The 69894-nt window shown below is 35.0% G+C and overlaps 2 protein-coding genes across 3 annotated transcripts; one reads left to right on the top strand and one right to left on the bottom strand.

Moving 5' to 3' along the window:
* Nucleotides 1–15180: 15180 nt before the first annotated feature.
* LOC131159399 (F-box protein At1g49360-like) lies at nt 15181–24636 on the top strand. 2 transcript variants are annotated; one of them, XM_058114280.1, is made up of 3 exons: nt 15181–15419; nt 21841–22869; nt 23087–24636. In XM_058114280.1, exons 2-3 carry the CDS (start codon nt 21851–21853, stop codon nt 23391–23393), a joined length of 1326 nt encoding a protein of 441 aa, XP_057970263.1. In that variant the 5' UTR covers nt 15181–15419; nt 21841–21850; the 3' UTR covers nt 23394–24636. The 2 variants fall into 2 exon arrangements, with proteins under 2 accessions (XP_057970263.1, XP_057970264.1); XM_058114281.1 differs by lacking the exon at nt 15181–15419 and having other exon boundaries at nt 22755–22869.
* A 1879-nt stretch (nt 24637–26515) lies between these two features.
* LOC131160852 (small RNA 2'-O-methyltransferase-like) lies at nt 26516–46861 on the bottom strand. The gene is made up of 14 exons (XM_058116732.1): nt 46596–46861; nt 42059–42155; nt 40939–41235; nt 40764–40840; nt 40568–40646; nt 33233–34223; nt 32447–32595; nt 32252–32368; nt 31551–31810; nt 29454–29508; nt 29110–29164; nt 28776–28830; nt 28501–28555; nt 26516–26545 (listed from the first exon to the last, which is right to left on the bottom strand). The coding sequence occupies exons 1-14, from the start codon at nt 46859–46861 to the stop codon at nt 26516–26518; spliced, it is 2583 nt and encodes an 860-aa protein (XP_057972715.1).
* Between the last annotated feature and the right edge of the window lie 23033 nt (nt 46862–69894).

The following is a 69894-nucleotide window of genomic DNA, read 5'->3' as shown; positions in this document are numbered from 1 at the left end:
ACCAAGAGCATTTAAAGAATTTGTGATGTGTGTGAATCTAGTGTACATGGATTGAATAGATTCATCAGTAGTCATTTTAAATGTTTTATACTCGCTGGTGAGCATGTCTATCCTACTATCTTTTACTTCCTTAGTACATTGATATGTAACTTCTAATTTTTCCCAAAACTCTTTAGCAGAGTTACATGTCATTAGCCTATTAAATTCATTTACATCTAATGCACAAAATAACATATTCATTGTAGTAGCATTTATTTGCACTGATTTCCAGTCCTCTTCGGTATATTCATCTTCAGTTTTTGGTACATTAACCTTATCAACTACTTTCATAGGAACATGGTTTCCTTTGGAAACAATTTTACACACTTTCCAATCCACATTTAAAAGGTATATGTTCATCCTACGTTTCCAATAGGTGTAATTTACATCACAGAAAATTGGTGGTCTAGTGGACGAGTGTCCCTCACCAAATGGAGTTACACCGATGTGTGTCATGTGATCTTTTTACAAATGAATAATTACGTCTATGTAAACCCACTTTAATACCAAATGTTGATTTAGGTGTAATCCCAAGAATCCCAAGAGGGGGGTGAATTGGGTATTTTAAAATTTTTTGAAACTTATTTACCACTTATGTAGTAACCGGGAAAAATAAAATTTTTTAAAAATATTAATAATAAAATAATAAAATAAAATAAATTAATTAAATTAACAAGTAAAATGAATAGTATGATAAGGAATATATATATATATATATATAAATAAGTTACTATGATATATATGTAATATATATAAGTTAAAGGTATATATATATATATATATATATAAAGTTGTACAAGCTTCTCCAAGAAGTTTTGCTTTAATTAGTAGTTATTATGATATTAATATATATATATATATATATATATATATATATATATATATAAATTTTTACAAGCTTCTCCAGGAAGCTTGCTTTAATTTTGGACAATCTAATTGGAATTGGATTTCCTGCGCTAGTGCTCTCTCTCTCTCTCTCTCTCTCTCTCTCTCCTACGACTCTCTCTCTCTCTTTGATTCCGGGCCAGTTTTACATCGGATCGACAAACCGAAGCCACCACGATGCTCTTGGCAAAGTTCTCTGCAAATTTGCTGAAGCAGATCATTGGAGAAAGCAAGAAATCATCCCTAAATTGAGGTAAGGCTTTTTAAGCCAAATTTGAAGTTGTGACAGTTGAGAAAAGTGTTATACGCGTTGAAATATTAAAGTTTAATACTAAAAGTTTTTGTTTCCAGGGGTGTTGATTGGGAACGTTGGGAATCATCTCTAAGTTGAGGTAAGGCTTTTTAAGCCAAATTTGACTTTGTAGCTGTTATAGAAAATGTGATATGTACCAAAATACTGAAATTTATTACTGAAAATTTTCGATTTCAGGGTATTGGTCAGGAAATCTTACGGGGGTTAGACTAGATTGTTTTGGGGATTTTCTCAACAATTAGGTAAGGGGATAAACTAAGTTAGTTTTGTTTTGAGAAAATACTTGTATATATATATTTAGCATCTGATTTATGGAAAATAAATATATTTATATATATATATATGTTGTATTTGCAAAATACTGTGAAAATGATCGTATGATTGAATATGTGAAAATCCGTTTGTGGCATGAATAAAAATGTTGTGAAATACTGTTTGCTGGGAATGTGGATGATATGAATTTTTATGATGGAAAACTGGCGTACAGGCCGAGATTTTTATATGATTTGCCGGCGTACGGGCCATGCTATGTGACTGTGATTTGCCAGTGTACGGGCTGTGCTATGATTTGCCAGCGTACGAGCCGAGCTATAACAAAATGTGTAATTCCGGTGTACGGGCCGATGATTTTCATGAAATATGTATATGTGAAGAATGATATGATTGATTTGATAATTATTGATATGAGATATCCATGTATCACTATTTTAGTATATGTATATGATATCAGAACCTGGTTGGCTTGGTCTAGGCTAGCACTTGCATGGTACCGTTGCTATATGTCCATGGTCTTCGTGGTCATGATATTTGTGTTAACGCCGCTGTACGGAGTGGTGTGAGATTGGATGGTTAATGTGGTTTATAAGAAGTGTGCTGATCGCCCTTGGTGTACGGACCAGGTCTGGCAGACCCATCGGACCTACATACTACTGTTTGACTTGGCAGCGGTCAGCCAACCATTGTCAGGTCCCGCCTTCGGGCCACACAACCCAGTCATGTGGGGGTAATACATGACAACAGCCAGCTAACCTACTAGGAATGTTTTATGTTATTATTATTATGAGATGAAATATGATTATGAAAAATGCAGTATGTTCTGCCATGTTTTGATGGTATATGTATGTTTTCCTAGATTTGATAAACAGCACTGAACATGTTATGTATGATATATGTTGAACACAAAATACTCAAGTTGCCACACACTAGTATTAGTTTATTTCCCTTATTGAGAGGTGTCTCACCCCTAAATTTCATAAACTTTTCAAGAACCCCAGCTAGGAGAGTGGGAAAAGCCCCGTTGAACTAGTGCTGTGTATCTGCCCTTTTGAAGGGTAAGTTTTGTAGGGACAGTTAGATTTTTGGGAAAATGTCCCTAGGTCTTATTTTTGAAATGTATATATGGAAATACGGTGGTTGTAGTGGCTCTGGTATTTGCTGTAAAATGATAGATGTTTTGTATTTACAATATTGTGATATATATATTTCTTGCTGCTTAGGCTTCCGATTGTGTTCTGATGTATCCCTGGTACCCACGGGTCCAGGTGGATTATGATTGGTTGAGCTAAGTTTTGAGATATATGATATTGATTTTATTTTAAAAAAAATGAGAAAAATAAGCAGGTCGTGACAGCTTAGTCCCTATTTCCCTATTTAATAAATTACTTATCAAGTCCATGTGAGATTATTAAGCATACACACATACAAAATAAATAATGAAATGCAATGCGAAAAAATGAAAGAAGTGAAAGGAGAGAGAAGACACGGATTCCACTAAAATCCATGCTCCTTAAATTGGGGCAAAGCTTCCCTTACATCCACTGCTTACAAGAGGTACAGTTTCCTCCTCACCCGATTCACAACCCGAACTATAATTACAATATAATATCAAATCTGCAAAAAAACTCAACATTCGCTTCTAACAAAGCTAGTGAGTACAATTGAAACCTATCACATAAACATATGATGAAACTTGAAGTTCAGTATAAATGAAATGATACAATCGTTATATGAATGAAATGCTTCAACCAATTTCCCTTTTATCAAATCTCCCAAGTAATGATTTATGTAAAAAATTTAAAGAATATTAGGGTTCTAGTTCACTTTGCGAAAATGGAAAAATATATCTAATGTGAACTTATTCAAAAACTTTGTCTTGAATATTATATCAATCAAAATCAACGACTTTCTTTCAACTATTCAATCACACAATGATCTTTGTAATATGCAAATACATACATACATACATACATACATATATATATATATATATATAATATGATTTCCAAAGATAAAAAACTAATAGAAGATTTTTCAGTAAATATCTGTCAATAAAATATATAGTTATGAAACCTAAGGATATTCAATTAAGTGGTTTTAAGATATCAAAAATATGGAGCCTTCGACTAAATACACACTTGATTCAAAGGTATTTAACCAATAACAAAACCTTTTTCAAATAATGATCTTTTCAAAACAATCTCTATATGTATATGAACACTCAAGATCAATCTCTCTAATAATATTCAATAATAGATGATGAGATGAGAAACTCTTGAAAATAATAAATCGATTTACCAAACCTCAATACCAAGTTGAAATCAAGATGTGTAAATGAAATCCCTTTGTTTTTTCGAATGATTTGCCCAAGCTTGATGAGTATAAGTTGGAGTGCAGGCAACGTATTGCAATATGTTCAAGTCTCTCAATTCTATTCCAAAATTCTGGGGCAATAGGGATTAGGTGTTGAATATATAAGTACCCTACCCTCAGAATCAATCTTAACCATTGGATAAAAAATAATTCGCGTGTTCCCTCATTAAAAATCAAAATTTTAAACTTTCTCGCAAGTTCAGATGACTGAGGGTTAAGGCCCAGATGACTGGAATTCCTCAGAGCTTCGAAAAATTAACATGGACATAGGGTTAGACGACTAAGGTTAGGGTTCAGTCTCCTGAAGTGTCGAGTTCAGACGACTGAAGTCTGAGTTTAGTCTTCTGAGGTGCTTCTGTTAGGTTCTGTGTTTCACCATTAATTCTTCAGATGGCTAAACTTAATCTTTGGTCTTCTGAAGAAATTCTTCAGACGACTGGTGGCATCTTCAAACGACTGAACGTGGAGTTCAGTTTTCTGAACTGACCAATTCCTAGATTTTCTCTTTTAATTTGAAAAATCTGTTTTGTTTTCTTTCTTAGCTCTTTTATAAAATATTTTTTGGGTTTTAAAAATATCTCTAAGTCAATGTATGTTCCCTAATGATGTTCATGAGATGCATGAGTCCTACGGTCAGTCTAGAGTATGTTAAGCCTCAAATTAAATCATATGAAATATGCAAGTACATTAGTTCTAAGTACCAATTTCCATGACGATCTTGAACTTTGCCGCTTGCATCTTCATTCTTCTACTCTTTCAGTTCCATGGATTGTGCCAAGATATGGATGCTTTAATCTTCATGTCTTCCATGATTTGTCATCCTTCCGTGCATGCTATATATTGTTCCTATTCACAATCTCAATGCACATATCAAATACCAAGTGATTTGCCATTATCAAAACCGGATTGGACTCATAGAGTCAACAATGTGGTTGGTAATATTAAAAATAAACCCGATGATTGGAGAGATTATATTGTCAACATGAAATTTTTTTGATCTCAAATTGATGGCTTTTCCACCTTGCCACATGTTTGCTCATGTTTGTAGCAAAGAAGTCTTTTGTTTCTTTCATCATTTCTATCTTCCAATATATTATAATTTTTTCCCTTTTGCGGTTTTATGTGGCTAATGGGGAATTATCTTGTCAAATGTATCAATGCTCTGCTAACATGGGTGTTGGAGTATCATTTAATAACGAATATTATGCTTCTTTAACATGCATGATGACCCATGTTAGTAATATGATATTCTTACAACACAAAATTTACCAATAACAATTTATATGCACATATAAATCTGCTCTAAGGAGCTAAGGGATTTATTCGTGGAGTTTGCAAATCATTAGAAGTGACTGCACAAAAGGCTTACATTGGAAGAGAGAAAAATCCTGGACCGGTTTGCCCCATAAGTTCTTGTGGATGTGTTATCTATACCTATATTATGGTAATGTTCAATGTCATTATTTTTGTCTATACTTTTGTAAAATTGGTACATGCATTTTTGGTTCATAACACACATAATGATCTTCCTAACAAATATTGTTATGAAATACAATCCAAGCTTGAATATCTTCTTGATTAGTTGATTCTCCTCACTTGAGTCTATGTAACTAGATATTACATAATTATCTATATATTCAAGAAGTTCAATATTCAAATGCATGTTATAAAGCTTTGTGTCTCAAATTGCAAACCGAGTGTGGTCAATACCAACACGTCCGTGATATTGACCTTGACGTGTCAGATTTGACATTGCCCAAAAACTCCTCCTCGAGAGCTTTTTCCCCACATAGAAGCAAATTTAGAATACAAACAAACATAGTAAACTTAGTTTAGTTTAAGCACTCAAGTGTCCAAGTCGGGCATACAAGGTCCAAACCGAGTGTGGTCAGTCCCGACACGTCCATCACATTGACCTAGACGTGCCGGATTTGATAGTGCCCAAAAACTCCTCCCGGGGAGCTTTTTCCCCATTTAGAAGCAAACTTAGAAAACAAACCTAGTAAACTTAATTCAGTTTAAGCACCCATGTTTCCAAGTCGCACATACGAGGTCCAAACTGAGTGTGGTCAGTCCTGACATGTCCGTCATATTGACTTGGATGTGTTAGAGCTAACGGTGTCTAAAAACTCCATGCCAAATGAAAATTATGCACTTAGAGGCAAACTAAGTAAATGTAGTTGAATTTAATCACCCAAGTGTCCAATTAGGGCATACAAGGTCCAAACCAAGTGTGGTCAATCACAACACGTCCGTCACATTGACCTGGATGTGCGGAATCTGACGGTGCCAAAAGAATCCTCCCCAGGAGCTTTTTCCTCATGTAGAAGAAAACTTAAAATACAAACAAACATAATAAACTTAGTTCAGTTTAAACACCCAGGTGTCCAAGTCGAGCATACGAGGTCCAAATCAAGTTTGGTCAGTCCCAACACGTCAATCACATTGACTGACATGCCGGATCTAACGGTACCCAAAAACTCCTCCCCGAGAGCTTTTTCCCCACTTAGAATAACTTAGAATGCAAACAAACTTAGTAAACTTAATTCAGTCTAAGAACCCAAGTTTCCAAGTTGTGCATATGAGGTCCAAATCGAGTGTGGTTAGTCTTGACACGTCCGTCACATTGACTTATACGTGCTGGAACTGAAGGTGTGTAAAAAATCCATGCCAATTGAAAATTAGGCGCTAAGAGGCGAATGAAGTACACTTAGTTGAATTTAACCACCAAAGTGTCCAATTTAGGCATACGAGGTCCAAATCAAGTGTGGTTAATTTCAACACGTTCATCACATTGACCTAGAAGTGCTGGATCTAACGGTGCCCAAAAACTCCTCCTTGGGAGTTTTTCCCCACATAGAAGCAAACTTAGAATACAAACAAACTTAGTAAACTTAGTTCAGTTTAAGCACTCAGGTATCCAAATTAGGCATATGAGGTCCAAACTGAGTGTGGTCAGTCCCGACACGTTCATCACATTGACATGGACGTGCTGGATCTGACGGTACCCAAAAACTCCTCCCCAAGAGCTTTTTCCCCACTTAAAAGCAAACTTAGAATACAAACAAACATAGTAAACTTATTTCAGTTTAAGCACCCAAGTATCCAAGTTGCGCATACGAATCCAAACTGAGTGTGGTTAGTCCCGACACATCCGTCACATTGACCTGGACGTACTAGAGCTGACGGTGCGTAAAACTCCATGTCAATTGAAAATTATGTGCTTAGAGGCGAACTAAGTACACTAATTCCAATTTAACCACCTAAGTGTCCAATTTGGGCATATGAGGTCCAAACCGAGCACGGTCAGTCCCGACATGTCCGTCACATTGACTTGGACGTACGGGATCTAACGGTGCCCAAAAAATCCTCATCGGAAGCTTTTTCCCCACTTGAAAGCAAACTTAGAATACAAACAAACTTAGTATACTTAGTTCATTTTAAGCACTTAGCTTACAATTCGGGCACATGAGGTCCGAACCGAGTGAGGTGAATTCCAACTGATCAAATTTAGTTAGTTACAATTGTATAATTTTTTTATACTATGTCCAAATGTTTGATCATTTTGCTATCAAATCATTTTTAATTATACTATACACATATATGTTCAAACATTGTATGCTACCTAATTTTTTGTAGATAATCATTATTTTGTAGGGCTTGCGACTGTTAGAACACGACGAGGATACTAGGTACTACAGTCGGGTCATATGCTGTAACATCCCTCAATTTCTTAACATAAAATATCACATAATAAATAAAATGGTCAACCCGAACCCGTGGGTAGCGGGGACACCTGTCAAACACAGCGGAAAACCTAGCAGCAGTAAATGTAAAATCTCAAACATCCAATCATAAAACATAATACCAGAGTTTTCTATAACATCAAAATACTGTTATTATATACAACCTCCAAAAGTCAAAATAATACTAGGATTAAAAACAAAAACTCCCGATCCTAGTTCAATGCTTACCCTTCTAGTAGGGAAGCTCCAATCACTCAATGGCGGCTTTAGCCCGTCGATCTCACTAGATTTCCTGAAAATCATTTAATGTTCGGGGGTGAGACACTTCTCAGTAAGGGAAAATAAACTAAATACAGCTGTGTGGCAACATGAATATTTAATGCATTTATACGTATATAGTACATTTCATAAATCTATAAACATCATCATATCTTACTGGGTAAACATATATTTTCACGTCTGTTAATAAATCATAACATATATAAAATCAACTATTATAACTGTAGTACTGAAAACAAACACAGGATGAATAGCTAGCTGGTGTCATGTATTACCCCCCATGACGGGTTGTGCAACTCGAAGGCGGGACCCGACAATGGCTGGCCGACCACTGCCGAATCAAATATGTCTGTAAGTACGATGAGCCCGCCACACCTTGGTCCGGACTGCCAGGTGGACGTCCACACTCTACTGAAAGCCACATCGACTATCCATCTCCCATCCCCTCGTGGGACGGTAGCACTAATAAGGCCTCGTGCCAAAATTAACCCATAGCTACGGTACCGAGCTCCTGGTCTGAACTAAACTAACATCCTGGTTGTGAAAACATATAATACATGATCATACGTAACATCATTACGGTCTCGTGCCGAAAACATAGATACGGCCTCGCGCCGAAATCATACATATGGCCTCGCGCCAAAATCATAGCAAATATGGCCTCGCGCCAATAATATAAATACGACCTCGTGCCGATAGCATAAATACGGCCTCGTGCCAATAACATAAATACATGGCCTCGCGCCAATAACATAAATACGGTCTCGTGCCGATAACATAAATATATGGCCTCGCGCCAAAAACATAAATATGGTCTCGTGGCGATAACATAAATATATGGCCTCGCGCCAAAATTGTTTCAGGTATATATATACTGAAAATACATCATTTATCACATAATCGTCAAAACCATCACAACATAACTCATATTTTCATAATACTTGAAATCATGCTTTGTTCGTAAAATCTTTCACATCATAATACATTTCACATAAAATAATATCCATGCCACACATATGCTATTAAAAGTCATACTTCATATTCTAAAATCGTGAATTACTTACATCTCATACATACATATACATTTTAATCATCATAGCAGTATTTTTCCCAATCGTACATTTCATTCGTAATACACAATATAACATATGTTTTTCTGAAAATAAATTTACTCATAATCAATAATAATTTGTATGGAAAATTTCTGCTTTAGTTTATTCCCTTACCTGACTATTGAGAAATTCCTTAGGACCCAAAATTTCACGCCCTTGGCGCCCGAAATCTAATTCCTACAATTTACATTTTTCCCAGATTAATTAATCTATTTCTCCAAAATAATACTCATCTAGCCTTCCTTAGGCTCCATATACCTCAAATTAATATTTAAACTATTATTTAATATCCATACTTAATTTTCCAAATTTTGCTTGCGGGTCTCAAAATTAGACCCGCGGCGCTCACTTGGGCCCTAGATTCCAGAAATCCTACTTCAATCCTAGATGCTTAATATTTTAACATTTCTAAATTAATGCTAATTAATTAAAAATAAGCCCCTTAATAATCGCCGCACCCCAAATTTGGGGTTTTGGTCCGACACCCCTACGAGAATTCCGTCCCACTAGACTTGTAGAGAATCATCCCTAGATTCTCGTGGTGGTGTCCGTTAGTCAATTGGACTTATATTTTGCAAGAAATTAAAGAAAAAAGGAAAAATGGCTTATCCTAGGGAATACGCTTACGCCGCTCCTACCACCGATCCGCTTCGGTAGAAATGACGGCAGCAGCGAATGGAGTCCAGTGGTATCTTCGGATTTTCGATCGGGCCAAAATCCGTCACGAAATCGAGGAGAGAGGGAGAGAGAACGTGAGGAGAGAGAGAGATTGCAAGTTGCAGGAAAAGAAAAGAAAAGAAAAGAAAAGAAGAAGAGGAAGAAAGGTGGGGGGGGGTGGTGGCTGCAGGAACAAGTTTTTTTTAAAAAAAATTTCATCCTGAAGCTTCAAAAAAAAAAATTTCATCCTGAAGCTTCTTTGAAGCTTCAGGATGTTAGATTTATAATAATAATAATAAATATATATTTAATTAATATTAAAATAATATATTTTATTTAAAAAAAATAAAATTTAATTATTATTATTTTTTCTTTTTTCTTTTTTTTTAATATCCAATTAATTAATTAATTAATATATTTATTTTTTTATTTTATTATTATTATTTTTTGGAATCATTCTATTAATCTTTATATCTCTTTTTTTTTTTTTGGGTTTTTACATATGCGCTCATCTTTTGATTTTTCCTGTATTTCTTGTTATATGAATAGAATTAATTTGTATTTTTAATTTGAATTTGTATATTTGTATGTTTTGATTTTTGAACAATTTGTATTTTAAATTTTAATAAGTTATGAATGTTTTAGTAATTCTAGTTTAATATTATGTATGCTAAAATGTAATTATAGGTTCTTACAGGAATTTAAAAAAAAAAAAAATTTTTAAAGTATTAGTGACGGTTGAAAAAACCAACAACAACAACAAAACCAAGCCTTAGTCCCACTAAGTGAGGTCAGTTATATGAATCCTTTTCCGCCAATTTATGCGATCATGGACCATTTCTTTTGATAGATTCAAAGATATTAAATCCTTACTCACTATCTCCTCCCAAGTTATTTTAGGTCTACCCCTACCCCTTCTACTGCCCCCCACAGTAACTAAGTCACTCTTCCTCACAGGTGCACTATAAGACCTACATTGCAAGTGTCCATACCATCTGAGTCGTCCTTCCCTTATCTTATCTTCTATAGGAGTTACACCTAACTTACCACGAATATGTTCATTCCTTAATTTATCTTTCAATGTTATATCACTCATCCATCTAAGCATCCTCATCTCGGCAATAATAATACCTCAATGAAGTATTAGTGATGATTTCTAAATCGTCACTAAAAGTCAAATGCCGTCACTATACAATTAACATTTTCTCAATTCAAATTTGTCGCCAAAGGCCATATATTAGTAACGGTTTTACATTTGTTACTAATATGACATTATTAGTGACGGTTATGAATTTCATCACTAAAATCGTAATACTAGTGACGATTTTGTTTACTGTCATTAATATCGTCATATTAGTGACAGTTTAATAACTGTCACTAGTGCTAGTGTTTTAGTGACGATTCTAAATAGAGAACATATATCTTTTATAGTGACGGTCGTATGCTTATAGTCATGACATGAAACTGTCACTAATACTCGACTTTTAGAGACGGTTTATAATCCGTCACTAATAAGTATTAGTAACCGCAGATATGACAACTAATTTTAAACCGTCACTAAGACTTATAAAACCGTCACTAATATTGATTTTTGATTATTAGTGATGGTTTTGATCCGTCATTAATAGTTTTATTTTTTGTAGTGTTATAATTATATTAATATTTATAAATAATGAACATATAAGTAATTTAATAAAATATTTTATTTTAAAAATTATATATGTATATATATATTTTATATAATTTCACATTATCTTTTTAACTCTCCTTTATTCTTTAGAAAATAAAAAAATTTAAAATCCGTGGTGCACACTTATATACAGAAATAAGTGAAATGATTCATTCATATGAATGTAGGTGTAGGGTAAACGAAGAATCTGCATAGAACAAATGTGCCAACATTTTTCTCAAAATGATGATTGTAAATGATTTAACTTGAAATAGATTTTGACATCAAAACTCGACATTAAAATAAGAATAAAATATTATTTAATCAATTAAAATTTTAAATTGAGTTTGAGTTACACTATAAATTCATAAAAATTTAATATTTTTATTTGTTTTATGTTAATAATATAATTATTGTGAAATTAATCATAATTAATCTGTTATAATTTCAATCTACTTTTATAAATAAATATTTCGCTTGTTTTTTTGAATATTAGGATGTCCAAACAAAACAAAATGAGCATGTTTGCGCATGTGTATATATTTGTATGACAAGAATAAAATAACAAGCGAGATGAATGTTGAGTAAGCATGTAAAATAGCAATGCCGCGAAGGCCTATAGCAATGGAAGCGGCGGCCATAACTGCGAGGCCACTGTAACAACTCGAAAAATAACGATATTTAAATATGAAAGAGAGAAGGAAACCGAAACAAAAACAGAAGGAGACTATAGGCTTCGTCGACGAACGCGGAGCCTTTGTCGACGACATCACATTTTGGAGATAATGATAATAATAATAATTTCAAAAAATTGCTAGAACTCGTCGACGAATATAGGGCGTCGTCGACGAGTGCATAAGGAAACTTGTCGACGAATATAGGGCGTGGTCGACAAGTGCATAAGGAAATTCGTTGATGAAGTTACGTCTCGTCGACGAGAAAATACCGAGAGACAGTTATGGGCTGCTTTGAATTTCGTCGATGAATACAGGGTTCCGTCGACGAATTTAATAAAGGACTCGTCGACAAGGTGACGTGTCTCGTTGACGAATCTGGCAGTATAAAAGTGGAAAACCCATATTTTAAACCATTTTTAATGCTTCTCTCTCTCTCTCTCTCTCCTCTCTCTCTCCTACGACTCTCTCTCACTTCTCTCTTCGTTTCCAGGCCTGTTTCTTGCCGGATCGAAGATCTAAGGCTACCACGACACTCCTGGCGAAGTTCTTTGCAAGTCTGCTAGAACTGATCGTTGGAAAAATTGATTGGATTTCGTCCCAATTTCAGGGTAAGGCTTTTTATTTAGTTTTTGCCTTTCTCTCAGTTATAAGAAATGTTGTAGGTAAGAAAATACTAATATTTTGTTCTGGGAAATTCTGTTTTTAGGATGTTGAGTTAGGAACCTGCGGGTACAGAGCCAGAATTTTATAGGAGCTTTTCAAAGTTAAGGTAAGAGAAATATGCTATGTTAGGAGTTTTAACAAAGCTAACAGAGATTTCATAAACATATATTTATGCCAGTTTATTATACAGTTTTTATAGAATATGAGTTTAAATGCTTGTGTGGCCTGAGTAGTTTTTATGTGATGTAGATTTATGTAAAGTTTATTCAGTTCAGTATATCATAGTTTCATAAAATGCTATGTTTTCCTGAATACCATAACACACAGTTTATAGAGATAGATTATACAGTTATAGCATCGAGATGCTACAGTATTCAGATTTTTCAGTATTTATAGTACAGAATTATAGCGTTATAGTTATTTTGGAAACATAATGGATACAACAAAGATATATATATATATATATATATATATATATATATATATATAGATGTACCTATATAGTATCAGATCCCTATGGAGTTATTACAGACAGATACAGTTTACAGAGCACGGTACTGTTGCTATATACAGATAGAGTGCAACCACATATTTCAGATAATATGTGGGTACCGTCTAACTGTGCTCGGAGCGGATGCAGCTCCCCAGTACGCTGGGTTGAGGGGGCCAGTTAGACGAGGTAGCAGCCAGTCCCAAGCTTAGGAGTGGATACAGTTTGGCCGGGCTGAGGTAGTGTAGAGTATGATAACTTACCTAGAGGGCCGATCAGGTTAAGTCCCGCATACGGGCCGCACAACCCTTTCATGAGGGGTCAAATCATTACGTATAGAGTCCTAGGGATAAAACACAGTTACGTATATGTATACAGTTTTACAGTATATGATGAATATAGTATGATATTATCAGTATGAAAAGTAGAAATTATAGACGATACAGTATATTTTAAATTGAGAAAGAAAGATATGCTTTATAGATTATTTGTTGCATTACAGTTCAATTATTATTTTAAAAGTATCCTTAACTTAGTTGTCACATACTAGTAATAGCATATTTCCACTTACTGAGTGTCGACTCACTCCATTACTTTAACATTTTTCAAGTGAGCCAGTTAGGTGAGCAGATTAGGCTCGCGGATAGAGAGTGTTTGGTCACCCTGGTTATAGCGTGAGTTTTTGACAGAATGGTATTTTTGGGAAGATGAGGTTAGAGGGGTTTATTTTGCATGGATATAATTTGTAGATACTGGAGTCTGGTGCTGTTTTGTATATATGTAAATGGTTGTATAGCTTGTGTTCCCGCTGCTTAGGTATGGATGTAGATGCACAGATTTATGTATATATATATATATATATATATATATATATATATATATATATATATATATATATATATAAATAGTAGGAATTTTGAGGTTGTTACAGCCACCATGGCGAACGCGGCCATTAAGTTTCCACACACTGAAAAAATTTCTTATTTTCTACATTTTTAATACAAATCTTGAAATAGTAAAAAAATAAGCTGTCATTTTAATAATTTTTAGGGAAAGTAAAAATGAAATGAAATTTTCTTTTCAACTGCCATATAATTTTTATATAGGGCATGACATTGGAATATTAAACACTGATTTGTGTAGATCATGTATTGAAATTTAAAACGCTTAAAATTAGAAAATAAAAAAAATATATATATTCTACAGATGAATGTTGAGTAAGCATGTAAAATAGCAATGCCGCGAAGGCCAATAGCAATGGAAGCGGCGGCCATAACGATGGGGCTACCATGGCGAAAACGGCCACCGAGTTTCCACATGCTGAAAAAATTTCTTATTTTCTACATTTTTAATACAAATCTTGAAATAGTCAAAGAAAAATAAGCTGACATTTTAATAATTTTTAGGGAAAGTAAAAATGAAAAATGAAATTTTCTTTTCAACCGCCATATACTTTTTATAAAGGGCATGAAATTCAAATATTAAACATTGATTTGTATAGATTATGTATTGAAATTTAAAATTCTTGAATTTGAAAATAAAAAATATTTTACAGATGAGCTCCTGAATTTTAAAATTTAGCTTGCAGTCCGCACCACAAAGTGCCCACATTTATTTATATTATATTAAATATTTTATAGCTGAATTTATGATTTCTTATTTTATTGCTAGAAATTGAAAGTTAAGATTGTGATTTTGTTTTTATGTGGAAATCAATAAATAAAAAATGAAAACCCTTTTTGGCAACAAAAAATTGCTTATTTTCTACATTTTTAATACAAATCTTGAAATAGTAAAAAAATAAGCTGACATTTTAATAATTCTTAGGAAAAGTAAAATAAAAAATGAATTTTTTTTTGATCATGTATTGAAATTTAAAATTATTAAAATAAGAAAATAAAAAATATTTCCTAAATTTTTAAAATTTATCTAGAGCTGGCAAAGCGGGGGTCGGTTGGATCCTTAATATATACTTCCTTTCAGGCTCTCACTCTCACTCTTCTCCTCTGCTCTCCTCTGGTCCCTTCCTTTTCCTCTTCGAGTTACAGTCGTTGCGCCTGTAATCCCATCGCCGCACCATTCTTGTATCTTCTCTCTCTCTCTCAAGGTCGAGGCCACCGCTCGCTGCCCTCATCACAACTCCGCCGCCATCGCTCGACCTCACGCTGCACCGCCTCAAGCAACACACCCAACTTGTTCCACTGGCGGCCATTCCTCTCGTCCACAAAGGCCATTCATAAGTAGTATTCTTTTCTCCTTCTTATATTTTCAATTTCTTCACTTGTATAGTTGTATTTTGTAAAAACTCAGAATTCATGTCAATAATATTAGTAAATAATATCATTCCTTCCTTAATACCAAACAAAATTACATTTTTTTTGGAAAACTTTGTGTGTGTGTGTGTGTGTGTGTGTCGGGGCATGGTTGTTTTTAAAAAAAAAAAAATGTGTATCTAATTTGTGTATGCTTGCTCTTATAACACACAGTGCGTTTGTGTTTTTTTGTGTTCATCTTTTAAAGGCAAGACCTACTACGTGTATATGTCTTGAACAATAGTGTGGTTGTGTGTGTTTATTTTTTGAAGAAACAAAGCATGCGAGTTTCAGTGGTTTTTTTTTTGTTTTGTTTTTCAAAATGTTCCCTAGAAATATGGGAGTTCATAAAAAACAAAAATAAAAAATTCACAAGAGTCAAATCCAAAGTAAAAGCTTTTTTTGATCTATTTAAATAAATTTCCCCTGAAGGAGCTTTCAGGGTGATTCAGATCAATGTCTATAGATTGATCTATGACAGATTCCCCTCATTCTCGTTGGACTGGGGTATTGTTGACTGTATTTGATGGCCAGCTCCTGAGTTTGTGGAATGTCGGCTGGCTTGTTGTGTTTGTTTTTCTTTTTGAGCTGTAGTTATTGCTGCCTTTGAGGCCCTGGGTATGCTCAGGTTGATTGTAATGCTTGGCTGTTTCTTGTTTTGGAGCTTTGCCTCCTTATGCTCGGGTATGTCTGTGTCTTGTACATATCCTTTTTGATCTATAAAATTTACATTTACTGATCAAAAAATAAATAAATAAATAAATCACTAGTGGTGGTATCTTAATGGTTTATAAGCTCACTAAACAATTCATCCTTAAAGGAAAGTAGAGGTACTTTTCTTTAATCTACTATCTTTTCACTTCTATTAGGTAATGGGAGGTTTATATAACTGCTGATGGATTTGCTGAACATATTTTCAGTACATATTGCCAAGGCCCACAAGTTTCAACCCAACAAACCAAACTTTTTCCTCACCTCTCATATGGTACCACTCATAGTCCTCCATCTCTTTTACCCAATCTAGGAAGGAATTTGTATCTAGTTTACCATCATAGTTATGCACAAGATAGTTCACCTTTATAGGCACACACATCTATTTTGACTCTCTTATTGATATCTCCAAAGTCCTTTCAGCCATGCCTAGGTGAAAGTGGAGTATGCCAAGGGTTGATTAGACTCCATATCATCGCACCAAGATTTCCCTCCTCATACATACACTTTAGGCGTAAACTGGTGCAGGTTTCATAGGGAAGGTTTAGTGATTTTGTTAGCAACCATGGAATAGGGTGATTAAACTTGATTACAAGTGCTTTGAACACTAAAATTACTACAATGCACAAACATTGGGTTATTGAAACAAAATGCACATCTGCATGTGATTTGACATGGTCATACATAGTATGATGACAAGGGACTATGGTAATGTCCGTACTAGGATTTAAGCAATAAATGACACAAATAAACTCATCCGAAAGGGCATTTTTTTTTTTTAATTTTAGAAGGAAGTAAGAAACTTGGATAAAAATTTATGGTGAGTGGGAGAATCACATATGTTCTTTACCATGGCTAAAAACACAATAATTAAATACTAACGCCAGCATAACAGCAAATTTTACATGACAAACAAAAATCTAATGCATGCATAGTTTCCTAAATCTATGTCTAAGATAATTATGCCAAATACAGAGTCCTGTATCACTACCTTGATGCTAAGATTAGTCCTTACCATGGCTAAGGTCATGGTTCGATTTTTATCCTGTTCTCCCTGCAAATCACCAAAGAAAAGCAATGCATATACTTGCTTTGAATATTCAAGCACGGTGATTTAATTGATTTGTTCTTCAAGTTACAAAATCTAGGCTTGACATGACCTAAGTAAAACGTAATTGTAATGTAATGTCTTCATTACACAGTAACCATAGTATAAACCATATGCACAGGACTTCGTACAACAATAACACAATGGGAAGCTAAGAAGGAAAGAAAAACGACTTGAACAAAGGACCTCTAACTATATGAAAACAACAACCAACCAATATGCTGCAGTATCATTAAGGTGTCCTCTTGTCTAGTGCATGTCTCAGCTCAAGCTCTTGGACTTTCAGGAGTTATGTCCTGGAAAACCTGCAGCCTGTTTCTTCTCTTTAATCTTATACTATTCCCAGAAGTAGTCTCACTTTCACTCCCTGATACATAATTAAAACCCTCAAAATTTAAGGCTTTCTGTGGTGGAGGCGATGAACACTGCATGTCCTTGTTGAAACAGAAGGAACGCCGCGCTGTTGGCTCAAGCTTTTGCTTTAACTTGTCAGCCTGATCCAATGGTGGAATCTGATGAAATATGTTGTAATTCAGGTTCTCGTTGCGGAATTCTTGTCCACTATCCCAACCATCAGAGCACTTACTTTGAAGTCCAAAAGAAAATGCAGATGATTCCTGATATAATTCTTGTTCATCTTCTTCAACCATATCAGCCCAACTCTTCTTGCTTTTGTGTGTTTCTGCAGTGCTTTTGTGTAATTCATTTCCCTGCTCTTCTCTGTTATTGAACATCCATGAACCTCTTCTTGGTTCGCTAAATGGGGGTTTTGGATTTCATATAATATTGGGGAAGCGGCATTGGACCTTGCATATGGATTCTCAGAAAACATGGAACTTTCACTTGGGTTTTCAGAATAAAAACTTCTCTTACGTGAATCAGCAAAAAAATTTTGTTGAAATTGAGATCCTCCTCCAAATCCATAAAAGCAATCCTTATTCTGAATATGATTACCAAAAGGGGATCCCCTGATATTATACTTTTGAAGTTCTTTGCAGTTGTCATAATCTTCCTGTTCAATGGGTTTGTGAATTGACTTTGATTCTAGTAGTTCGGTCAGGATCTGTGAAGCCCGCTCAAAGGATTTAGCATAGGACTCATCCATGAGCCCATCTCCAGATGAAGCTTTTATTGACTGAAGCAAAGACTTAGCTTCTGCAATCCTGTTAAGGTGCATCCAGCAGATCGCAAGGTTGCACTCCTTGTTCTTATCTGGCTCCAGAGATAGAGCCTTCCTGCATGAAAGTTCATGTATATTTTTAGACAACTGGGAATGTTTGCATTTTCATATATGGATATATGTATATATATGGACAACTGGGAATGTTTGCATTCTCATATATATATATATATGTGTGTGTGTGTGTGTGTGTGCGCGCGCGCGCGCGTGTATTTTCTTGTAGACAAAAGAAATCACCTGTAAAGTCTTTCTGCAGTGATGTAACTATTTTGCTGCAAGTAAGCCCATGCCAAGTTCCCTAACAGTCTGCATAGATGGATCAAAGTCCCTATTTAATTTGCTGTAACTTATCAATGGGTTAACAAAAAAAAAAAAAAAAATGAGGAGACAAACAGCTAGAGTATGTGTTTATTTTCTACATTTTTAATACAAATCTTGAAATAGTAAAAAAATAAGCTGACATTTTAATAATTCGTAGGGAAAGTAAAATAAAAAATGAATTTTTTTTATCATTTATTGAAATTTAAATATCTTAAAATAAGAAGATAAAAAATATTTCCTAAAATTTTTAAATTTGGCGCGGCAGTCCTCACCACTACGTGCTCTCATCTAGAGCTGGCAAAACGGGGTTCGGTTGGATCCTTTATAACCCACCCACCCACCCACAGAAAAAGCCCTACTCCTCCTAATTCCTTTCAGGCTTTCACGCAGCCACTCTCCTCTCCTCTCACTCTCACGCTTCTCCTCTCCTGTGGTCCCTTCTTTTTCCTCTTCGAGTTACTGCTGCTGCGCCTGTAATCCAATCGCCGCACCATTCTTGTATCTTCTCTCTCTCTCTCTCAAGGTCCAGGCCACCACTCGCTGCCCTCATCCCAACTCTGCCGCCATCGCTTGACCTGTGCGCGCTGCACCGCCTCAAGCAACACACCCAATTTGTTGCACCGGCGGCCTTTCCTCTCATCCACAAAGGCCATTCATAAGTATTATTCTTTTCTCCTTCTTATATTTTCAATTTCTTCACTTGTATAGTTGTATTTTGTAAAAACTCAGAATTAATGTCAATAATATTAGTAAATAATACCATTCCTTCCGTAATACCAAACAAAATTACATATTTTTTGGAAAACTTAGTGTGTGTGTGTGTGTATCGGGGCATGGTTGTTTTTTTTAAAAATAGAATGTGTATCTAATTTGTGTATGCTTGCTCTTATAAAACAGAGTGTGTTTGTGTTTTTTTGTGTTCATCTTTTAAAGACAAGATCTACTGCGTGTATATGTCTTGAAAAATAGTGTGGTTGTGTGTATTTATTTTTTGAAGAAACAAAGCATGCAAGTTTCAGTGGTTTTTTTTTTTTCAAAATGTTCCCTAGAAATATAGGAGTTCATAAAAAACAAAAATAAAAAATTCAGAAGAGTCAAATCCAAAGAAATAAAATATGATACTAATAGATCAAAAAGCCATAAAATAGAAAAAACTAGATTATAAAAATAAAAATAAAACCTAAAAGCAAGCCCAAAAATAGAAAAATCATAATATTAAATAAAGAATGAAATTATAGAATAAATACCTAAAAAATATAAAAATTAGGAAATGTAAAAATAAACCCAAAAGTAGACAAATATAAATCTAGAAATTCATAATTTCAATAAACACCAATAATAGATTTTGCTATTTTCTCTTGTTGCATTTTTTGTTGCCTTTTGGTCCTGCATTGTTGTTTATATGATCTTGTTTTTCTTCCCTCTATCCTTGGTTTTCTCCTTTCAAATATTGGATGGTTGTGGAATGTTGAGACTCCAACCAACAAGAATTAGGTTGAAAGATGCAAGTATTTTATAGTTGTGTTTGTTTGTATGCCTACTGCCTCCAATAAACTTCTAAAGTGAACATTATTTTAAAACATGTTTTTTAATAAATGGTTGATGATGAAATCCTAGTGCTATATTTTTCAATCCGAAGGCAAAGTTTCATTTATCCCTATTCTATTTTTAAGTATCATGCATATCCTTTTTAACTCATCAACAATTTCTAAAGTAAATAGGCAAGTTAGAGCACCAACAGTTTGGTTATTTATGCTTACTTCATTTGTCACCGGTTAATAAAATGTTGGAAACCAAAATGAGCCTCTTTTAACCTAATGTCTACAATAATTTACTAAAGAAACATAATGAATGCAATTTTGCAATTAAAAGATTACTTGTCATTTGCATATTGGACCATAACAAATTTAAAATAATTTAGTTTAAAAGTATTATCTAAGGATAACAATAAGGAAACATTTGTCCCTCAATTTGTATAAACTATTTTTTTTGTTTTTTTGGGTGAAACGTATTTATTTATTTATTTTTATCTTTCTTGACACTAACCTGGTTAACAAAGAAAATGTATTGGCTCCAAATATTAAGGAAAAATTAACTATTTTTTAATATTCAGAAGAATATTAGAAAAAACAAAGGAAACATATTTGCTGCTAAAAGATAATTAATTGTATGGAAAATATTTGTCTTTGTCCTCTTCATAATAAGTTAACTAGTTAAACCAATAAGTAAAATTCATATGTGGAATTAACATATTAAATACTAGCTAAACATTCATTAAACATTTTATTAAGTACCGCAGGAAATAAGGAAATGTTTCTGGATAATATGTATTTTATATATTTTTTAATATTGACTTAATTAGTTAAAAACATATTAACTCATTATATACATATATATAACTTTAAGCTATTCTTTAAAGTGCAATTAATTTAATAAAAATCAAAAAACATGCCAATTAAATTATCAGAAAATTAAGAAAACATATTTGTTACCTAATTTTAGAAAATCAAATGGCAGGAAATTAATTTTCCATATTAGACATGTTTTATTTTCTTTTTTCGTTGTCCACTTAATTAATTAAAAAATATAGTAAAGAAAATATTATTAAGTAAAATATAGCATTTTTTTAAATGTCATTTTATATGAAAATTTTAATACCAAACAAAATTACATTTTTTTGGAAAACTTTTTGTTTTCCCTCTTCTTTTCCTTTCCAAGCCATTTATTTAGATATTAATGAATAAAATGCATTTGTCTATCCACATCCTCTATTTTTCTTAAACTTTACGGGAGATAAGTGTCTTTTACCATATAACTTTTTATGTAATAGGATATAAATCTTATTTAAATGCTAAAATAGTGTCACCCATCCGGACCTGGTCCCCCCACCCGCCCGTTTTGCCACATCCCCCATCTAGAACCATTCATGCTGTTGAATTTTCATGTTTTATTTATGAAATTACGAATACTGCTTTATACATCATTGCGCGCGAGCACATGTCAATCTTATAAATTTTTTTAATGTACAGTTGGTTCAACATGGAGAAGGATGCTGGCAGCAGAAAAGGTCGTCAGTTCCCCCCGGCGCCCGCACTTTTACCATGGCTTGTATACCCTCAAGGGAAAACTTTTAAAAACCAGATTTTTTGCTCTGTATCACAGCCAAAGCAGATGTTGCTTATGAGCACCCATCGCAGAGCTGATCATATTAAGCATAACATGGTTGTTAAGAGCATTCCTGAGCTGCGACATCGCATTATCGTAGGTTCCTGCTATGGGTGGCTTCTTGTATTCCTTGACTGGGACTTCTCTCTCTTTAATCCTTTGACGTTATCCACCATCAAATTGCTAAATTCTATTGAAGATCCTTTCTGCTTTGGCATTTGCACGTTGTCATCCCCTCCAAGCAATCCTACTTGTACAGTTTTTCTTTTTGATAATATGTCCCACCACATTATATTTTGTCAACTCAATGACCAGCGATGGACTCTGCAAAACTACAGAAAACAGATTCCAAACATTTTAAGAAATGAATTAAGCTGGAATATGAGGTTTGAAATTGTTGTTGCTTTTGATTCTAAATTATATGCCTTGACTTTAGTAAGTGGTATGATGGTGGTTATTGAGGTTGATGATTCACACCACCTTAAGATCACATCCCTCGGAATCAGGGGGCCAAATTGGCCAAGAAATTTGATCTCTGGATGGCACTTTCTGTTGGAATCATGTGGTGAAATCCTTGTGGCTCAACAGCTCTATGGAGTGAGGAACGACAATGAAGCCAACACCATAAAGGTTCATAGACTGGACTTTTCTCGGATGATCTGGGTAGAGGTGAAAAGCTTGGACGACAGAATTTTGTTTTTGGGTCGTAATTGTTCAGTTTCATGTCTTGCAACAGAAACAGAAACCCAAGGGAATCACATATTCTTTACTGAGCTAGAAGAAAAAAGCTTGTATTCATTCAACATTGAAGAAGCAAGCATTTCAGCCTACATGTCTTGGCCAGATATACCCACACCGTGGCATAGGCCCATTTGGGTCATGCCTAATCGCAGGTAGAATTTTAATCTGTTTAAGATATACATATGGAGTATGGGTTAGGTTGATGTTTCTGTTTAGATGTTGCTCCAGAAAGAACAGAGATCTTTTTGGGGGGAGGGGGACAAATTCATCTCTTTCGTTCCTAGATATGAAGCTTTTCTCTTTTCGTTTTTTTCCTAATTTATATTCATTGTTATCCCTTGCTAATCGAGTTATTATTATTGCCCACAGGTTAGCTGGCATGCAAGCAGAGGCCAAACAGAGTGATAACACTATGAAAGAAGAATTCCCTTGTAAGGAGGATAAGGAAGGCAGCGATGATGTCGAGGATGTGGATCAAACAGATGCAAATACAGTAAATTGGAGTGATCTTTGTTTTGATATTTTTTCTGTGGTTGCAAAGCATCTTAATCTGTTTGATTACATGAACTTTCGAGCTGTTTGTAGAGATTTTCGATTAGCTGCCCCTCCAACAAATTGGAAGACTGCGTCTCCTATGTTAAAGAATCATATTCTATCCCATGGTTTATGTACTTAAAGAACGGTGATGGAATTTGCTATCTTAGTGACCCAATTCATGGTAATACATTTAAAAGGAAGAACTTACCAGAAATGTTGTCAGGTGCTGAAATCTATTGTTCGTGGGATGGTTGGTTACTAATGTCTAAAGATATGGAGTCCATATTCTTCTTCAATCCTTTTACAGCGGAGCAAGGTGAATATCCCAGACGCGAAATGTTTTGTATAGTTGGAATCGGCTTTTCAACTTTGCCAACTTCTTTAGACTGCACGACTATTGTAATTTTCGATACACATGACACTACATGTTTTTCCTTTATTCATTCAAGGGAGATGGCGTGGAGATATGTTTACCAAGTTAATGGTCGTGATTTCACAGCAGTCTGCAACCCAGTTTTTCTAGATACAGCTTTTTACGTACTGGGTTCAAATGGGAATCTAGGAGTCTTCAACTTAAACATAGGGGAAGGCCATTGTGATGTTCTTGCAAAACCTGAAAGGCCCTGCAATTCCTTTTCCCATGGCTACTTGGTAGAATGTGATGGAGAGCTCTTATCAGTTTTTGTGGGTCATTTGGGAAAATGGGTTGAGGTCTTCAGGCTAAATCGCACTGACATGGTATGGGTCAAGATTGAGAGTTTGGGAAACCATATGCTCTTTGTTAGTGATTCGTCCTGTGTATGGGCAGTCGCTAAAACCCCAGAAATGGGGAACAAAATTTACTTTCCTAGATTTTATGGTGAGACTCAAAGCATTATTTTCTACTCTCTGGAAACAAAAAGGTATCACTGTTTTGGTTATGAGATTTCTTTGGAGAATTTCTACGGCACAAGGAAGCTAAACAATTGTTGTTGGGTTGAGCCGAATGGGTTTTAGATTTTTCTGCAGAGTGAAGTTTCATTAGTCTGCAAAGTTTCAATAGCTTTGTGGCAGCTGAATGTTTTTTTTTTTTCCACTGAATTTTATTTAATGGTTGCTAGAAATGGGTGTAATTGTGAATGTTTTGAGGAAGAATCAACCCTTACATGTCATCTCCCTGCCACATTGAGTTGATTTTGTCTCAGAAGGAAGAACCTGTCAAGAAGGAGCCTGAGACCTCTTGCTGAAACTGCAAGGCTTGAAATTACTAAGTTGCTTCGCCTCCTGTGCTGGTTACTATGTGAACATTTTTGTTTTGCTTTTTTGATGAGACACTTTCCATTTCATCAAATGTTTAATTTCAAAGTTGATGGAATCATTATAAAGTATTTTATTTTTGGATTTTTGGGGGAGGAGTACCCTAGCTTGGTTACCGTTGATTTTTCTGTGGCCATGTTATGTGACGGAAGGTTGTGCTTGTTTTAGGTTTACTGTTTTCTATGTCTGCTTTAGCCATTCAAATGTTTACAAAAGATAAAAATAAAAATTGCAGTTCCTCTGGCAGGTTATGAAGTGCATCATATGTTATCTGAAAGGCACAGCCATGGGCTCTCCCTTCACCATCCAACTGATCTTTCCTTATGTACCTTTTCAGTTGTCAATTGAGCCAATGATCCAAGCATCATCTTAAAGTTGGTTTTCTCAAAAACATCACTCCTTCTTTGTGTTGAATTTTGTGGTGAGCAAAATTTTAGAAATTTTGATTTTTGCTTTAGTTGCAATTTAGAATTTAGAAATTTTTTTTTTTTTAAAAAAAGAGCATAAAATGTAAGGATTTGTTTAAAATTTGAAAAATGTTAGATAAAGGAAAGAAAAATATGAAGAATTTATTTTTTCCTTCTTTATTATCATAGAAAGTGAGAAAGAAATAAAATACATGGCAGATAAATAAATAAAAATTTGATTTTACATATTATAAGTAATTTGATTGTTTGAACATTTAAATCATATTAGAATAACTTTTTATTTATAACAATATTTAATATTCAGAGAAAATATAATATAAAAAAAATTTTCATTCTTATATTCCTTTCCTTTGCTAAACCAAATTCTTGATCCAATGGATCTTAGCCTCCATTTGACTCAAATTTGTTTGAAGAAAGGAAAAGAAATTATAAAGAAAATTAATTTTTCATTGTATTTTATCTCTTTCTCAAAATATTATTAAAAGTAAAAAGTAAAAATTTGTTTTATACAACTAAAAGTTAAAATATGTCAAATGTTAATGTACTCTTAAAATAATTTTTTGTTTATTGGTTGGTTTCATATGTTATGTTCTTTCTTACTTTCTTTGATAATAACTTTATTTTTCTTGCATTTTCACAATTTCGAAGGGCCCTCAAGGAATTTACTATTTCATGTATGGTCATAAAAAAAAATGAGAGAGAAAATAAAATATATAGGGAATTAACGAACAAAATTTTAGTTTCACACATCGTTGACATTTGTTTTTTCTTAATTTTTAATCATATTGAAATAAATTTTATTTTAAATCATATTTGATAATGAAAAATACAATGGAAATTATTTGTTTTTATTTTTTATTCTCTTTTCTTGTCTCGATCAAAGTGATTCAAACCATCTTCAAATTTTGTATAAAATTTGAGCATTGAGTACGGCTTTGATGTAGGATTTGGTTGAACATTTCATTTTCCTAAACCCATTGCTTCAAAATTTGTTTATCCTACAATAAGAAAGAAATGTAAGTACAAAATTTGAAGTTTTGTGTTGAGATTTTTTTTGTTTAATGCAAGGTCTTAAATTTTTAAAATTTTGAAGTTCAATTTAATAAGAGCTTGTTTACTATATATAAATGAGTAATTTTAAGCTCAATTTTGGGTATTTTAATAAAAAGTCAAACTTGAATACGATGATGTTTGACTCATTTCGGCTCGTGATTTTAAGCGCAACTTGGTTACGCTTGTTTGATAAGCTTGGATATGAGCATTTACGTCCTTGTTTAGTGATGTTGAATCAGACTCGACAAACTAGAATTGACTTAAAAATAAGGATTATCTATGAGTACACTTGTTCATCTCAAACTCTATAACTTGAAATATATGTGATAGGGCTAGTCCGTATGGTTAATTTTATTTTTAAAATTTTCCATTTCTTTTTTTGTCTTGAGCAAAATGATTCAAACTAGCTTTAAAATTTGTATAAAAGAAAAATTATGCATTGGGTATGGTTTTGATGTAGGTTTTGGTTGAACATTTAATTTTCCTAAAGCCATTGCGAGAAAACTTGCTTATCCTACAATCAGAAAGAAATATAGGAAAAGTACAAAATTTAAAGTCTTGATTTGAAATTTGTTTGTTCGATGCAAGGTCTTAAATTTCTAAAATTTCAAAGTTCAATCCAGTAAGAGCTCATTTATTATATAAAGAGTGATTTTAAGCTCAATTTTGGAGCTTGTACGATAATGACATTCAACTCATTTCGACTCATGAGCTACTCAATTACAAGTTTAGTTAGGCTTTTTTCATAGGCTTGGATATGCTCATTTTTGAATTAGACTCAAGAAGCTACAACTGACTTAAAAATAGAGATTGTTAATGAGTAGGCTAGCTTATCTCAAACTCAATAACAGGTATGACAGACAATAACCACCATTTGAAATTTCCACACAGAAACGAATGGATTTCATCTTGTTTCCAATGCTTTACAAAATGTTATTTGCAGACAAAAGCAGAGTGAAGATCCCCAACAAACCCTAAAATGAGATCTCATGGTATAACAGAAACAAGTGCCACAGGGACTCGAGAGATGACCCAAACTCAAAAAGTCTCAATCATGTTCTTCATGCAACAGGCAGAAATATGGACAATAAACCCCAAGAAACCAAAAAAAAAAAAAACATGCATTTTCCTCTGCTGCTTCATCTCTTGTGAACAACCGCATCTTCATCTGTAAAAGTCATCAACCACCAAACTTGGTTTACTGGTCACATAAACAAGCACTTATTTCCAGAACACAAGTTATGGAACAGCCCCCAGTGGTAATAATAGAGAGTTTGGCTAAATTTTGAGACTCACCTTGGGTTCCATCCTATGTAGGGCTACTTATGCCCTACCATCGTTATGTGCCTTGTTGTTGGCTCGCACCTCTTCGGGCGTTGCCCAGCATTTTCCGCAAATTGAGCACAACCATGGATGTTGGCACCGACTATAATTGCTCTCGTATTTGGGCTTGGGTACCCTTTTACCACCTTTGGCGGTCTTTTTTGTTTCACCACCTAGCATATTCTGCGCAAAATCAACTTTATTATCTATATATTTTGTTTTTATTTATTTATTTATTTATAAATTTATTTAATTATTATTTTAGATGCAATACTTTTAAGATGTTAAATATGGGGGGAAAAAGAACACGCAAAGAACATTAAAAAAATTTATGCATTTCTTAAAATTCGCATCTAGGTCAGCGCGCAAGGTTTCACATCTGTTATTCCATATTTCTTACTGCTTCTCTCATGATCTATACTCGAAACTTGTCATATGAAATTTTTAATAACTATTTTTTTCACTTTCTTGGACAATAATTGGGGGCTTTATTGACATTGACCGACCATACACATGGAGCAAGTCTCCTTACATCAGTACCTAAACAAAACACCAATGGGAGAGAACATTTAGCATATAGAAAAACTAATTTTCAAGAAATAAAATATTTTCAATAAAATCTTTGGTAAATGTATGGTTTTATTCTTATAGCAAACTAAACCAAAACTTACTAAATGTGGATTTTCTTGTGTGTTAAGCTCACATTTGAGAAATGAGTTTTTTGTTTTAAAGGTTGGCAGTTAAAAAAAAATTTGCGGTGCACTATTTAATAATTGTTTGCTTGTACAACCAGCTTCATAATAGAGTTCAAAGCCATAAATAGATATGTCTCCTAGAAGGCTTTTTTAGGAAATAAATAGCTTCATAAAATGATCCAAACCAACTTTAAACCTTGATCGTACACACTTCATTGAAATATTTTTAAATAAATACAATATCCAATAATATATATAATGTCGAAAAATAATATTGTGTGTGTGTATATATATATATATATATATATATATATGTATGTATGTATATGTAATATGTATGTACGTTTGTGTGTGTGTGTGTGTGTTCAAATAGAATCATATATGGATTTTACTATTACTATGAACTGGCTGCGAATTTGCGAGCATAATATACATGTACTGTGAATTTTACCTGATCCGCCGGAGGTGCCTCTGCTTCTTGATCTTCTGCCTCTGCTTCTTCGCTCCTACACGGACAAATAAATAAATAAGAAGTCAGACATGAGAGAGAGTCAGCACTGTCCGCCAGACTTCTTGATATTCCAGCAAAGAGAAAGAGAGTCCGCACTGTGAATTTTACTATTGTGTGTGTGTGTGTGTGTTCAAATAGAATCATATATGGATTTTACTATTGCTATGAACTGGCTACGAATTTGCAAGCATAATAAACATGTATGTGAATTTTACCTGATCCACCGAAGGTGCCTCTGCTTCTTGATCTTCCGCTTTTGCTTCTTCACTCCTACATAGACAAATAAATAAACAAGAAGTCAGACATGAGAGAGAGAGAGAGAGAGAGAGAGAGAGAGAGAGAGAGAGAGAGAGAGAGAGAGAGAGAGAGAGAGTCGGCACTGTCCGCCGAACTTCTTGATATTCCGGCAGAGAGAGAGAAAGTCCGCACTGTGAATTTTACTATTGTGTGTGTGTGTGTGTGTTCAAATAGAATCATATATGGATTTTACTATTGCTATGAACTGGCTACGAATTTGCGGGCATAATAAACATGTACTGTGAATTTTACCTGATTCGCCGGAGGTGCCTCTGCTTCTTGATCTTCCGCCTCTGCTTCTTCGCTCCTACACAGACAAATAAATAAACAAGAAGTCAGACATGAGAGAGAGAGAGAGAGAGAGAGAGAGAGAGAGAGAGAGAGAGAGAGAGAGAGAGAGAGAGAGAGAGAGAGAGAGAGAGTCAGCACTGTATGCCGGACTTCTTGATATTCCGATAGAGAGAGAGAAACTCCGCACTGTGAATTTTACTATTGTGTGTGTGTGTGTGTTCAAATAGAATCATATATGGATTTTACTATTGCTATGAACTGGCTACAAATTTGCGGGCATAATAAACATGTACTGCGAATTTTACCTGATCCGCTGGAGGTGCCTCTGCTTCTTGATCTTCCGCCTCTGCTTCTTCGCTCCTACAGACAAATAAATAAACAAGAAGTCAGACATGAGAGAGAGAGAGAGTCCGCACTGTCTGCTAGACTTCTTGATATTCAGACACAGAGAGAGAGAGTCCGCACTGTCTGTCCGCCGAACTACTTGATATTCCGGCAGAGAGAGAGAGAGAGAGAGAGAGAGAGAGAGAGAGAGAGAGAGAAAGAAAGAGACCGCACTGTAAGGCCTCACAAGGGAAGGATCCGCTGGACTTCTTGATATTCCAGCAGAGAGAGAGAGAGAGAGAGAGAGAGAGGTTCCTTGAATAAAAGCGGGAAAAGGAAATGGAAATGAATGTATTTTTTTCTTTTTATATGTGTATTTTTTTTTCTATTTCTCATTTATATTTTAGAATATTACAAGTTGTTAGACCTTATTTCAATAAAAAAAAAATTTTACCAGATGATATAATTTTGTATTAACAAGTCGCAAGTCTAATTATTTTTCATCTTTTTTTTTTATTTTAATTTGAAGTATATGTTAACAGCTTCTGTGCGCGCACGCACACACAAAAATAATTTTTTGTAATTATTTGATCCTGTGTTGCAGTTTCTAACAATTAGTTTCATTTTTTCATGTGGTAATGGAGCTTGAATTACTCAAACTAGAGCCCTAATTTTGTTATGAGTGGGTTTTGAAAATTAAATAAAAAAAAATTTGTATTGAGTTCCACATCTTTTAACAAAACTATAGGCTCCTTTAATTCTGAAAAATATTTTTTTTCTATTTTATTTGCTATAAATAATTACAAAAAATTTAGCTAATTTTTAAATTTTATAGCATTTGAATAAAACAAAGGAAAGATAATGTAAAAAAATTTAACCTTATTTTCTTTCGAAAAGTTATTTTATATTCCATTTCTAATTTTCAAATGATACAAAAAATGTCATATTGTTTTCCAATTTTCTAAATTTATATAAGAAAATTTAAAACATCTTTTATTATTTTCTAAATTTTTTATTTACTACTTTGTATTTAGATCCTGGAGACTTGACTTTGATTTGTGTTTATGTATTGACTTCTTCCAAATTTACATAAATCCAAACTCAAACTCAAAAATTCATGATCCCAAATATTACATAATTTCAAATTCAAACTCGAAAATTTCTGATCCCAAATACTTTGAGAAGTTATCTTTTTTGTTATTATTAAAGAATATACAAAAAAATAAAATCTATTTTGCACATCTAAACACTAATCTAGCGTTAGGATGATGCCCATTCTCTCACCCAAAAATCAAAAGACAGTTTCGAATCCCAAATTTGGGATTTGTCACTGATGAATACAAGGTTTTTGGGAAAATCAAAAGTCCATTTTTTTCATTTTTTTTTAAAAATAAAATCCAAAAATGTCGATGTCAATAGGTTAAATTATATGCAAACAATATCGAGGCGAGGAATGTTTCCAAATCTATTTCTAGCCAAACTCCCATCAATTTCCATAAAACATTTTGCTATGATGATCGCTTTGGCATCATGTAAGGCTTGGGCCCCTTTTCCCCCAATTTCCATTTTTAAAAAATAATATAAAAAAAACATATTTTTATGCAATTAGAATGTTTGGGACAGGAATTTCAAACCTTAAATTTGAATGAATAAACTTGGATAACTTTAATACAATTTTACATTATATATTATCCAAATCCAAGGACTCCTCAAACATAGTATTAGTGTACACTCACCGTAATTTGATAAAAAAACAAAGACCTTCCTGAAATTTCAAAAATACTAGAGTTCCCCCAAAATTGAAACTTCCATTCAAAAATTCAAGATCTTGGAAGCCTTGAAACTGTAATCCAAATTGAAATTTTAAAGCATTCTACCAAGTTTGATTGCACAGCGCATGGACACGCTCAGCACAAATGATAGCATAAACCATGCACTTGTATAACTGAAAGATTCATAGTAATTTGATAAAATTCTACATTCCTACACTAATGGAATGTCCCAAAATATGTAATTCACATACACTTCCACACGCACGTATAGGAAATGCTTTAAAATATGTTAATACATAGAAATACTCTATAGAATAAATCAGAATGAAAGCAAGAAATGTGCAATCAAAGTGGGGCGGGAGAGCAAGGAGAAAACCATTAAATGCATCACCTAACAATCCTCTAAGAGTTCTGGCACTAAATAGAAAACCAAGTACCTCCAAGCAAGTGCCAATATCAAATCTAGAATCGACATCTGTGATGGATCGCTCATATAAAAATGCAGATCCGATTCTTGTATTTGGCAATTCCGCATCTGAATCTGAACTTAATTTTGAATGCAGAATCTGCACTATGAACAAGAGATGTAGAGCAAAGACAAGTTTTGTAACAGTGACTCAAAGGTGCAAGAGATGTAAAACCGACAAAACACTGGTGCCCGCACTTCTTCATTTTTTGGGATAAAAGGATTTATTAAATAGGGAAAGAAAAAAAAAATGCAACAGAATATCCTCTTAGAAAAACTGATAAACAACAAAAGAAACAAAAAAAAAGAACTTAGGAAGTACAGCCCAATAATCTTTCAGCAAATTAGTCAAGGAGATTATAGAATAAAGCTGGACTCCCTAAACATGCCATTGTCATATACCATCTACTCCTCAAAGCTATACAGAGCGAAATCAGAGGGACGGAATTAAAAAAAAGTTCTTCATTTTTATTTTTATTTTTTAGGAAAAGAATTTGGGGGGTGGGGACGAGTCAACTTGGTAGATATCAATGTTTCTAACCTTTGCTGCACGGATAAGACTCTTCTGCGAAATATCAACACCAACAATTTTCTCTAGTGCAGTGGGATAATCTAACAAAGAACCCAACAAACTTCCAGAGCCACATCCGAAGTCAATCTGCAACAGACAACAAAATTCAATCTCCATTACTTGCTTTTACTCACAATTATCGGATGACAATTGGCAAGCATATACCAATGTAGTAGCAGAAGATTCTTTAATGTGCCGTAATGCATACTCCACTTGTTGCTTTGAAAGTGGAGGGTTGAAGAAAGCTTGCTCCATTCTATCCTCCAAGGGTTCTGTTACCTTTAACAAAATTATGGAGAACTCCAAGCAGCACACTTCTGTTAGAAGTATACGAGTGCAATGCACAGCCAGTCAGGACAAGTGAGAGAAAATTGAAAATAAGAAAAGTCTAAGGCAAAATAATGTACTTACTCAGGATTCATTCCCTTCTATAAAAATCACTTTTCAGCTAACATTTGACTACAAAGGGCCACAGCATACAAAAATTACATTCATAAATTTTTCATAATGAAGGGGAGCTTAAGCGCAATGGTAAGGTTGTCGCTGTGTGACCTGGAGGTCACGGGTTAGAGGTGTGGAAACAGCCTCTTGCAAAAATGCAATGTAAGGCTGCGTACTATAGACCCATTGTGGTCTGCCCCTTCCCCGGACCCCGCATATGCGGGAGCTTTGTGCACTGGGCTGCCATTTTTTAAAATTTTTCATAATGACCTGTGGTCTACTTCGACGGAAATATTTTCCATGAAAACTCAGAAGTAAATTGATTTCAATCAGTTTCTTAGCAACATGCAGAGAAATAAACTATGCAAGCTGTTCCTATTTATGACGATTATTTTCGCAATTTAGATAGACATGGACGCTGTTCCTATTTATAACCATCATAGAAGCAATTAGACAGACATAGTCATCAAAGAAATTTTAGTCAATTTATTTCCTATAGAAAACACTCACTTGAAGATAACAGTGAGAGGGTTTTTGCTGAATCACCAGCTGCCGCCAAAATAAACTCTTCTGGACACAATTCTGTATGCAAACAAGCACACTGACCCTTAGACAACTGTATCACTCCAGCTTCAAGCTGGGGAATCACTGCTCCAGTTCCTATTTCGAACTCAAAATCATCATTACTTTCAAGTAGTTCTTTTGCATTCTCCCCTTTTCTAACCAAAGATATGGTATAATTTATGCATACTAACGACCCGCTAGATGGAGAGACACCAGAATCTTGACCTTCTATGTTTAAAAGGCCTACTCCAACTCCTTGCTCAATGCATGGTTGATTAAAGCAGTCTGAATCCAGTGATCTGATTTCTTCGGTGACAGTTCTCTGCCAAACATTATGAACCGACGGACATAATGCAAACTCCTTAAAAAAATTTTGACGATTAAATCGTATATTGAGGGCATATCCAGAAGATGTCAACTTCTCTAATGGCATATCTGGTTCCTTAAAAAATGTATTCAACCATGAGAGAAGCTTCAAAGCAGTACTCTGGACAGTATCAGCCTGCTTCTTATAAGAATCTTTTGACAAACAGTGTACAATCAAATTTTGGCACTTGGAATAAATTTTTACTTCAAATTTAAACGTGGATCCAGGCGCCACTAGTTCCCTGTCACTAGCAGCAACACCATTTCCATTTGCATATTCTGTTCCTTCTTTACCTGGCTCTTCAACCTTCAATCTCCTGCATGATCCCAGAGAGTCCACTAATGATTTCAAAGGATTATTGATGGGAGAGAAGACAGGTTCTGACAAGTGGTGCTGACGGCAGAATGTACAGAGGAGATCCCTTGGAGAAGAGCCCCTCCAGTTTGTTCGTGTAGTAAATGCTACGGGCAAATCGGCTGCAAGTATTGCCTCTCTAGACAACTTGTAAACTCCACTAGGCATCTTATTTATAAGCATCCTGTGAAGGAAGTTCTTATAAAAATATAATACCTTAATTTTGCACCATTATCTAAAATATTAGACAACTGCATTATTTCTGCTATGGAGGTGTGTCACATTACCATTATAGAGTAAAAAATAAGAAAATCTTCAAAATGATTAAGCTGCATAAACTAACAAATGCACTATAGATGTATACTCTTTTTTTTTTTTTTTTCTTTTATCAGCAAATTTCATTAAAGGACATCAAGGGGATGCCACCCAAGCACAAACAGCAAGGGAAGCGCCTGCACTGCAGGGTGTCAAAAAAACAAAGAATTACAAAACAGTCGACTGAAAGCAATCCACTCTGCCATCTAATAATGGTAGTAATGCATATTCAATGGTCTTTAATAACATGCAAGGGCCTGGCCAATTGTCATGGCCGAACACTTCACACTTTGTGAAAGGCCGTGTGGCACTAGTTATAACACACTAGCTTAACTAGATTTGTTACCACATCAAATCTCTTATTATTTTATCAATCCCTGTAGCAACCCCCACAAGAATCCTAAAAATAGAAAGAAAATGCAATCGGATACTAGAAAGGCAAGTCTGAATGAGAGTAATTCTACCCCCAAGGGAAAAAAGAGCAACCTTCCACCCATCAAAACACTTAGACAACCTCTCCACTACTGGATCCCAAAAGCTCACAAATCTAGGATTACCCCCCCAAAGGAACCCTTAAGACAATGGCCACTCCAACACATCACAACCGCCTTTGAAGACAGCTCCATTATAGGCTTATCATACACATTAATAGCCGCAATACCAGTCTTCCCCATGTTAATCTTAAGCCCATGAACCCTCTCAAAAATATAGAAAAAACCCAAAATATTCAAAAAAAAAAAAGTGGTCTCTAGAAAGAATATAGTATCATTAGCAAACTAAAGGTGCTAATGGATTAGCCACATCCATCCCCACATCTAGCCCTTTCACTAAACCTCAATCCATTGCCCTATCAACAAACCTACTCAAGAACATCAGCCACTAAACAAACAAAAGCGAGGAAAGAAGGTCACCTTGCCTTATCCCCATCGAAGCCCTAAAGCAAGATTTCAGCTCACCATACACTAAAACCGAATAGTTCATGCATGTTAGATACGCAACATCTTATCCATTGATGCTATCTCACTCCACTTCCTCATAAAAATCTTATCCAAAAAATTCCAACTCACAGAACCATAAGCCCGTTCTTTCTTCTCTGAATATCAACAACAACCTCATTAGCTCCCCCCTATGAACACACTTTGAGCCTTAGTTACAATTATATTTTATAACCATGTTCTTGTGGTGAACATGATGAGGCAAATGCACAAGCGAAAAGGAGTTACTTAGGCCTACTGTGACAAGATATGCAACAACCTTTATCACACTTCATTCAATACACCATCACAAGAACAAATTTTGATGTTTACTTCTAAATATTGTGATAATAGTAAATGGGCAAATGAGGCAGCCAGCAAAAGAGCAGCTAGCATTGTTTTTATGCCAATATTTGATCCTTTTGGACTACTATTGTTTATGCCCTTAAATTGACAGGCCCAGCCGTTGTCAACCCTGATTGGTTGATGGGGAAAAGAATCCTACAATGGCTTTATGAAACTATGGATAGGGATAAGGAAGCCATACCAAGGACTTTCAACAAGAGAGAGAGAGGGAAAATTCAAAAAAGCATTTGAAATTGATATAATGTGGGGATTGCAACTTTATAACCTTTGCAAGCAGTCGCACACATCTTGAACCTAGAATTTATTATTCTAACCCCAACATTGAACATGATGTCAACCTTTATCACCGAGATGCTAGAAAATCACGATTTTAGAATATAAAGTATGACTTTAAACAGCACATGTGTGGCATGAATATTATTTTATGTGAAATGTAATATGACAAGAACAATTTTACGAGCAAAGCATGTTTTTTAGGTATTATAAAAAGATGAGTTATGTTGTGATGATTTTGACGAATATATGATAAATGATTTATTTTTAAAATGTATATACCTGAAATGATTCTAGCGCGAGGCCATGAATTTATGTTATCGGCACGAGGTCGTATTTATGTTTTCGGCACGAGGCCATATTTATGTTTTGGCGAGAGGCCATATTTATGATTTTGGCGTGAGGCCGTATTTATGCAAATGATTGGCACGAGGCCGCTATTATATCATGTATTATATATTGTCAGAATTGGGATGTTAGTTTAGTTCAGTTTCAGGAGCTCAGTACCGTAGCTATATGTAGATCAGATATTTACGTTCAGATTAGTACTAACCATCCCACGAGGGGATGAGAGATGGATAGTCGATGTGACTTTCAGTAGAGTGTGGACGTCCACCTGGCAGTCTGGACCAGGGTGTGGCCAGCCCATCGTACTTACAGACATATTTGACTCGGCAGTGGTTAGCCAGCCATTGTCGGGTCCCGCCTTCAGGCTGCACAACCCGTCATGGGGGGTAATACATGACACCAGCTGGCTATTCATCTTGAGTATATTTTCAGCATTATCAGTATAACAGATGTTTACATGAGATACAATTTACCAGCTATTATGAAATCATATGATTATTTAGTATGTTATGTTAAATGTCTATAGATATATGAAATGTACTGTATATGTATAATTACATTAAATATTCATGTTGCCACACAACTGTATTTAGTTTATTTTCCCTTACTGAGAAGTGTCTCACCCCCGAATATTAAATGATTTTCAGTAAAATCAGAGGGACCGGCGGGTCAGGGCCGCCGTTAAGTGGGTTTAGCATCCTTACTATAAGGGTAAGCATTGAACTAGGATCAGGAGATTTTTGTTGTATGATCCTAGTGTTATTTTGACTTATTTTTTGGAAAATTGTAGATAAATACAGTATTTTGGAAATGTGAATAACTCTGGTATTATGTTTCATGGTTGGATGATTGAGATTTTATTTTACTGTTGCTTAGGCTTCCGCTGTGATTCACAGGTGTCCCCGTTACTCACTGGTTCAGGTTGACTTTTCCACTTACTATGTTATATTTTAGATTAAGAAATTGAGGTCGCTACATCCTACACTATATGAAAAGATTAAAGCCGCTCAGGGGGATGACCCAGAATTAGTAGAGGTAATAGTCAGAATACAGGATGGTCAATAAGAGGAATTCAGCATTTCTGATGACAAGACTCTGAGGTTTCACACCAAATTGTGTGTGCCTGCGGATGATGATGTTAGGAGAATGATTTTAGAGGAGGCTCATAGATCTCTATACACAGTTCATCATAACAGTACTAAAATGTACAGGGATCTATGAAAGTATTTCTAGTGGAGTGGCATGAAGAGGGAGGCTTTAGAATTTGTGCAGCAGTGTTTGACGTGCCAGTAGGTAGGGCAGTTGCAACCACTTTACATCCCTGACTGGAAATGGGATTACATATCCATGGACTTTGTTACTGGGCTATCGTCGGCATTGCATGGTCAGAATGCCATCTAGGTAGTTGTTGATCGACTGACGAAAACATCCCACTTTTTACCTATTAAAGTTAGCTACCCTATAAACATATTGGCAGAGATCTATATTCAGGAGATTGTTCGATCCCATGGAGTGCCAATATCTATAGTCTCGGACCGTGACCCATGTTTTACATCACAGTTTTGGAAGAGCATGTAGGAGGCTTTGGGGTCTCAGTTAGAATTCAGCACCACTTTCCATCCTTAGACAGACGGTCAGACAGAGAGAACGATTCAGGTACTTAAGGATATGTTGCGAGTGTGTGTATTGGACTTTGGGGGCAGTTGGACCCAGTATTTGCCGCTGGTTGAATTTGCTTACAATAATAGCTATCAAGCCAACATTGGCATGACACCTTATGAGACACTTTATGGTAGGAGGTGTCATTCTCCTTTATATTGGGATGAATTAGGTGAAAGGCGAGTTTTGGGGCCAGAGATAGTGTAGCAGGCATACGATAAAGTTCGATTTATTCGAGATAGAATTAGTGCAACACAGAGTCGACAGAAAAGCTACGCAGATACTCGCATATGGGAATTGGAATTTAAAGTCGGTGACCATGTATTTTTGAAAATAGAACGACCGAAGGGAATCATGAGGTTGGGAAGAAGGGAAAGTTGAGCCCTAAGTTTGTTGGTCGATTCGAGATACTTGAGAAGGTTGAGCCAATTGCCTATCGACTAGCTTTACCCGTCTTGTTTAAAATACATGACTTATTTCATGTTTCTATGTTAAGGAAATACGTCCCAGATCCTTCCCATATTATCAGTTACACAAAATTAGAGTTTAGTGATGCTCTAGCATATGAGGAAGCTCCAGTGCAAATCTTAGATAGAAAAGAACAGGAATTGCGCAGTAAGAAGATGCCACTAGTAAAAGTCCTGTGGAGGAATCACGCGGTGGAGGAAGCTTCTTGGGAGCTTGAAGAGGAAATCAGACAGAAATACTCACACATGTTTAGTTGGATACAGTAGATATATGTAAGTTTAAATAATGACAGTTTTAATTTCGTTTATACGGTGTATTTGTAATTTAGAATATAGGATAGGTAGTGTTTTTAGTTTTGAGAGAATTTTCTTTTATGGGTATAATTGTAATCTCCCAAAACTGCTTATGTAACCACGGTATTCCTCGACCACAAGTGAGGGTAAGTAATAAAATAAGTAGGTCGTTTTCTTTAAGGGATGGTAAATCGCTCAAATAGTAAATTTCAAGGACGAAATTTTTATAAAGAGGGGAGAATGTAGAGACCCGAAGAATTATGGTATTTAAATAATAAAATAAGGAGAAAAAAAAAGAATTGTAAAGGGGGTCACAGCAGGCCACGTCGATGAACGCAAAGTGTTCGTCGACGAAGTGGCTTATTGGGATCATCGACTGGGACACGTGTCTCATCGACAATGAGTTACCGAAAAGGCTATTTTAGAGCCTAAAATTCGTCGACGAAGGTTATGAGTTTGTTGACAAACTCCCTCCTTGACCTCGTTGACGAAGTGACGCGTCTCATCGACGAAGGTAGGTGTATAAGTATGCCAAAATCGGATTTTCAGCGCAAAAATCTTCATGCAGCCCTCTCTCTCCCTCTAACTTCGTCCTCTTCAGCTTCTCTCTAGTTTTTTGGCCTCGTTATTCACCAGATCAATGATCTAAAGCCGCCACGTTACTCGTGGGAAGATTCTCTTCAAATCTGCTGGAGTAATCTGTTGGTTAGGCCAACTTGAGAACCATCTCAGAACCAGGGTGAGTGGATTATTTGAGCATTTTTAGTATTACCCAATTCATTTGAAGTCAGATTCTGCATTATATGTGAAAATATTGGGATTTTGTGAAGTAAAATTAAAATATTATGTTTTCAGGAATAGGGTGTTTTGGGACCCTGCGGACAAGGGTTGAGGACCCCAATGGGTGATATTTCAGGAAAGAGCAGCTAACATTGTTTTTATGCCAATATTTGTTCCTTTTGGACTACTATTGTTTATGCCCTTAAATTGACAGGCCCAACTGTTTGTCAACTCTATTGCATTGCAAGGTAAGTGTCATCCAATGAATTGCAATATAAAATTTCAAATGAGTTGACAACTCAAACAACCACTCAAGGCCCCTTTGGAATTGATATGACTCTGAGACAAAGGAAGACAAGCACCACAAACATTAGCCATTTAGCCACTTTGGATTCAGTTAGTATACATGTGTTTTTACTCCCTCTTTCCTTTTAAATTTTTAGCTACATGGGTGGCAGCCATTCATTCAAAATTTATTTAGTTAACCATAGATTGGTGGACCTTATTTGGATCACCAACTCCAAACTTGCAAAAGTTCACTATGAGAATTCTTAGCCTCACATGCGGTGCTATTGGCTGCAGAACAAATTCGAGCAAACTCCAATATGTGAGACACTAGGATATCATGGACTAAATAACCTAGAATATTAGGTTTATTACTATTTTTAAAATCATTTTATTTAATATGGTTCTTTTTTTTACTTCAAGAAGCTTCATAGCAAAAAGAGGAATAGGCTAGCCAAACAGTTCTGGTGTTTTTGAAATTTACTCAAACATTGAGGAACAGGAATGACATCATTGATCCCATCCTTCTACAGGATATTAATGATTCTAATCAGTGGTTGATTGGTAGAGTGGATGTAGATTCGGATGAGGACAATAAATGCATGTTTGAATATGATTCTTTGATATGGGGTTCTGTTGCTAGAGCTGCTGGAGTAAATGAGACCCCCCTCCCACTAGATCAAGAGCAAGTGTGAACAACTCATCCTTGTCTTCTACAGAATAAAAAAGCTTCATCTACCACTGCTAGGGCCGTAATATTGGAACTTATAGATGAGGATGAGAACCAACAGGTACAGACCTTTGACATAGCTGAATTTCTATCAACCAGAGGCATTTCAAACCCAACTGTATCCATCTTGCCATTATTTGAGCCCTTGCTATATCAAAAATCCACCTGATCAACAGTCACATCCCTTTCCCGCCCCTTGCAAGTAATCCTCATCCTTATGCAACTTACCCCCTTCCCCTCTTGAACAAATTCTAAAAATAGTCACTCAGACTGGCAACTCTCGCCAGAGAGGAGGCATTCAATGAACCACAAACTTTCACCATGTCTGCTGGTGCAGTCTCCCTGCAGCAAACGCAGCCCACTGATTTCATAACATGTGCCTCTTCCCCATTGTTATCTGATGAGTAGTTGACTGGGTCTTAAAACCAGCCTCCTCCAACTTTCCGTGTCATGTTGGGCTGCTGTAAAAACCAACACTGCTGGGTCATGAAACTAGCCTGTTCACTAAAGATTTCAGATGAAACAATGAACCCAGGTAATCTTGCAGCAGCTTTCATGATAAGTTGTACAGCCAACAAGGGATTAGCCTCCACCATAGGATCAATGGATTTGCATAAACTACAAAGTTTTGCATCATAGATGGCCATAACAGAAACAGGGATTGAACCACTAAGGTCACCCTCTCTCTGCAAAACTGCTCTAAAGTGACCGCTCAGTGAGTGCAGAGTGGAAAGTAACTTCACCAGTAACACAAAAGACAGAAAAGGTCTGAATGAGCACAGATTTAGTGACAGGGGGCAAGGCTATAAGCATACCGTAAATTGTAATGTGCAAACAAAATGATGTAGAAAATGTCTTTAGATATGAAGTAACAGCTCTTAAGTGACTACTCAGCAAGTGAGAAGTAGAAATTAACTTCCCAATGACACAAAAATGCATCAGAAAAGGTCAGAATGAGCACAAATTTAAAAGCAGGTGATAAGAAAATAAGCATTAAGTAATTAAAAAAATGTTGTTCAAACAAACAGATGGAAAATGCTCAGAAAACATATGAAGTAACACACGCACACACCAACACATACACATACAGCAATGCCCACTAACAACTAGCTCTTACCCAAGTTTGATGATATCTTTTCTTGTAAGGTCCATACAGAGTTAAGAAAAATAATTTCAACAAGTGGGTTGAAAACTCATGTTACTCCTTGCGTATTGTATTTGGGCCCGATTGAGTTAGAAAAGGAGCTTTTTTTATTTTCTTTTAAGTGCATGAATCAATAACAAGGCCAAAAAAGTAGAGAACTGAGATTTGTGTTGGGTGTCCCTCCTTGTGGAGCCCTTGGCTTGAAAGTTGCACCATTATTTATTGCTGTTGTTGGCTTCCCATAAAGGAAAACAGTGCAGCATGTTTTTTGTTTTTGGGCTCCAAGGCTTCACGCACAGTAAGAGTTGCTGCCCCTTCATCTCCTTTTTGTTTTATCTGCATTTTCTTGCTTGCTGCCATTTTTTGGACTCTCGGTTTTTTCATCACTAGCTCCCAACGCCTGCAGCAGCCAACACCTGCAGCCAGCACCTACTGCACGCCCACCCACCAGCGCTGGTCATCTTCTCCAGTGCAGCTACCTGCTGCTGCTTCTTCTTGTTCGTGTGTCTCCAGCTGCATAGTATTTACAGCATATTGGGTTTTCTTTTATTGTGGTCTTTTGGTTGGTTCTTTGGAGTTTTGTTCAGAATATTTGGTGAGACATTTCCATCTTGCTACATTTATTTATACACTCTTGTGTATTTGTAAGGCTTGTGCCTTTTGTATCCACTTTGTACAACATATTTGGTGATAGTGGATTTGGACCGCCATACCCCGTGGACGTACCTCAACATTTGAGGGAACCACGTTAAATTTCTTGTGTCTCAATTTTTATTGTTTGCATTACTCCATTGATTTACTTGTGGGAATTAGTTCATATATAATATTTTCCCAACAAGTGGTATCAGAGCCGTGTTATTTGTACGCATTAAATTTGTGTAAATCATGGATGGTAATGTTGGCCGTATGATTAGCTTCAATGGAAGCAATTGGGTAACTTGGAAAACAAAAATGCAAGATCTTTTATTTTGCAAAGATTTGGATGGGCCTATTGAGGGTGATAGCCGAAAGCCTAAAGACATGAGTGATGATGAGTGGAATAGGCTTAATAGGAAAACCGTTGGTGTTATTCGGCAATGGATTGATGATAGTGTTTTTTTATCATGTTTCTACTGAAACTTCGGCACATGAATTGTGGAAAAAATTAGAGGGTCTTTATGATAGAAAATCGGCTACAAATAAAGCCTTTCTTTTTCGAAAATTGGTGAATTTGAAATATAAAGATGGCGGTCTTATTACCGAACATTTGAATGAGATGAAAAATATTATCAATCAGCTTGCTACCATGAAAATAGTTTTTGATGATGAATTGCAGGCCTTAATGCTTCTTAGCTCTTTGCCGGAAAGTTGGGAGACTTTGGTTGTGACTGTTAGTAATTCGGCACCCAATGGAATTGTTACTATGAACCAAGTAACTAGCAGCTTGTTGAATGAAGAAATTAGAAGAAAATCAGTTGGCTCTTCTCATTCAGAGGCACTTGTGACAGAAAACCGGGGGAGAGGCAGAAGTAAAAGCAGATATTTTCACCGTAATGATAAATCAAGAGGTCGGTCCAACTCAGTTTCGAAGAAAGATATTGAGTGTCACTATTGTCATAAAAAGGGGCATATGAAGCGGGAGTGTAGAAAATTGAAATTCAAGGAGCAAAACAAAGAGAAAAATTTTGAGAAAAAGCATGAAGACACAACTTCAGTTGCATCTGATGGTGATCTTATGGTTGTTTGTGATGATAGCTGCATTAATTTGACAAGTCAAGAGACTAATTGAGTTATTGATTCCGGTGCATCATTCCATGTCACTTCTCTGGGAGATTTCTTCACTTCTTATTCCAAAGGAAATTATGGAGTTGTTCGGATTGGAAATGAAGGTCTATCAAAAATTGTTGGCATTGGAAATGTTTGTTTGGAAACAAATTTGGGATGCAAGTTGGTACTCAAAGATGTGAGACATGTACCCGATATTCGACTAAATTTGATATCTACCGGAAAGCTTGATGATGAAGGGTTTGACAATCATTTTGGTGATGGAAAATGGAAGCTCACAAAGGGTAATTTGGTGGTGGGTAAAGGCAAGAAAACCGGTACACTTTATATGATGCAAGGTAAAATTGGTAATGGTATTGTGAATGCAATTGAAAGTCACTCTTCCACCGATTTGTGGCATAAGCGGCTTGGGCACATGAGTGAAAAAGGAATGCAGTTTTTGTTCAAAAAGAAGCTCCTACCCGGGATGAAAGGTACCTCTCTTAAAGCTTGTGTTCATTGTTTGGCCGGTAAGCAACATAGAGCTCCTTTTCGTGCAAAGTTTGTTACTAAAAAATCTAATGTTTTAGATTTGATACATTCAGATGTATGTGGTCCTTTGAAAGTTAAATCTCATGGTGGTGCACTTTACTTTGTTACCTTTATTGTTGATTGTTCAAGAAAAGTTTGGGCTTACACTTTGAAGACTAAAGATCAAGTCTTAGATGTGTTTAAGCATTTTCAGGTTAAAGTTGAAAGGGAGACTGGAAAGAAGGTGAAATGTGTGCGCTCGAATAATGGTGGAGAGTACATTGGCCCATTTGATGCATATTGTTACAGCCAAGGAATTAGACATCAAAAGACTGTTAAGAAAACCCCTCAACAAAATGGTATTGCTGAAAGGATGAACCGCACTATACTGGAGAGAATGAGATGTATGCTCTCTCATGCAAAGTTGCCAAAATCATTTTGGGGTGAAGCAATGAGGACGGCGGTGGACTTGATTAATTTGTTCCCTTCAACTCCTTTACTTGGTGAAGTTCCTGAAAAAATTTGGAAAGGTAAGGATGTTACTTATGATCACTTGAAAGTGTTTGGTTGTTGTGCATTTGTTCACATTCCAAAAGATGAAAGATCCAAACTTGATGACAAGACAATGCAATGTATTTTTCTTGGCTATGGGCATGATGAATTTGGATACAAATTGTGGGATCCGGTTGACAAGAAAATTGTTAGAAGCCGAGATGTTGTATTTTTTGAAGATCAAACAATTGAAGATTTTGGCACGGTTGAGCAACCACGATCTGATGGGAATGATTTTGTTGACTTAGACTTACCTTCTCCACCTTTGGCACATGATGAAAATATGGAAGATGTTCTTCCACCTCTTGAAGATTTTGGAAATGATGAAATTCCTAATGATGTTGAAGATGAAAATGAGGAGGAGCAACAAGTTCAAGAGCAAGCTCAATTGAGACGGTCTTCAAGAGAGTCAAGACCTTCATCTAAATATCCATCAAGTGACTATGTTACTCTAACGGATCAAGGGGAACCCGAAAGCTATCAAGAAGCCATGAACCATGAAAATAAAGTTGAATGGGTGGAGGCTATGCAAGAGGAAATGAATTCCATAGTTGACAATCACACCTATGATTTGGTTAAACTTCCTCCTGGAAAGAAAGTTTTGAAAAATAAATGGGTGTTTAGGCTGAAAAATGATGGAAAGAATCTTCGGTACAAGGCTAGACTTGTGGTAAAAGGCTTTGGTCAAAAAAAGGGAATTGACTTTGATGAAATATTCTCACCGGTTGTAAAGATGTCATCTATTCGGGTTGTTCTTGGCATGGCAGCATACTTGAATTTAGAAGTTGAGCAACTAGATGTGAAAACCGCTTTCTTACATGGTGACTTGGAAAATGAAATTTAGATGGAACAACCGGAAGGCTTCAAACAAAAAGGGAAAGAGAATTTAGTGTGCAAATTAAAGAAAAGTTTGTATGGGTTGAAGCAAGCACCACGGAGATGGTACAAGAAATTTGACTCTTTCATGATTGATCATGGTTACTCAAAAACCTCTTCGGATGATTGTGTGTTTGTGAAAAAATATCCGGATGGCACTTATATTATTCTCTTACTCTATGTTGACGATATGATCATTGTAGGACAAGACTTCTCCAAGATTGACAAATTGAAGTTGGAGTTGAGCAAGTCTTTTGCTATGAAAGACTTGGGACCAGCAAAACAAATTATTGGCATGAGAATTGTTCGTGATCGTGAAAAAGGGCAAGTTTGGTTGTCTCAAGAAAGTTACATTGAAAAAGTGCTTAAGAAGTTCAATATGGATAAAGCAAACCCCTTGGTTGCCCACTTGCTAGTCACTTCAAGTTTAGTTCAAAACAAAGTCCTACAAGTGAGAAAGATAAGGAAGAGATGAAGAAAATTTCTTATGCTTCGGCCGTTGGTTCCATAATGTATGCAATGGTTTGCACAAGACCGGATTTAGCTTATGCTGTTGGAGTTGTTAGTTGGTTTCTCTCTAATCCAGGAAAGGAGCATTGGTTAGCAGTAAAATGGATTCTCCGATACCTTAGAGGCACTTCAAAGGCGTGCTTGTGTTTTGGAAATGGTAAATCTACACTTCATGGATTCACGGATGCTGACATGGCCGGTGATGTTGATTCTAGAAAATCCACTTCGGGTTATTTGATGACTTTTGCAGGGGGAGCTGTGGCATGGCAATCTAAATTACAAAAATGTGTTGCTCTATCTACTACGGAAGCCGAGTTTATTGCCATTACGGAAGCTTGCAAAGAATTGCTTTGGTTGAAGAGATTTTTGAAAGAGTTGGGGATGGAACAAGAAAGGTATGTTCTTTATTGTGATAGCCAAAGTGCAATTCACTTGAGTAAGAATTCTATCTTCCATTCAAAGTCAAAACATATTGATGTTAGATATCATTGGATTCGGGATGTGTTGGATAAGAAATTATTACATCTTGAAAAAATTCACACTGATGATAATGGTTCGGATATGATGACTAAAGCATTGTCAAGAGACAAGCATGTGAAGTGTAGAGTTTTGGCCGGATTGGTCGAGTCGTCCCCATAAGTCGGGAGGGGGAGATTTGTTGGGTGTCCCTCCTTGTGGGGCCCTTGGCTTGAAAGTTGCACCATTATTTATTGCTGTTGTTGGATTCCCATAAAGGAAAACAGTGCAGCATGTTTTTTGTTTTTGGGCTCCAAGGCCTCACGCACAGTAAGAGTTGCTGCCCCTTCATCTCCTTTTTGTTTTATCTGCATTTTCTTGCTTGCTGCCATTTTTTGGACTCTCGGTTTTTTCATCACTAGCTCCCAACGCCTGCAGCAGCCAACACCTGCAGCCAGCACCTGCTGCACGCCCACCCACCAGCGCTGGTCATCTTCTCCAGTGCAGCTACCTGCTGCTGCTTCTTCTTGTTCGTGTGTCTCCAGCTGCATAGTATTTACAGCATATTGGGTTTTCTTTTATTGTGGTCTTTTGGTTGGTTCTTTGGAGCTTTGTTCAGAATATTTGGTGAGACATTTCCATCTTGCTACATTTATTTATACACTCTTGTGTATTTGTAAGGCTTGTGCCTTTTGTATCCACTTTGTACAACATATTTGGTGATAGTGGATTTGGACCGCCATACCCCGTGGACGTACCTCAACATTTGAGGGAACCACGTTAAATTTCTTGTGTCTCAATTTTTATTGTTTGCATTACTCCATTGATTTACTTGTGGGAATTAGTTCATATATAATATTTTCCCAACAATTCGGAGGGTCAAAGTAAGTGAAAAATTGTGCAAAATAAGCACAAAAACATTTTAAATCGTTGGCCGTGCCATTATTGCAGGCAACGGTTGGCCAAGTAAGGACAGGCATGATTGGGAGGTTTTCAGGCCACATTTTCAGTCAGAAAGTAATCTGGGGGCCAAGAGGGTTAAATCAGCAGTGGTTTAGTGTTTTCCCGATGCCGGAATAGGCCGAAGTAAGGGTTTAAAGGCGGTGACGTAATCTACAGTTCCAGAAACTGACCGAAGCTTAGCAGGAGAAGGCGAATGGAGCAGAGACCCCTTCCTGCTCCCACATCACATGCACAACATGTGACTAGTTAAAGTGGTACAACTGGACCGGTCGATTGATCAAATAGACTGGTCGACCCGTCCACCCTGTTTATTTACATATTTCTTTATTTATTTAATCTACAAAAATATGTTTTCAATTTTAAAAATCAAAAAAGGATAGTTTTAAAGTACAAAAAAAATCTGAAAAAAAAAAGGGAAATATGACCCATAAAAAATTCCTCTTTGTTTTAAAACCAATTGCTTAATTTTTTGTATTTAATTAGTATTTTATTTATGTTTTTCTTTAATTTGGCTGTTTCCATTTCAAAAATATTTTGTTTTCTAATTTTCCAGAGTTTCTATTTAATAATTTTAGGGGACCTTTTTTCACATTTAAGGATTTTCTAGATTATTTTTGTTCTTTTAAAGTATTTTTTATTAAGTTTTCTTAATTTTCATTAATTTTTAACCTTTATAAATTGCTAAAAAATCATAAAAATTGGAGAAAATTCTTGAAAATACAAAAAAAAAAAAAAAAAAAAATCCAAGGAGTGGTTTGATTTTGTCTTTAGGGTTTTCCAAGTGTCTTTATTTCATTTGGATCCTAATTTGAGCATGAATGTCAAAGAATATATGAAAACCAAGCTTAGTGGCACCAGTACCCCGTTTTTGTGCATTTACCTATTTGTTAATGTAAGGATGATTAAATTTTTCCAAAATGCAGTGGAATGATATTTTTATGATGTTTGTTTGAGTTCATGATAGTTTGAATTGAACATGATATGCTTCAATGACATGTGATGTCCTTTTGCCATAATGTGAAACTATGCTTGAACCCTTCTCTGAATGTTGAATGGTTGGATGTTTGGAAATATGAAAACCCTAAAATACTTTAATGAGTCTGGTGATAGACCTTAAGGTGGTGTCTTGTGCATACTTTAGAGGATTTCGGGGTGAGGGTAATCGTCATCTTGTGCAGGGTTAACCAAATATCTAATGGAGGGAAAACATACATCAAAGCACATTCACACAATAAAATTCATCCTATAACGGAGCTCAATGTGGTGTCTTGTGCGGGTTTATCCAATGTATTAAAGGTTAATAAATGCCAAAATGAAAAAATAAAAGTCTTGATGGGTTAAATTCAAGGGTACCATTTGTTGAACAGGTGAACAGGTCCTAGAATCTTCCCTCCACATAACCACACTCCCAGACTTGGCTCTGGTGTGTAGACCATTGACTATCCGTTCCTTGGACACTAGGTTAGCTAGTTGACCAATTAATCGACTAGGTTAGCTAGTTGACCAATTAATTGACAGTAAATCATTAGGTATTCTAACATCACATAGAATTAAGTAGGTTCATGACAATTTCTGTTGACACGTTATTAACCCATATCTCATTCACCAAATACCAATTTCAAAATTCAAGTTCGCCATTCATGTCGAGGCGGCTCGAACATTCACCCTGGTAGAAGTGAGTCTTTGGAACGTGTTAACAACTATACTACAAGTTCAAATAATGAAGATAATTCAATTGTATGATTAAATTTAAAAGCACTCTCATAGAAATATATATATATATATATATATATATATATATTAGATAAACACATGCAGATATTATTCTAAAATTACACATTAAAAATTAGAATCCAATAGGTACATTATATAACACATTTCATAATATTTCTATAAATAACCTCAAGTATTGGTGTTCTTTAAGCTTACATACAGCAACGTATTATCAAATTGTTAAAAAATAAATAAACATATACATACTAGAAATTACCTACATATGACTTTCTGCTCTTAATCTGAGTATTATAGAAATTAAATAATTTAAATATATTGACTCAATGTGTATTATTCTCTTGCAATCATGCGTACTGCACATATCAAATTTAGTGGTACATATATTCATTAGGTACATTATATAACGCATTACATAATATTTCTATAAACATCCTATTGTTATTCTTTAAGTACAGCAATGTATTATCAAATCGTTAAAAATAGTATTCTAAAAGGCTCAATCGAGGCTCGCCTCAAGGCTAGGCATGTCTAAAAAGCCTTGAGGCCCAATCTAAAATACCAAATTGCAAAAAGGCTAATGCATTACATGATGAGGCTTACGCATTTTTACAAAAAACAAGCATTTTGTGCCTTTTTAGTTGAGGACTGAGGTTTACGCATTTTGGGTGTGTGATTCTCAAGTTAGAATTGATAAAAAAAATATAACTACATATTTGTATAAAAGTAATGTCATACTATGAGTTTATTTCTCAAACTCTCGAACCTCAATCTTTCCAAAATAAACAGGAGTTGTATCTTACATCATGAAAATAGTTTGAACTTTGTATTGGTACAGCTAACTCTTGTCATGATTTATGTCATGCATTCATGTTAGCAATTTTTGAATAGCCAACAAGTATTTTGCAAAGCACATCTAGTTTTTCTTTTTTACATGTGATTTTCTTAATTTTTACTTTATTTTAAATATATACAATTTATTTAACATATTTTTATCTTAAAAATAAATTTTCAAAAGGCTTACGGCCCAACGCCTTAAGGCTTATGCCTCGCCTCTTAAGGGTTAAAACGCCTCGCCTTATGCCTTCGCCTTTTGATTTACGAGAAGAATCAGATTCGCAATCGGTGGGGGAAAATTGTCATTGTCAGCTATTCAGTGAATTGTTCAAAGTGTGTCCTTGATTTGGACTCGTTTGAGCTTCGACTGCAGGAAAAGGATTGGCCAATTCGAGTATTTGGTGGCAACTAGGCCAACTTGATCTGGAGAAATGGGTTTGATTTCTAGTGGTAAGGAGCATTTGATATTTGGGGGTTTGAGAGTGCATAGAGAATTTTTCTGGATGGATTACATGGGATTTTAGGACCGCAAAGGTTGTGCATTTCAAATTCAAAGAGAAGTCAACAAAGATGTTGGAAGGATGCTTTGCTTGGGTCAAATAATTTGAGGAAGGATGACAATTTCTTGATTTGTGCTTAATGTGATGGAAAAATGACCTCTTCCAGGGATCAGCTCCTGAAGCCGGCAGTGAAGATTAATACTTATTTGACTGCCTTGAAAGTAGAAAGGAGGAGATGGCAGCGCTGGAGAGTTTAGGGTTAGCTGGTTTGCAGGGTAGAAGAGAGGAGAAGGGCAGTGTGGGCTCATGCATGAGTGGGCCACTTTTATCCAATGATGTGCCGTGCATGGTTTTAAATAATGATAACAGTCTGCGTAATGGTAATAGTCATGATGTAAAGGTTTAGTCTGAAAAGCATGTTCTAGTCATTCACAGCCAGTCTTAACACTAGAACGGCCCATGGCAGTCGTGAATCGCGGGACTTTCGAGATAATGCCCTGTAACAAGTATCAAAAGCCACTGATACCATTATATAACAACTGGCCATTATGCGTGGATTTTTAAAACAATAGGCTGTATAGAACCTGGTTACTATAAGATAGGTGCACTGATGATTTTGGACTTTGGCTGAGTACAAATTCATACATAAATGCCAAATCAAGGTAGCTGATGTTTGCTTAAGGGATTTGGGCCAGATTTTAGTCTTTCAAAAAGAGTCAGATATGTTCAACAGACAGGATTCAGTTAGCCCAGTGTGTCCAGGCCTGAAGTGTAAGCTGCCTGTTATATCCTTTGGTCATGAGTCGGAAAATATGGGCAGGCCACTAAATCAGGCCCAAAAATTGACTAAGCCTTTGAAGAAAAGTTCCAGAAAAATAAAAGAAATAGACAATATAATAGAGCAGTTCCTCAAGCTTCTGCAGGAATTTGGCAAATCAAGTCTGCATAAAGAGGTCCTTTTGCAATTGGAGCTGGAGTTGGCTACATATATGCACATAAAGGATAAGGGATTCGTCCGTTTTGGCAGGAGTAACTCTGACAAATCTAAATCTGGGAATTCAGCTGATGTCTCTGCTTCCTTACGTGATAAGAAATGTGGTCATGATAAAAGACTGGTCAAAGAGCATGTTTCGATACCCATAGATGGGGCCTGGGGGGCCACGGCCAAGGTAGTTTATGGAGATGATGCTCAGGGTAAGTTCGGAGCTGCAGGGGGGAAACAGCTGTCTTAAGGCCAGGGGCAATAAGATTTATTGTCAGTGGGCAGCAGTTCAGATAGATGTTAAGAATCAAAGGAGGGTTTTGATTGAAAAGGGCAAGGAGAAAATCATTGGGGAGATATGTCAGAGGATGAGAGTGAGGTATCCTGTGAGATTGCATGAGATGATGGTTTGCTATCGGATGAATTTTGGGAATAGTATGGTATGTCTCAGAGTCATCTGATTTACTTGGGGGCCTATCCTACGTACCACCATCACTGATGGATGTTTGGAGGGAATTCCTATTTTTGAGGAAGATGGACTGAGTAAAAAGCAGCAATGTATGAATAGGATTTTGCCATGGAAAGATGTAGAAGCTCAACAACTATTGTATAAGGTTGGGGTTATGGCTGTCTGGTCCTAGAGGAAATGAAGTTCCAGCACAAGGAAAGGTGAGAAAGGCCAGAGTTAAAAGCAAACTTGCAGTGTATGGAAAAATATGATGGCAGGGGGTTTAAAGAGAGTTTTTTAATTGGTTTCCATTAGTTGTGTTTTTTCTTTTTTTTTTTTTCTTTTTTCTTTTTTTCCTTCTTTCTTTTGGCTATAACCTCAAACAAGATTTGCACCCTAAGGCTGCAATCTTGGATCCATTCATTCAACTACCGATATACTAAACACAGTAAACCATTGCGAAGCAGTATTTCATAAATGACAAAAACTAAAAGCCCATGTTCCACACAAGTGTTAAAATCCAATATTGTTCCTAAATAACTTCTATGAACAGATAACATCCATTTGGAGATAGATCGTTGAGAAAAAAAATAGGAATGATTTTTAAGAAGTGAGATTGTTTTTAAAATTTTGGAAGGAGTAAGTGGAAAGTTGAGACTTCAAACTAAGGCTTCACAACAGAATGGTGAGTATACAACACTTGAATGCTTTAGTAGCATTAGTACAAAATAGAAACGCTCACTAAAAATTAAAGCAAAGCATGATGATAAGAGATCTAAAAATAAACACCAGAATGACAACAATTAACCCACTGGGAGTTGAATTAATAGTGAATATGCAATTTAAATGCATAACTTTATAACTACGAATGAACAAAAATAGTCTTAGTAAAATGATTTACAATCATTAAAATGGATATATATTTGATTGTTCAATATAAAAAACACCACATTTCCTGTACTAATATTAATGTGAACAATTTACCTCATCTGAAAATAAATATGAGAGACGAGAAATCATATTATACCACGGATCTTGTACATTTGTGCGATTATTTGTTTCAAGATAAAATCCTATCTGCAACAGAAAAAAATAAAAGACAAATAATTAGGAAATGTGTCCCTTGTTTAATTAATAAAAAACAATCATAAATATCACCTTCAATGCAGGAAAAGCTACCCATCCCACCAGTGTCATAAAAGAGAACATACTCAAAAAGCAATCCTAAGAAAATATTCTTTATCAACTAATAATTGTTGTAACAATCAACAATGCACCATAGTACACATCAACTAATCCAAATGCTTCCCAATTGTGTTTTTAGGGAAATTTTTTGAGCCTAGAGTTCTGTTGTCGCATTGTTATCCATGTAAATTGCCATGATAGAAATTCAATGGATCATCATTGGATAAAATTGGGAATCTTGTGCTCTAGATGATGCATTTTTTTTTTTTTTTTCCATGCGTAAAATTGGGAATCTTGTTGCTGCATTGGTTTATTGCTTAGGAAAGCAAGCTTTCTGGTTTTCCATGTCTTTATCAATAATACAAGTCAGCACAAGTACAAACTACATGTGTGTGTGTCCTCTATCTAATACATGTCATGCATGCATACACATATGACATCATCCAAAGCAATTTATTACACCCCCAAATACACATACACAAACACATTATCTATAGGTCGGGGCACCTATTTTGTGGGTGCTGGTATAATTTAAAATTAAGTTAACCTAAGGAATTTTGTGACGAGTTTGTAGAACAACCGAAATTTAAATAAATCTAATATATCTCCTTCTGATGGACAGCAAATAAAGGTCGGCGTTGTGCGTATGTTTGAGTTTTGGGCTGGGGGAGGCATGTGTCTCTGCACATTAACGTACAACTGATTTTTGCTTAATATCTACTTGCCTCCAGCATGTTAGATGAAATTTAAGGAGAGAATTTTAGATCATAATGATTAATGACATCAAATGAATTGTACACCATATGATAACATTGTAGTGATTCAAGGGTGCACTTTAAATTTCAGCATCATGTTAGATGAAACTTGAGAAAGAATTTAAGATCATAATGATTTAATGGCATCAAATGAATTGTATGCCATATGTTACCATTGTACTGACTCAAGGGTGTATTTTAAATTTCAGCATTACTTCATATATTTTAAGACAAAGAATAAACTCTACAGCATGGATAAAAGATCTGTTCAGAAATGTAAAACTTCAACGACATTTTCAATAATCCCTCTTATTTTTTCAATAAAAAAACTGGCCAAAATCAAATCAATAGACACAGAGATCATGAAAAATATGAACATCTCTATCTAGCCGGACCATCCAAAAAACAACAAAAATGCACACAACCTTAATCTCCTCACATCCCTATGCCTCCCAAAACCTCCAAATGCAATCAGCAAAAAAGACAATTGAGAACTAGAGCACACTCAAAACTCTCCAAACAAACAAGAAGCTTATTATGTAAACTCCAAGTTACAAAACAATGAAGAAAGACATAACCATGAGAGTCACTTGTCACTACTAGACACTAGCACAACATGTCAAACATATATTAGGGAATAAAGCCTTGGTCTTTGGTAAGGGTTATTTTGGTCATTTAGCATTATTTGTATGTGCTAGTATTATGTTAGTAAGTGTGAGTACAGGTATTTTATGGTCATTGATATGTATTTTTAACATATATATTATAAATAGAGAGACCTATCATTCTGTTTTAGGCCATTCGTTTTACCCAATACTTCAATACTTTATCAAAGCAAGTCCCAATCTAAACCCCACCACCAAACCAAACCAAACCAAACCTTAAACCCTATTGTCCTAGGCAAATCTGCCATTATAGGAGGATCAACCATACCTCTTGAGATCATAAACAAATCCAGAGTAATTTCAATTACAACAGGGAGACAAATGTGTCACAGAGTACTTTGCAGAGACTAAGTGTATCAATGAGGAACTTAACATTGTGCAACGACTAAACATAGATATTCGCAAGATGCAAAGCAGAGGGGACAAACAATAGATCTTAAAGTTTTAACTGGTTTGAAAACCAAGTTTGAGGTATCCTGGTGCCAATTATTGGTAGATCAGAATCCCATCCTTTGCTGATGTTTGTTCTCACATTCTTTGTGCTTCCCCAACACATATTCCTTAGCCCTTGCATCCAATGTTTCAACCCCTGACTCTAGACTACTTCCACTACACAAGGTTATTCTAGTTTCAAACCAAGCATTACAAAAAGTTCTCGAGGTGCTTCTAGTGGTTGTGGCAAAGAGATGGACGAGGTAAAAGCCCTCCTCACAAGCGCATACATTATGGATGAGGAGCATAATAGTAAAAAATGCATCTGAGGCGCGCCTAGGCGCAAGGCGCAGTGGGGCGACGAGGCTAGCGCCTCATCAGGGTTGAGACAAGGCGACCTTCAAGAGGCGCAAGCAGGCACACTGAGGCTCCAGGCGCAGTGAGTCGCGCCTCAGATTTAATAAAAGATTGTTCAAAGTTATTTCATATCTTTTCTGCCTTTCATTCTGAAATAAAGACTAAATTTGGTTTGGTTATTGGGTTACTTGAGAGTGATAATGCTAAAGAATACTATAATACCCATTCACTACTTATATGGCTCAGTCTCGAATTGTTCATTGGTCATCCTATGCCCACACTCCAAAACAAAATGAGGTTGCAGATAGGAAAAATAGACATATCTTTGAAGTCAACCACACCTTTACCAAATGCATGTTCCTAAAGTATCTTGTTTCTTCCTTTATTGAGATGTGTCTCACTCTAATATGATTATTTCTTTTTCAGGACATCCTGGAGGTCGGGCTTAGAGAGCTCGAGTATTTTTAGCCTTCTGAGGATTGTATAAAGAGAAAGGGTATATTTTTATATACTTTGGGGGAATGTAAATATATATGTTTTAAGTTTTTATGTTATAAGCCTGTTGAGAACGGAATGATTGTGAAAATACTGAAATGCTTTTGGAGATATATGTATATATGGAAATGTAGATGTTGGATGGATACTTTGGATTATAGATAGAAATTAGTAAACTCTGGTATATTGTTATATGGAGATTATATTTATGTTTTTCGCTGTGTATGATATGGATTATGAATTATTAGGATTTTACTAAGTATAACGCACCGGACCCGGGTTTAAGGGTTCGAGGCGTTACAGTATCTGTGGGTATCGCTCTGGATTGCATTCACATTATTTTCTAGAGACTAACAAAACGTTTGTTGGGGGTTGTGATTACGTGCCAAAATTTGAGTAATTAGACATGTAAATTTATGCATTAAAAATTATAATTTTAATTAAATGCCTAATTATGTTCATTATTTTAACATTGAGGTCAATTTATAATATTTGAGTTTTTATTCAATAATTTACGAATTTTTGGCATTTTATTATTGCAGGAAATTCTATCAAAAAATAAAATCGAAGAAACTTTTTTATGAAACCAATTGATAAGTGAACGTGCCATGTGTGCAAGTGAGCAGGCCGTAAGGTCATGTGAGTGAGGCTATACCATCTGAGGCGTGCATGAGGGCGCTGGTAGCTGGACTTCAAAAGCCTGTGATGTGACCACGTAACCGAGGCCCATGCGTGGGGAATTAAAAGGGCTTGAAAGTGCAGGGTAAGCTGTTTGCTTTTAAATTAAAAGGAAAAGCCCATGTGTGAGGCCCATCATGTAACCATGCGGGAGGCCATGCGCATAAGACATGTGCTAGAATGAAGGGTCAGTTGTGCCTAAGGGGTTTCTTGTTGGTTTATGTTGGCCTTACAAGGCTTAATACCCTATTTTGATGCTAACAAACAAGTAGGACTTAACATGCTTCGGTTAAGTGTTGTATTTCTCAAGAATCAATGTTGAAAGTACTCATGTAGCATGGATCAAAGTCTGAAAACTATAAGAGCATGATGACTAAAGAAGATCAACATGAGAGCTCAAAGTCTGAGTCAACGACAAAATATCAAAAGGATTTAAAGAGATGAAAGCTCAGAGAATTCTGAAAGATTAGAGACTAGCAACAACGAAAGTTCAGAGCAAAGAAAATTTTTTAAGTATTTAGGACAAATCTTTGTAAGTACTTTAAGTTTATTCAAATATGAAGTTTTCATTTTGAAGCTCATTAAACAAAGAGACTTAGAGACCTTAAGATAAAAACTTGGAACATGTTTTTAAAGTAAAAACAATCTATATTCCAAGCAACAATGAGGGAGAAATCAAAAGTTGACTAGAAAAGAAAAATAGTAAGTGGACAGGCGACTGTCTGTAAATCGACAGACGACTGGCCAAATTAATAAGGCTTAAAACTCAAACACAGAAGCGTGACAGACAACTGTCAAGGCTCTGACAGACGACTGTCAATGAAAAGTGAGAAGACTGTGAAGGTTTCACTAGACGACTGTCCACCTTCAATGTTATTGAAAGACTTAAATTTACACATGGAAAGACGACTGTTACCATATGGACAGATGACTGTCACCTCATATTCTAGTAATAGACGACTGCCACTTAAGGGACAGACGACTACCACCTTTCTGCCTATGTTTTTATAGTTATATTAAATGGACATACGACTATTAGGACTTCACAGTCGTCCGCCTCACGGCATTTTTCTATTTTCCAATGGATAAAATTTTTGAAATTCAAATATTTGGAAACTCAAATAAGTTTAATATAAGGAAACAACTCTGAGTATTCTTGAGGAATAAGCAAGAAGGTTTTCTACATCTATAAATACCCCTAAGACACATTGATTTCTACACCAAGATCACTAAGAAATCATATTCTTCTGTCATAGTCTCTCTCATTCTGAATTTTTGAAAGTGCTTCAAATTGCTCTCATCCTTGCTCGAAATTAAGAGAAGTTTTTGCTGAATCTCTCACTGTGTTTGATCATTAAGTTGTTGATTCTTTCATTGAAAGATACCTATGGTAATAAGTTTCTAAGAGTTTCATTCTGAAATTCATATTCTGAATTTACTGAAGTGCATAAGTATTTCAAATTTGTATTAATCAGCTCTTTGAGGAGCAAGTTCTTGTACATCTTATTTCTATCTTTGTAACAGGATTTATTGACGGTTTGAGTATTTGAACCGTTGGACCAAACATGGGGAGATTATTTGGAGAAGGCGGGCTCTAGCCTTATCCAAGGAGTGCTTGTAACTGGTTTTGTTCCGACTGATAAAGGAACGGTAATAGTGAATCCTTTGGCGATTTTGCCAAGGGTGAAGACGTAAGCTGTGTTGAATCCAAACCTCGTAAAAGTCCCTGTGTTCTCCTTTCTCTACTCTACTCTTTATTTTTTAAGGATATAATCTGCATGGTTGCTTTAAATTTCAATTCTGAATGTTTGGTTGTTAAATAGACTAGAAAGTAATTCGTTTTGGATAAATCAGCATTGATTGCTGAAACCGAAAGGGACTACGTTGGTTGATTATCCTTGACCTATTAATCTGAAAGTTTATTTAAAAATTGAACATTGGGAAGAAGAATAATTGTGATACAGGGCTTATACTAAGTGCAGCAAATTTTCACATATATTGAGTGTTTGATCTTGCTGTGTTGATTGTGATTATTTCTATGATTTACAACTTAAAAGAACTAATTCTAAAGAGACTATTTAAAAATAAAAAATCCAATTCACCCCCCTCTTGGAAAGCTATTCCTAATTTCAATTGGTATCAGAGCCTAGTTAAAGTAATTCCTAACAAGAAACTATAAAAAGATCAAATGAAAAATATAGGAGTAGCACCCTTTGGTGAAGGCCAATCCTCAGCTCGTCTACCAATTTTTTGTGGACATAATTATACGTTTTTGGAAAAAGAGAATGCAAATCTATCTCCAACGCATGGATTGGAAAGCATGGGAAGTAGTTATGGATGGAGACCTTATTCCCACTAAAATAGTTGATGGAAAACAGATTCCAAAAGAAAAAAGAGATATGATCGATTCAGACTATAAAATGCTTCAAATCAATTCAAGCGCAATAAATGTTTTATACTGTGCCTTAGATGCTAACGAACTTAATAGGGTCATGGCATGCAAGACGGCTAAAGAAATATGAGACAAATTAGAAGTGACATATGAAGGAACTATTGATCTTAGAGACAATAGGGTAGACATGTTAACAAGCGAATATGACGCATTCAAGATGAACTATTATGAAACAATATCAAGTATGTACACCAGATTTACCCACATAAAAAATTCCTTAAGCGCCTTAGGGAAAACTTATACTACCTACGAAATGATCAGAAAAATCCTAAGAGGCCTTCCTTCAATATGGGAACCAAAGGCTATAACTATCACTGAAGGTAGAAACCTTAAAACTACCTCTTTAGATGAACTCATAGGTTCACTTCTTACCTATGAAATGACCTTAAAAGAAAGGAATCCTAAACCAAAGCATAAAAGATCTATTGCACTAAAAGCATCTAGCCACAGCTCTAGTGAAGAGGAAAGTGAGACAAGTAACTTAGATCAAGATGAATTAGCATTCAGCACTAAGAGACTAGGTAAGTTCTATAGAAGAAATAAGAGATTTCCTAGGAAGTTCAATAAAAAGAAACCTAAAAAAGGAGAGACAAGTAGGAAGGAAAATAAAAGTAAGAATGAACCTCCAATATGTTATCACTGCAAGAAACCAGGGCATATCAAACTAGATTGTCCGTTGCTCAAGAAAGACAAGAAGAAAAAGAAGGAAGCTATGAAAGCTACGTGGGATGATTCAAGCTCCAGCAAGACATAAAATGAATCAAGCGGATAAGAGATGACAAACATATGTTTCATGGCGAATGAAGAAGAGGTAAACTCCTACTATTCTTCTATAGAATCTTACAATGAGTCGTGTGATGAGTCATGTGACAGCATGCCTTCCTATTAGGAATTGCAGGCTGAGTTGTTTTCTTTGCATAAGAGATTCATAAAAATTTCTAAGAGAAATATAACTTTGAAAGATCAAAATAAAGAACTATTAAAGCAATTTGAATCATTCAAAATCATTGAAAAAGAAAAAGACACTTGTATTGAGAAATTAGAAGAGGTAGTAAATAAAGTAACTCAAGAATTAAGCAAAACTCATAAAGATAGTTTGAATAAAAAAGATTTAGAAGTAAATGAATTTAAGATATTAGTAGAAGATGAAGAGAAAATAATATATATAACTTTACCAAAGGTAAAGATAATTTTGAAAAGATGATTGGACAACAAAGGCTACATGTAAATAAAGAAGGGATATGTTATAATGGTAAAAAAAATAAAAAGAATAAGAAATTATACATGGGATAGTTTGTCAAGGAGGCCAAGCACTATGCTAGCACTTCCTCAAACAACAAACATGAACACACCACTTGTTATATGTGCAAAACTAAAGGTCACGTAATGTTCGACTGCCCACTAAAGAGAAAGTATGTTAAAGTGCAAGGGGATTGGAAAGTCAATAATGGAACTAACAAAAAATCAAAGAAAATTAAAAGAATTTGGATTTCAAAGACTAACACAAAAAATCCTCCATTGTAGATATGCTTTAGGACAACACCATCAACGAATAAGTGGTACTTGGACAATGGATGTTCAAGGCACATGATGGGCGATAAGACCAAGTTTACCTCTCTAAGACAAAAGGATGGAGGATATGTTACTTTCGGCGACAATACCAAGGGAAAAATTATTGGCATTGGAAAAATAGGTAAAGAACCTTCTCTCACTGTTAACAATGTGCTCTTAGTAGAAGGATTGAAACACAACCTTTTAAGCATTAACCAATTAAGTGAAAAAGGGTTTGAAATAACCTTTAAGAAAGAAAAATGTATTATTCAAAATCTTAAGAACAATGAATCCTTATTTATAGCTCATAGGATAAACAATGTCTATTGTATAAATTTTGAGAACTTAGTAAATCAGAATGTAACTTGTTTGGCAGCAATGAATGAAATAAGTTGGCTATGACATAGGAAACTAGGACATGCTAGCATGGACCTATTATCCAAAGTATCAAAGAAAAATCTTGTCAAAGGACTACCTAATACAAAATTCATAAAAGACAGGATATGATGCATGCAAAAAGGGAAAACAAGTAAAAACAAGTTTCAAAAAGAAAAAAAATACATATCTACAAAAAGACCCCTAGAATTGCTGCACCTAGACTTATTTGGTCATAGAACATTAAGCCTAGGAGGTAAACAATATGCTTTTGTAATGGTGGATGATTATTCAAGATTCACTTGGGTATTATTCCTAGCAAACAAAGATGAAACCTGTGACATGCTTATTACATTATGTAAGAAATTACAAAATGAAAAGGGTTATAATATAACAAACTTTAGGAGTGATCAAGGTAGGGAATTTTAAAACAAAAATTTTGAAAAATTTTGTAATGAATATGGAATAAACCATAATTTTCTGCACCTAGGACTCCACAACAAAATGGAATTGTAGAAAGAAAAAATAGAACTCTACAAGAAATAGCAAGAACAATGTTGAATGAAAATAATCTACCTAAATACTTTTGGGCAGAAGCTGTAAATACAACATGCTACATTGTAAATAGGGTATCGATAAGATCAAAAATAGACAAACACCATATGAACTTTGGAAAGGTAGAAAATCTAATATTTCCTACTTTCATATATTTGGATGCAAATGTTTTATCCTTAACACTAAAGATGATTTAGGAAAGTTTGATGCAAAATCTGATGAAGGCATCTTCCTAGGGTACTCTATAAATAGTAAAGCTTATAAGGTTTATAATAAAAGAACCTTCACTATTATGGAATCAATACACATAACATTTGATGAATCAAACAATCATGACAATAAAAATGAGAATGATGAAAAAGAAGATACTCTACAAAAAGAAGAAGATCTTGAAATAAAAGAAGAAAAGAATAATGATGCTCCAAATGAAAACCTTATAGAAAATTTGAAGCTTCCTAAAAATGGAGATATGATAAAAATCACCCAAAAGAACAAATTCTTGGTGAAACATCAAAAGGAATAACCACTAGAGCCTCATTAAAAAATATTTGCAACCATTATGCCTTTTTATCTCAAGATGAATCCAAAAATAGTGAAGAAGCCTTAAATGATGATTCTTGGATCATAGCTATACAGGAGGAACTAAATCAATTTGAAAGAAGTCAAGTATGGAAACTTATACCTAAACCCAAAGATAAGTCTATCGTGGGAACTAAATGGGTGTTCAGAAATAAAAAGGATGAAACTGGGGTAGTTGTAAGAAGTAAAGCTAGGCTTGTAGCACAAGGTTACAATCAAGAAGAAGGCATTGATTATGAAGAAACCTTTGCTCCTGTAGCAAGAATGAAAGCAATAAGGATGCTTCTTACCTATGCAGCCTATAAAAACTTCAAATTATACCAAATGGATGTAAAAAGTGCATTTCTAAATGACTATATTAATGAAGAAGTTTATGTTAAACAACCTTCAGGTTTTGAAGACTCTAAAAATCCAAATCATGTATTTAAGCTAACTAAGGCCCTATATGGATTGAAACAAGCTCCTAGAGCTTGGTATGATAGGCTAAGCAAATTTCTACTCCAAAATAATTTCTCAAGAGGAAAGATTGACATCACTTTATTTATAAAAACCAAAGATAATAATATGTTTATAATACAAATTTATGTTGATGATATTATATTTGGAGCTACTCAAGAAGACTTGTGTAATGAATTTGCTATAATTATGCAGAGAGAGTTTGAAATGAGCATGATGGGAGAATTAAATTACTTTTTAGGTTTACAAATCAAGCAAGCTAAAAATGGAATTTGCATAAATCAAACTAAGTATACTAAAGACATGTCAAAGAAGTTTGATATGGAAGAAAGTCTAGACAAGGATGAAAAAGGGAAACAAGTTGATACCAAGCATTATCGAGGTATGATAGGAAGCTTACTTTACTTAACAACAAGTAGACTAGATATAATGTTTAGTGTGTGTATGTGTGCTAGGTTCCAATCAGCTCCTAAGGAATCACATCAAACAATAGTAAAATGGATCCTTAGATATTTGCTAGGCACACTAGATTTAGGGTTATGGTATTCAAAAGGAACTGATTTCGAAATGATGAGTTATTCAAATGCAGATTATGCAGGATGCAAAATAGGTAGAAAAGCACTAGTGAGACTTGCCACTTTTTAGGACACTCATTAGTTTCATGGTTTTCAAAGAAACAAAATTCCATAGCATTATCTACACAGAATACATAGCAGCTGGGAGCTGCTGTGCTCAAATTTTATACATGAAACAACAATTAAGGGACTTCCAAATTCAATACCAAATAATCCCCATAAAATGTGATAATACAAGTGTGATAAATATTTCAAAGAATCTGGTATCACATTAAAGAACTAAACATATTGATATACGTCATCATTTTTTAAGAGATAATGTAGACAAGAAAGAAATAGTTCTTGAATTTGTAAATTCTCATGCTCAATTAGCTGATATATTTACCAAACCATTAGCTGAGGATCAATTTGTATTTATTCGATGAGAATTAGGCATGTTACATATAAGAGAAGTTAACTAAAAAGGAAGAAGTTCAGTTGGTCAAGACAGACGACTACTAGTGAGCTAGCAGACGACTAACAGGCTAGTATCTGTGTAAAAGACAGTAGACAGACGACTACTAGTGAGCTAGCAGACGACTGGGAGGTTACTGTTTATGGATAGACGACTGTCTCGCGGCGGGTGGTGTATCTTTCACTTAAAAACACGATTTTTAAACCCTACAGAAGTCTGTCCATTCGTCTTTCCTTCTCTAAAACATTTTCTCTTCTCTTTCTTCACAGTTCTTTGACTCCCAAACTATACACAACGATCATCCATCACACATCTCCTCCATACATAACTAGGGTTTCTGCATTTCAATTGGTTCATCAAGATGGTTCGTACCAAAACTGTGGGAAAGAAGGACAAAGCTTCCTCGTCTTCTTCAAAGCCTACAAGCAATGATGACATAGAAAAATGGCTGGTCTTTTCACATGCGAAATCATTGTATCAGAATCACATATCTGCAATTGAACTAATGTTCTGTAAGATTTTAGACATCACTTTCTTTGAAGAAAATTTTCCTGAAATTATTGAAATGTTCAAAGCTATAGGATGTGACAAGTTCATTCTTCATCAAGTGAAAGGGTATTATCCAAATCAGATTAAGATTTTTTATTCCAATTTGGTAAAGAAGGAATATGGAATTATTACTGAGATTTATGGTCAAAAGATTACACTTACCCCACACTCATTACGAAAAATTCTTCATATCAAGCATGGAAATTTTGAGTGTACTCCGGTTGAGAAGCAATGGACCATGGAACAAGGATTTTCACCACAAGAATTTTGCCTCTTGTGATGAATGATGCACCTGTGTATTTTGGACATCCTCCACCTTATAAGCAGCTTAATGTTCAGGCATAAATCTTGCATAAGATCATTGCGTACAATATAATTCCGAGGTTTGGGTCCTTTGATCATGTATCATTTTTTGATTGTTTTATTATGTGGTGCTTAATAAAAGGGAAGAAATTAGACTTATCCAGTATTATACTGAAGTGGATGGTGATGAAGCTTGAATATCCTAGAATTGGGCTTCCATACGGCCGTATTCTTTCCTTAATCTTTGCCCATTTTCAAGTCCTCTCTCCAGCTTCAAAAATAGTAAACAAAACCCATTACCATGTTTTCTCATCTACTACATTGAAACGAATGGGTTACAAAAAGTATACCGAGCGTTGGATGTTCAGGGGCAATAGACCGGCAAGACTTGCACATGAAGAAAGGAGTCCAACTCCTGAAAAAGATGATATGCTACCTTGGTTTGTTCCATTTTATCAAAATTATACTAACTTTAGTTATGAAATGCGAGAAAACTTTGCTTCTCTTCAAGATAAACTCTCAACCATTGATGACAAGTATACCTCATTAGACAATTGTATTGCTAAGATAGAGCATCATGTCATTAAACATGACACTGATTCAGATAATGAGGATAGTAAAAATTATGAAGAGGAAGAAGCTGAAGATGAAGAAGGTGAAGGAGAAGAAGAAGAAGAAAATGCAGGAGATGATGAAGAAGCCACTGAAGAAGAAGAAGAAGAAACAGGCTCACAGCAATCCAAAGGAAAAGGAATTGCTAAAGACAGTGACACTAACTCTAAAATATAGATTTTTGCTGGTGTTTTTGCTATTCTGTATGCTACACGTGCTTAAATTCTGAATGTATTTTGTTTTTGCTGTAAAAAGGGGGAGTATGTGTAAACAAAGACTATGAGTCTTTATATGTATTTGTTTCTAGCTCTGAAACCCTGAACTTTTGAAATGCTTTGTTATCAGTTTGATGTATTATAAGTTCTAATGTTAATGATAACTCTGAAAACTTTGCAACTTCTGACCTTATGAATTACAAGAAATTATTGAGTATGCTGATTGACAGGGGGAAAAAAATGAAGAAGTGTGGGCATCAATGGTTTGTCGGTTTTACATCTCTTGCACCTTTGAGTCATTGTTACAAAACTAGTCTTTGCTCTACTTCTCTTGTTCATAATGCAGATACTGCATTCAAAATTAAGTTCAAATTTAGATGCGGAATTGCCAAATACAAGAATTAGATCTGCATTGTTATACGAGGTATCCATCACAGATGTCGATTCTAGATTGTATGGATTTGATATTGGTACTTGCTTGGAGGTACTTGGTTTTCTCTTTAGTGCCAGAACTCTTAGAGGATTGTTAGGTGATGCATTTAATGGTTTTCTCCTTGCTCCCCCCCCTTTGATTGCACATTTCTAGCTTTCATTCTAATTTATTTTATAGAGTATTTCTAAGTATTAACATATTTTAAAGCATTTCCTATACATGCGTGTGGAAGTGTATGTGAATTACATATTTTGGGACATTCCATTAGTGTAGGAATGTAGAATTTTATCGAATTACTATGAATCTTTCAGTTATACAAGTGCATGGTTTATGCTATCATTTGTGCTGAACGTGTCCATGCGCTATGCAATCAAACTTGGTAGAATGCTTTAAAATGTCAATTTGGATTATAGTTTCAAGGCTTCTAAGATCTCGAATTTTCAATGGAAGGTTCAATGTTAGTTTCTGCTTTAATTTTAAAAATAAATGGAAATTAGGAATAAAGCATGATATTTTTGTGGATCTTTAGAAACTCTTAATAGGCATAACAATGCGAGATTTAGAACTATAGTTTTGTGAGTAAAATATAGCAATGCTTGGTTTGGGGTGTACAAGGTGCAAGTCCATTTTACTCTTATTAGATTACCACTTTACCTAAAAGCTTAAGCTACAGTTTTGGGCGAACAATGTATATCAGGTCTTAACACTCCCACACAGCTGCAGCTCGATAGCACATGGAGAGATAAACCGATAGATAACACCCATTATAGGAAATACATAAATTTTAGACACCACATAGTAAACACAGGCAACAAGACTAGAACCCAGGACCTCCTAGTCACCAACTCTGAAACTATGTTTGATTACCTCTTTACCTAAAAGCTTAAGTTGTTAGGTTATGGATCAACAATATGTATTAGGCCTTAATAGCTATTTTTTAAATATTTAATTAATATAAACAAAGCTTGTATATTATGAGTTAAGAATAAATAAAATTTATAAATTAGTTGAAATTAGTTATACAAATACAAAAAAGGTTGAATCCAATGTTGAGGAATCTAGGTTCAATTTTGAATTGGATTTCAAAACTCTGAAAGTTTTCATTCATCTTATTTTGATAATTATCTTTATTTTAAGAAGTAAAAATAATAATAATAATAATAATAAGAAACTTACTAAGATGTAAATTTCTATGTGAGTCTGAACCCCACTTGTCAATTTCAAGGAAATTTCATTCTATAGTTAGTAATTTTAAAATTTTATTGAAAATGTGAGATTTGAAATTGACAGAAATTTCTCCAACATTTTGACGAGGGGGATGGAAATAAAAAATTTTTATGGGAATTTTGACATTTTTTGTGGAAATGTATGACCATGCTTGATATAACAAAAAGGAGAAGAGAATTCAATATAAGGTAAATTTGGTGAAGCTTGTGAGATATTGGGGTTTCAGCAAGAGTAGGAAAGGAGGAGTTTTATCAGAACGATTTTTGCTATTTGCGGACTGCCATAGTTTGAACTCTGACTTGTAAATTCCAGTTACTTAACTTGCGCTATTGACAGTGCTAAGGCATGTTATGCTGTGTTGGTTCTAATGCTTTCAGAGAATGCCAATTAAGCAACTAGGCTTGAACTCACGAGAAATTAGAAGTCTTGAAATATATGGGAGACTGGGTAGACAAGACTTTATCTCACAATACAATCCTTGAAGTTGGAGTTGTTGGTAAGATAACCTTATAGTACAAAATATTGCAATCTAAACCAGGGCAACTCAATTTGTTTGGCAGGGTGCGTGTGATGTTTATGTGTATGCTCCTCACCATCATACTGTATTCTATGTGCTTTTCTTGCATGTTATTCTCATTTGGAAATGTTTTTCTTTTCTAATGACATGCCCTAGCCATGTCTAAAAGAACTCTTGCATGCCCAGAACATTGGTGAAGACGTGCACTGTTGGGCTCTGTTAGATACGTATGCATCTATTCAGAATTGTTATGCAGTGCTATTACTATTGTCGCAACGTCCCGGGAGCGCGTGTGCCCCGGTCGGCGAAATTAGAAATTATTTTAATATTTTCAGGAAAAATATGGTGTAGGAGTCGCCACTAACCTTTAGTGCGGTTAGAACACATGATTACTACCCCATTAGGGGTAGAATCGGTCTACATTACCAGAGTTGGGGTCGGGAGTTCGGTTACGCGAGGGGAAGGTACGAGCACCCCCTACGCGCCCGTTCTTACGAACGGTACCTAATTAATTTAAAATTATCCCTAAGTTAATCTAATAATCCTTTGAATTACTCATTTTTATAAGTTTATAAATACATGGAGAAAATAAATAAATGAATAAATATATATATATACATATATTCCCTCAGAGCTTAGGGTACGTGAAGCCCAAAGGCTAATACCCCCCGCAATTAAATCATAGGGAATAAAATTAAGAAAATACACTCCCAAAATTTTGAAATTATATATAAAATTTTTATAGGAAAATACTAGTGTGGGAGGTTTTAATATATATTAATAAGATAATAAACTAAGAAATTAAATTACCCTAATACGTGTAATAATAATAGGGATACATATATGCTATATATACTATATAATAATAAATTGCTTATAGCACCTAATAACTTACCCTAATAATAAACCAACCTAATAGATAGTAATAATACACGCATAATAAGGATAATAATAATGTAACTCATATCGTGATAATACTAAACTTAGAATACTAATAATAATGACACTATATCCTACGTAATAATAATAACCATAATACTAATAATGACAATAATACACTACCATGTAATAATATATTAACACCCTATAAATACAATAATAACAAACCTAGAAATAATCAAAACCCTAAAGTTAATATTCAATATATACACATATGGAAACAACTAATACCTATGGAAACAATTTGAACCCTAAAATAAATGTACAAAATGCAATAATAAATATGGAAGCAACTAATGTAATTATGGAAGCAAATCTGCCCTAAAACTAATGTGCAAAAGGTAAAATAGCAAATATGGAAATAACTGACACTATGGAAACAAATCGACCTAAATATTAACATGTTAATAAATAATAATATATATTTAAAACAATTAATGAAATTAAGGCAACAAATCAATCCCAAATAATGTATAATAATAATCGAAAACCCGATAACCATATAACTGCCCTAACATACAATATCACTATTACAATAATGATCACCCAAAATATACAATATCAATATGACAATGATGAAAACCATAAAATAATTATATAATAAGATCAACTAATATTAACGTGATAATTACAATAATAATAAACAAGAATATCACAGGAATACATAATAGACAATGATATTACGTAGATATATATACGTGCAAATTAGGTATACAATTTGAATATTATGGAACTACGATAATAATATGAAAATATGTAAGCTCATATACACTAGAATGTGCATGAATATGCAAATAATTATATAAGGCAATCACAATAATAATACAAATATACAAACTATACAAAGAATGTACATTCAAAATAACATAAATATACAAATATATAAGGCAATAATAATAATCACATAAATATGAAAAAATATATAATAAAATAAATATGCAACATAATAATATGAAAAATAAATATACAACAAGATAAGCACACAATACAATAATATGATAAATATGCAAAATAAACGTACAATAAAATAAACATGCATCGCAACAATATAACTATGCAAAATAAATACACAATAAAACAAGCATGATAATATTAACATGGCAACGATATTAAAGTATACAACAATAATAACAAGAAAAATATATCATGGATACTAAACATTAAATAATGAAACCAACAACAATAATATTAATATTTTTATTTATACAATAAACACAGCAAAAAGCACACTTTAAATATTAAAAAGAATTCAAACAATAAAGATTCTACAATAATAATAATAAATGTTTAATATCTTTCAACAAAAAAAAAAAAAAAAACATGAATATTACTGAAACGATTATAAAAAAAACTTATGATAATAATAATAAGAATAATAAAATTTATGTGTGTGTGTGTGTGGGTGGGTGTGTGTGTGTGTGTGTGTGTGTGTTCTCTGTGTGTGCACGGTGTATGTGTGTTAATGTGTGCGAATGGTGTGTGTTTACAGTGTGTGCGTGAAGGGAGGCTTACCAGAGGGGTTACCGGAGAATGGAGCAAGGGACACCGGGAGGCCTTGCTGGAGCGGATGTAGCCGGAGATGATGCTGCCTGGGCTATCGCTGGAACTAGTGAGGGTGGCTGGTTGCAGACGGTGGTGCTGCTGTTGTGGTGGAGAAAGGCTCGGCTGTGCAGCAGAAAGTCTGGAGTGGTGGGCGGAGGTTGCTGTGCTGCCGTGGGGCTTGGCTGCGGCTGTGGTGTCTGGCCAGAGTTGTTGTTGGCCACA

The sequence above is a fragment of the Malania oleifera genome, chromosome 7, assembly GCF_029873635.1.
Source record: "Malania oleifera isolate guangnan ecotype guangnan chromosome 7, ASM2987363v1, whole genome shotgun sequence".
NCBI classification, from domain to species: Eukaryota; Viridiplantae; Streptophyta; class Magnoliopsida; order Santalales; family Ximeniaceae; genus Malania; species Malania oleifera.
The sequence above is the reverse complement of the archived record's forward strand: the minus strand, read 5'-3'. Positions and strand labels throughout refer to the sequence as shown.

Bases quoted from the DNA above. Each gene is read 5' to 3' on its own strand.
- LOC131159399 (XM_058114280.1), top strand. From the start codon at position 21,851: ATGGAGAAGGATGCTGGCAGCAGAAAAGGTCGTCAGTTCCCCCCGGCG. The intron at 22,870-23,086 runs GTAGAATTTTAA...TATTGCCCACAG, and splicing joins TGGGTCATGCCTAATCGCAG to GTTAGCTGGCATGCAAGCAG.
- LOC131160852 (XM_058116732.1), bottom strand. From the start codon at position 46,861: ATGCAGCTGGAGACACACGAACAAGAAGAAGCAGCAGCAGGTAGCTGC. The intron at 40,647-40,763 runs GTGACTATTTTT...TTTTTGATATAG, and splicing joins GGCGAGAGTTGCCAGTCTGA to CAAGGGCTCAAATAATGGCA. The intron at 29,165-29,453 runs GTAAAATTCGCA...TTGTCTGTGTAG, and splicing joins AGGCACCTCCAGCGGATCAG to GAGCGAAGAAGCAGAGGCGG.